The following is a 71,049-nucleotide window of genomic DNA, read 5'->3' on the forward strand; positions in this document are numbered from 1 at the left end:
AAGTGGACCCCAGGGGCGGGGCGCATGGGCGTTGGTTGAGGAGAGCTGGGTCCGGGGGTACATAGAGGCTCTAAGCCGGCCACACCTGGCTTGCAGCCCCAGCTCAGGTGTGGACGTGAGCAAGCCACTTGGTGACTCCGAGCCCCCCTGTCCTCATCTCCAAAGTAGGGGTCGGACCTGTCCTGCTGGCAGGACGGTAAGGATTCAAGGGAGGGTGCCCTGGGACAGTCACATCACTTACTGCGAGGGACAGCCACCGGCATCAGCGTCCCCTGGTGGGTGGCTTCTCTGATGAAACCTGACTTCACAAAAACCCTGAGTGAATCAGCCTCAAAACCCCCCACATTTGGGAGTCCCCTCCCTCCTGAGCGTGATCCACGGCTTGTTTTGGAATGGCCACGGGAGGGATGACTGAGCCTGTGGCTCCAGAGCCAGTGGCCTGCGTTTGCGTCCTGTCTCTGTACCCAGCCGCTTATGAAAAGCTTGGGCAAGTGGCAGAACATTTCCGTGCCTCAGTCTCCTCCCCTTTCAAACAAAGGCAAGGGTGGTACCTGCCTCATGGGGTCGTGAGGGCTCAGTGAGTTCCCTCAGCCAGTGGCTGCATTAATAAACATTGTCATCGCACGTGCCCAGTCCTGGGGAGACGGTGCGAGAGGGGCAGGCGCCTTGGAGACGACCAAGGTGGGATCCTGCCTCCGAGACACACTGGGTGAGAGTGGCTTGAGGAAAATGCGTCACCTGGTTGCCACCCCCTCAACTTCTTTCTAGGCCCTGGGCGGTGTCACCGTCCCCACTGCCTGAAGGCTGTGACAGCCAGCTACCCTTGAAATCGGGGACACTGGAGTCTACACCCCCGGGAAGTGTCAGTTTAAAAAGTTCATTGTGTCCTGGGGGCTCCCACGTAGTTTTCTTTAGTTATGTTTTTATGGTGGGAACATGTATTTGGTGCAGAAGTTCCCCTTTTAACCATTCTAAGCGCACAGTTCAATGGCATTAAGTACGTTCCCATTCTTGCATAACCGTCACCACCCTCCACCTCCAGAACTTCTTTATTTTGCAAAACTGAAACTTTGTCCCCACAAAACAACAAATTTCCCTGTCCTGCCAGTTCCTGGTCACCTGTCTTCCACTTTCTGTCTCTATAGATTTGATAAGTCACCGTGGCACAGCAAGCAGGAGACCTCCCCCTGCCTGTCCATCAGCCTCCCCAAGTCCATGGGTGAAGGACCATCTCAGGCAGTTGAAAGGGTCCCACAGGAGACCTCAGGCCTCCTGAAAACTCTTTGGCCTCTTCCTCTAGAGCAAGCTGTTCGCCTCTTACTAGTTCGCTGTTCACAGGGCATTGTCTCGGGCAGGGGAGACCATCCAACTGGCGTGGAGGTTCAGGGACATGGCAGTCCATGCAACTTCCTCCGCCAGCCTCACCCCCACGGCTCAGGGGCTGCTGACCTGCGAGATGGCTCTTCAGCGTGGCCTGGATTACAAAACCTCTGCTCATCTGCAGAGCTCAGAAAGTGAAGGGAGAGGACCAGCCCCTCTGGCCTCTCCCCCGTCCTGAACAAGGCCTCGGGACTCGGACAAAGAGATGGGCGAGCCTCCCCCATCTGTCCGATGGGCCAGGTTGCAGGTACTCTCCTCTCACTCGTCCCGTTGGGCTTCTAGCAGCCTTCGTGGGTCAATGCCGGCAGGATAGGGTGGAGCCCGAACTGCCTTTTCTCACCCTTCACGGGACACAAAGTGCTCTGCATTGGGTCGACCCTAGCTGTCACCTCTTCTTAGCCATGTGTCTTTCAGAAACTCCTCCCACTGCTATGCCTCAGTTTCCTCATTAATCACAAGGAGATAAGAACAGCACCTTAGGGTTTTTGAGACAATAAAATGAGCTAATACATGTAAAAGTATTTAACATAGTGCCAGGTATATCGGAAATACTTCATAAATATCAGCCGTTATCACTAAACCAAAGGTATCAATCACTCGGCACAATGCCTGACATGTGGGCAATAAACAAATGGTATAAATGGTTCCCACTATTTCTTCGGTTCTGGATACTGACATCCAATTAACTGTTTTTCCCTCTGCCAGGCCGGCAGTATCTTGTCTCCTTTGTCGCAGCTAATGGAGAAGGGGCGGTGGAAATCAATAAGCCAGAAATTACATATTGGCAGCGCTATTGGAAGCGACTTGGGGAGATTCCAATGGGGAGTCAGGCCTGGAGGCGGCTGCAAGCCGTAAGGATTCCACCTCTAGCTGTTACTGATGTGTGAAATCACAATTTGAGAAAGTGAGAACATGCCGCCAGAATCCCAGGGGCTGGACCAGCGCTGCAAACCCAGCTGGGCTAAGCCAGCATCGGCGATGCTTCCGGAAATGACAATCCTTCTCCTTCTGGGCTCGCCCAACAGGCTCCTGCCCAAAGCCGTTCCCTCTGTCCCTGCCGTCTCGGAGCTTGGACTCACCCCCTACCCCCTTTTAACATTTTGGCTCCCCCCATTACCATCATCTGCCACGTCTTATATTATCCGAAGAGCTCATGGAAGAGTGCATCAGAGTCTTGCCAGCCTGGCTGGCTTTCATCCGATATTATCAGTGCCTGGCATGCATAGTGGGGCCGCTTTGGTTTTGGTTTTTAATTCCCGCTGAGCAGCTGGCATGCAGGACACACATTGTTAAGAGGAGCTTGCAGGAGAAATGGATCTTTGGTGCCAGATTGCTTGTTGGTGGCAGCGACTGAGGACTTGGATCCAGGCTCTACCTAAGTGGATTGGCATTTACAAAGCACCCCTGCGGGCTGTGACTCAGCCCCCTTATCTGTTCTCATAGCCCCGCTGTGGGCCAGGTGTTCTGTTCTCAAGAAAACAGGCACTTGTTCTGTGGAATGGGGACAATGAGACCTTGGCTTCTCCCTTAGTGTGACTTTATGTGTTTTTGTAGAGGATTGGCTGTGAATAACAGAGACCTAAATAACAGTGACTTAAACAAGGTAAAGGCCTATATCTCTCTCATGTAACAGTCCAAGAGGAAGCCATTTAGGACTGGGAGAGCAGTTCTGCTTCAAAAAGTCCCCAGGGACCAGGGATCCTTCCAGCTTGTTGCTTCACTATGCACGCTGTCCATTCCCCAAGGTTACCTCATTGTCCAAAAAGGTTGTTAAAGCTCCTGCCATCATGACTGCATTCCAGCCAACAGGAGAGAGAAAGGGCAAAGACAGGTATGCCCATTCTCTTGAAGAGCTCTTCCTAGATGTTGCACACATCTCTTCCCTTCACGTCCAACTGGCCAGCACTCAGTCACATGGCCACTCCTAGCTGCAAGAGAAACTGGGAAATGCAGTGTTTATTCTTAGCAGCCATATGCTCGGCTACTAAATTTGTAAGCTCTATTACTAGGAGAGAAAGGAAAGTGGTCAGTGGGGTAGAACTAGCATGTTATCTGGGGAAAGGCAGCAATGAGAAGGGTTGGCGAATGCATCAGAGGGCCTCTCTTTGCATCTCAATCTGCCATGTCACTTCCGAGTCTCAGTTTCCTCACCTCTCAAGTGGGAATGCTGGTAACGTCCTCAGAGTGTGTGAAGATTAAATACTATACTGGATGATACTTTGGAGACTGTCAGAACATCTGTGGACACCTAGGACAGGCAGGGGAAATTCATTTTTGGTGCTGATGACGTGTATCAAATTTATGGAGGCCTTCATTTGAAAAAATACGTACCTGCCTGGAGGCCTGCCCTTGTCCAGGTCTGGCAGACAGGACTCTGTGGTTTCTCTGTGACTGGTGGGCAAAAAAAGAATTTGCCAGGTGTCCAGAATCGGGTAGTTATGGTGTGGGGACAGAGGGTCCAGATGGGGTAGAGCGAGAAGTTCTAAAGGATGGTGTGTGTACAACTCGTGCACGAGATGCTTTTAGACAAAACCTCTACAACTTTTTAAAAATAATGATGTTTATTCTAACATGTTTTTAGAGAAAAAGAAGAACGAGACCATCCAACCCAGAACTTTGACAGACATGATTATGTAGGACAGGACTGAGTTTTTCTCTCGTAAGTCTCGTAAGTCAGTAAATAATCATCAACGTGGTACCTGGTGGTGGCAGGAGCTCAGGTGGGAAACGCATCTCTGGCCAGCACCTACCTTGGTTCTAGCCTGGGGAACCCCTGAGCAGCGAGTCCAGGTGACCCTTTCCTGGACTTCTGACATGGGACGGAAACTGCGGGGTAACAAATCTGTGTTCTTTGAAGCCGCTAAGTTTGTGATAATGTGTTGTGCAGAAATAGAAAACCAATACCCACAGTTAGAAATCAAGGCCTGAGAAATGTTATCTACTTGGGCAAGTTTCAAAAGTCAGATCATTTCCTTAGTTTTTGCAGAGTGACAGGAATACAAACATGTAGAGCTTCTGGAGGAACAAGGGAGGAGATAAATGTAAGTTCTTAACTGATGTGAAGGAAGTGTCGAGCTTATGACTGTTGATGAGAACAAAGGACTATAGGATCGATCTGTCCCACAAGGACCATTTTGCCCTGTTCTGTCACTCCAGGCACAGGCCACCCCTTCCAGGTTCAGGTTCTGCAATTTGGCAGACCTTTCCTGATGACCTTTGGTCTCTTGACTCTTAATTCTCTCCAGTCATTTCCAAAGGGTCTGAACTTGGACCTGAGCCTGATGAGGCATTTGAGCACACACATTCTGGGCTGCCCACCATCTTTACCAGGGGGAAAAAATCAGGGGCTGATGTTTGTGGGTGTGGGGTCTGGAGTCAGAACACTGGGGACAGAGCTTCCACTGGGCTTCCCCGTCGGGGCCTGCGGAGGAGTGCCCTGCCCAGAATTTGGACAGGGCAGCAAATCACAGGATTCCAGGTCAAGCGTTTTCAGAATACATCAGGAATGATTTCTTCACAAGAAAAGGGTGGCAGTGAACACAGTGTCCTCATCCAGTTGGAGCTTTGCTAATTATGAAAATGTAATTGATACCCTGCAGTGACCCCATTGGACCTCTGAGGCCCACGCCCAGAGAGAGCGCTGGGTTCAGGGAATCGTGGGTAGTCGGTCTCCAGCTGCCTGCATTTCTATCAGGCCCCCGGGGGCCACGGTGCAGGCAGGTATTTGAGGACAGTGGGTGCCCTGGCAAATGTTTAACAACTGCTTTCCTGGGCTGACACCACTGAGAATGGGTAAGAAAGACATGATAATATGCTGTCATACAGTATTTCCCTCCGTACCGGTAAAATAGACATAAATAACCTCAAGAGAACAGAAGCAGTTCAAGCAGTAAGCTGATTAAGAAGCGATATATTCTGAGTACATGTCTTTGTTTTCTAATATAATGTATTTAATTGTAAATTCACATAATTAGATGGTCAGTGGGGGTTCTGTTTCACAACCGGCTGACAAAATTCCTAAAAAGTTAACAAGAGGCTTTTGCCAGCCAGCACAGGTCCACTCCAATAAACAACTGAGCTGAGGGACGTTGATTTCACTCTAAGCCAAGTGTTGATTTCTAGGGGTGTGGCTGCCGTGCTCCCACAGCTCCCCAGGTGATCCCCACGTTTATGCAGGGCTGCAGAGCACTGGTTTATTCGGGGTGAGAGCACCCTCGGTATAAGGTGTGGCCCCTGCACCTGCCGCGTCAGCATCACCTGGGAGCTCCTTAGAAACACAGATTCTTCCTTCAAGAAGATTCCAGGTAAACGCACAGTCAAGTTCAGGTAACACTAATAAAGGTGGGAGGAAAGATTTGGAAGTTCCCTAATGCATTGGTTAGGGCAGCGTTGAGGATGTGCTTTAAAACACAGACTCCTGTTCCCCAGGGACCCCCACTGAGTACGTCTGGTGCTCAGAGACCCCTTTTAGGGTGGGAGTCTCCCCCTGAGTGGTTGCCATGCACAGGGAAGGAGCTGCAGAAGATTCACTTCAAATAAACTTCTGTAGGATGGAAGGGGAAACCTAAGAAAGAGAGAAAGTCTGCAATCTGTGCCCAGTAAATGCCACTAGGCAAAGAATGGAACAAAAAGGACTGGTGGGGAACTCGTGACATTGAGGAGGCCAGAGGGAGGTGCTGCTAATGGGTCGTGAGCTTGGCACACGGAGGCTGTTCCATCAGTGATGTCCCTGTGTGCGGAACAGTGCCCCATGGGAAGAGGTTGGACTTTGGAGTTAGGGACTCATCCTTCAGGAGCAGTTTTCGACCTTCTCTGAGCTTCAGTCTTGTCTTGCGTGGAATGGGGTTGCTCATTCCTCCCCTCCTGGGGGACACTCTGAGAACCAAATGAAGTGACATGTGTACAGGGTCAGGCAGTCAAGAGCCTCAGCACACGCAGCGGCAACCAGTATGAAATCTCATGCATGAGCACGTGCATGTGCAGTCATCGCTATGGGTGGGCAAGAGGACCAGTAGGAAGGTAGCAAGGTACCCGTGCTGGCTAAAGGCAGAAGGACTTTATGATGAGTTCAAGGGCAAATGGGGTGCCAGGGTAAGTGGAAAGGAGCCTGGCTTAATCAAGCCAGGCAAGGGGCCTTTCTAATCGAAAGGCACATATCAAAGTCCACAGGTATCACTGAAGCCTCAACTCGCAAAGGGAGAAAGAATATAGAAGCCCCTTGTTGCACAATGCTGGTGGAAAGAATGGGGGGAAGTGGGAATTCCGCTGCTCTTCCAAATCTAGAAGAAAAAAAAATACTTGGACAGGCTGGCTCTGGACGATTTTCCTTCATCTAGGCAGCAAAGATAAGGCACAAATAGCAGGCTGGAGCCCTTCTGCATAAAGCCAGCTGATAACAGGCCTGGTCTTAACAGGGCAGAGGGCTGGAAGCACGAGCCTGGCAGATCCTCCCCGGGCTCCTCGGTGAACTTGGCAGCTATGGCACGCAGCTCTTAGCCAGTGCTTTTGGAAAACACACAGGAACAAGGTTCCCTGTGTCAGAGGAGCCGCTGTTGCAGAGGGGCGTGCCTGGGAATGGGAGGTACAAAGTGCCCCGTGGCACAGGGAGTTCCAAGGAGGGGGGCAGTCCCGTTGGTATACCACAGGAAAGTGACCTTCATCCCGGTCACTGTAAGTAGCCCCATTGTACTGCAGGGATTTGTCACTGGCTTAGAAATCTCCACAAAGAACAGGAGAGATGAAAATCTCTGCCCCCGAGGAGCTTGCATTCTAGTCGGAATGGGGCATGAAAACAAGTACAATAAATACTTTATTTCATAACCTCGAAAGACAGGCCGTTGCCGCATGCCCGTTTTAATGTCTTTGAAACTAGGATGCCTTTTGCACTTGATTCAAAGGCAGTATACCCTCTGATTGCTTGGGGAAGGCCGGGGTCATGATGTATTTGTTGCTGTAGAATCATGGACAAGCATCGGTCCGGCCATTCCCGAAGCTGTCGCTTCTGCTGTGCTGTGTGTACTCTTGGAACTGTGCGTGTTGAGTTTCACTTCCATTTCAGTGTCTGAACACTCCACTCCGAGGGATTCTTCCCAGCCACTGTGTGTGCAGACAGATGGGCGTGAGAATAGAGTGACGGGGCATTTGTCCTTGGAGTGGTCATCCTCTCTCCATTCTTTATGGTAAAGCAACACCCTGGTACTTAGTGTTGCAAGGAAGACACTGAAGGGCGGATGCACTTGTATTGCATCTGGTTGTTGAAATGATTCCAGGAGGATCTCCTACCATTAGCCCACTAGCAGTGATACAGGCAAAAGCAACGGCCACATTTCCCTGAAGATGAAAAAAAATTTTTAAACATTGACCAATTGGTATCACCGACTTTTCTAATGAATTCAGGACTTGTTAAGGCATCACATCATTTGATCGGCAGTTTTTAATTTTTTGTTTTTAGTGGTACCTACAAGGTGTCTCGAGGCAAACAGCATTTTCGACGAGATGAAAAACGGTGGTATGACAGGTGGCAGTGGTTCGGGGTCACCAAGTTGTTCGTCTGGAAGATGACACAGTCATTAGTAAGTCATAAGACAAGAATAAACTCTGTGTTTTGCATACTCACAACGATAAGCCTGCTTTTGCCCCACCCTGTATTACAGGGGAAACAGAACACACTCCCTTGGGTAGGGGGAAGGCGCTGGGGGTGTTGCAATTTGAAAAGCATGATCCAAAAAGACCTCATTATCATTATAATGGCCACGCTGTCATTATTATTCAGGCCCAAACTGTCTTACAGAGAGGTTACCGCTCCGAGTGTGGTCCGTGGACCAGCTGTGATAATTTTAGGGACAGGTGACCCTAACCTTGAATGTGATACATGAAAACGGAAGGTATCTGGAACACCAGAGAATGCTTCTGCCTACTCCAGGTACTTGGCCTTGGAGAGATTGTTTCCTTGAATGGGACAGAGGGACAGCCCCAGGGATCAGGCATTTTCTCTCCAGGATTGGAGGTCCCCCCACTCTGATCCACATGGTCACCTGCCTCTGCTACTGACTGTGGGCCTGTCCCTCTCTCTGGTTCAGTTCCTCAGACTGTGGGGAGCCCAAGGCCAAGTCTAGTCACACCAACCCACTGCCCACCTGGGAATGATCAAAACTTAAAAGCATCTCTTTCCTCCCTCTCAGATTTGAGCAATAGACCTGATCTGATTGGCTCCTGGCCAGCCAATGGCTTTTGGGGGGTTAAATCAGGTGCCCACCTTTAGTCCAATCAGAAAGAGCTGTGAGTAGTCACACTGCTTACTAGTCTGAAAGCCCCCAGTGGTGGGTTCATTATTGACTCTCGCTGCCTCTATCCACTGCAGGCACTGGAGTTTGCAACCCGGGCCTTCTGTGTCAGCACTTCCAAGTTGTCACAACTGTGTGAATCACCCAGGGCCATGTGAGTATGCTGCTGACAGCACCGATGACAGTGATGATGGTGACAGCTAACAGTTACTGCATGACTGTGAACCAGGTGTTACCAGTGTGTCAAGGCGTTGGACTTTCAATGGCCTTTGGAGAAGATTGGCCCTTTTCGAAATGTGCTCAGAGATCACCTGACCTGTTCACAGCTAGTGAAGTACTAGAGCCGGGTTCTGGCCAGGTCCACCTGACCCCAGAGCTTGTAGTATTCCCATCCTAAGGAGCTGGGGAAGCGAGACATAAGAATTCCAGGAGGGTGGGAGGCCTGGGTGGTAAAGGCTGTGGGAGGGGCAGGAAGGAGGTTCTGGGGTCTCAGGGCCCAGGAACAGGTGTCTGGGACCCTTCCGAGGGTGCCATGACATGATGGCTACCAGTGAAGAGCCACAGGAACCAGCTGACATTACGGAGGTTGGCTGCTGCAGCTGGGGGGTGTTTGCAGGAATTAATCTTTAAACTGGAGTCGGTGCATTTGCCACCAACAAACGCAGGCTTCGGAACGGCCTTATTTTCTGCTGTCAGGGACCCTGGAGGACAGAGAAACATTATTCCTGGCTAAGAGTTGACAAGGTAACTGAAGAGAGTGGAAATTTAATAATAAAAAATGTTAATAATGTGTTGAGCACATGTTACGACAATAGGAGAACATTTACTGAGCACTCACAGTGTACCAGGCAGTATTTTAAGTCCTTGACCTCCATTAGCCCACGGCTCCAGCAGTCCTCAGCGGTAGGTGCCATTGTCTGCATGTTCAGGCTGGGAACAGAGGGTCAGAGAAGACCAGAGACTTGCTTGAAGTCTCACAGGCAGGAGGAAGCCGAGCGAGTCTTTCTGGCTCTGCTGCTCACCTGCACGGCCTCTGTGAACTGGAGACGCCAGGACACAGTGTGGGGGGAGGGGCTGTTGTGGGGTGAGGGGCTGCGTCATCGTGCGGTGCCCCGTTCTCAGCCAGCGCCTCCCGCGGCAGAGATGTCTTGTTCATTGCTGTAGATGGAGTTTCTGGCACTGTAAGATGATTTAAAAAATTTTTCTTACTCTTGGGTAGATCAGTGCTTAGCTGTTCTGGGTGTTTAGGGAGTCCTCTGGGTCTCTTTTGACTCGCGCCTGAGACAGTGGGGCCAGACGCTTGTAGTCTCTGTAGTAACTGGTAGCGTCTCATTAAGCACCACTGAGTGCCGACCAGCTCGGTAGAGCCTCTCGAGCAAGCCAAGAGCTGGCTCCTGTTTGCATCCTTGACTATAGGTCCTTGACTATAGGTGAGAAAGCAAAGCTCAGGAGCTTAAGTAACTCATTCAAGGTCTTCCAGTGAAGAAGCAGCAGAGCCAGGACTTGAACCCATGCCTATTTGCCTCTGGAGCCCCTGCTCTTAACCACTGTGCTGGTTTGCCTTCCTGGTACATCTTACACTCAGCTGCTCTGATAAACTCCCCTATGATGATATGGTTGGACTAAGTGTCCCATTCTGGTCTCTGTGGGCAGATACTCTGGGGGTCCTCCGGGGTGCTAGCTGGAGAAAGAGCAAGTCAGGGTTCCCACCCAGCCTGTAGTGACTTGACGTGCCTGTCCCAGAGAGCACTTGAACTTGAAACTCCCTGACAGAGTGCTTGAAAGCAGCATGGCTTTGGGAAGCAAATGACCGGGGTGTAAGTCATGGTAACTGCATGGCCTTGGCCCATGTCCGTCTGCTCTTCTCCAAGCTCCAGTGTCCCCATATGGAAAAGGAGGGCGGTCATATCCCTACTGGAAAGGGAAACTGCCAAGGGCTAAAGAGGCCAATGCATGGTTAGCAGCTCGGTTCAAGGGCTGGCACGCAGCAGGGGGTTCATTTACTCTTCTGTTCATTGTCACGAGTGCCTAAGACCAGTGGTCTAGGGAGCAGTCTGCACACAAGGGGCAAATGGCCAGCTGGGGTGGGAAGGCTCAGCCTGTCCGTGGGGAACACCAGGGCACTTACTACACGTTGCCCTGGCTCTCGGGCATGAGCGGGGCCTTAGTGGGTGAGGGGAGGACTCGCAGCAGCAGCAGCAGCAGCAGCAGCAGCAGCAGCAGCACCGTTCACCGCACCTGCTGGCCGTCCACATCTGCCCCTGGTGCTAAGTCATGGTGAGCTGGCTGAGGAAATTTGAAATAGTCTGTGGACTCTCATTTCTGTCCTCTCCTCCTGTTTTGGCCTTTGTTAATTATCTCCCAAAAGACCTTGACAAAGGAAGAAATGGCAAATCGTCCAGCTTTTTCAAACCGCTGGTCATGTCTAGTGTGATCTGTTTGCAGCCTTCGGAAGATGGGATTCCATGGAGGTTTCGGGTGAGGTTGGGGTGGGGTCGGGGAGACTCTTGCAGAATTACCCAGAGACACCCAGGGCTGGGGGGATGGCCCGCATGCTGCCTCTTCTGTGTAGCACAGCGAGAAAGGCTCTGGGTGACCAGCTTCACGGAAACGTCCTGTCGTATATCTGTTATGCAGGCTCCAAGTGCAGCAGCAGACGGGGCCAGAATCAAAACAGTCATATTCTGCAGCTTGATAGTGCGCTAAGTGTCCATCATTTGCCCACCTCCCTGCAAGGTCATGGCCCCCTTGGTGAGAAGCATCTCATTTTATAGATCAGATCAGGACTGAGGCTCAGAGATGCCAGGTGTCTTGCTCAGAGTCACACAGCCAGGAAACAGTGAGTGGTCCTAGGATTTGACTCCACAGTCTTCTGACTCCTGCTTTTACTGCTCTAGCCTGGGTTGGGCCTGGGAGCATTGGGGACACCATACGGGCTTGTCATCTGCCTGTCCTGCAGGGACAGAGCCTGTGGTAACACACTGCCACTCCCTGTGCCTGTCTCCCAAGGTGCCTAGACCTCATTAGGTGTCTCATCTCAGGCAAATGGCTTCCTTTCTTCCTATCTCCTCAGTTTTCTCATCTGTAAAATGGGTGTAATTGCCACGGATGATAATAATACAGGGCATCCTGTGTTAATGAAAAGTCTACCTCCCCGTCACATCCCCATCAAAGACCTTTGACAGCAGGTCCCGCTGCCTTCAGGTTGTTGAAAGCATCGAAATTCTCCCTAGTCCGTGACCTCCTTGGATTCTAATAATCACTTACCTGTGATTCTTAGCCTCACGCTAACATCAGGAGCCTCTCTGACCAAGTATTCCAAGTCTGAGTCATGCTTTGCCCGCTCAGAGCCAAGTGGGTGCATGTGTCTGAGCTCAGGCCGATATGACACAACATCGTAGTGGCTAAAACAATGGACGTTTATTTATCTTCTCCAACTTCCAGAGGCTGGAAGTCCAAGGTCAGGCTGCTGGCACGGTTGGGTGGGTTTGGTGAGCGGTCCGGTGGCTTTACCTGCGTCCAGCCCCTACTTGCTCTGGTCTCACGTGGTAGAGATAAGACTCTGCTGTCTCTTTCTCTTCTTTTCCTTTTTTTTCAACAGACACATCATTAGAATTTATGAGCAATGTTGCCAGATACGAGAGTAACCCATAAATATCAATAATAGTTCTCTACACCAGCAATCAATCAATAGGAAAAAATAACCCTGAGATACACATCTTTTCACATTTCACTGCCTCTGAAACTGGGATGCGTCTCAGACTGATGACACGTCCGACTTGAGTGAAGACAGAATAGAAAGTAAGACACTGTTCCCAGCTGTCACCGATGTGATTGAGAGTCTGGGGAACAGGTTATGCGAGACCTCTACGGGGGAAACCTTGAACCCATCAAGAAGGACGCCAAAGGTGATCCAAATAAGTGCAATGACTTCCTCTGTCCTCAGTGGGGTGATTTAATGTTATAAAGTTGTCGATTCTCCCCAAATGCGCCTAAGAATTCAATGTGGTGCCAACAGAAACTCCGAGTGGGTTTTTCAGAGGAACACAGGAGAACTTTGACGAGGGTGCCCGCCCTTTTGGACCAGGCCACACCCTCCCAGCCTGTTCAGCCTTTATCACCCACTCACAGGCTCTGTCTCCAGATACAGCCACATTGGGGGTCAGGGATTCAACATGGAAATTTAGGGGGTGCAATTCAACCCACAGCAGCACCCTAGCTTTGTTGAAGCTTTATTGAAGTATAATTAATGAATGAAACTTACATACATGTCAGGTGCACAACTCGATGTTCTGATGTACACATACCCCATGAAATGATGACCACATCAAGCTACTTCATACATCCATCACCTTGCACAGTTACCATCATGTGTGTGAGAGATGAGATTACTTAAGATCTGCCCTCTTAGCAAACTCCAAGCGTACAGTCCGGTATTGCTAGCTGCAGTCATCATGCTTGCCATGCATTTGATCCCCGGGACCCAGTCCTCCTGCATAACTAAAGCGAGGTGCCCTTTGACCAGCGTCTCCCCACTCCCGCTACCTCCCCAGCCCAGCAACCACCGCTCTGCCCCGCACACCGGTGAGTTGGACTGTTTTAGAGTCTGCACGTAAGTGGACCAATCGGAGTGTTTCTCTGTGTCTGGCTACCTTCCTTAGGAACATGTCCTCCAGGTTCACCCATGTTGTTGTAAACAGCAGGGTTTCCCTACTTTTGAAGGCAGCATAATATTCCATTGGATGTGCACACCGCATTGTTTTTATTCGTTTATCTGTCGACAGAGACCGAAGTTGTCTCTGTACCTTGCCTACTGCAAATAACACTGCAACGGACGTGGGAGGCCAGCATCTTTGTTCTGAAACATGCCGTCTCGGTTTGGGGAAATCCCGGTAAATACATACAAGAAGAGTCGTCTCTGAGTTTACAGACATTCATCGAAAACATGAATCGCTTCCAGAGTTCTTCGACCTCCAGGTGTAGCCGTGACCGGCTCCGATCTCTGTCAGCAGGGTCTCTGTTGTGAGTCAGTTCGTAGGGGAGGCGAGTCGAGGTGATGCAATCAGATTGGAGATCTGGCTCCGACACTGACTGGCTGCGTGACCTTGGACTGGTCACTTCACCTCTCAGAGTTCCAAATGTTCATTTATAAGAAGAGGGCTGTCCGCATGTCATGGGGGTCCTGCGAGGAATAATGGGGATAATTATCTGGAAGTTAATAGGCCCCAGGCCTTCCCTATTCACTGCCTGTGTGACCCGTTAAACCCTGCGTCCTCGTCTGTCAAATGGACACAACTGCAGTGACCGCCCCATCGGTGAGGATCAGACAGGTACAGCCCATAGCGGGGTGTCCGGCAAAGCATAGTAAGAGTTCGATGAACAGTAGCTGTTATCATCGTGCACAGGAGCGTCGAGCCTGTGCAGTTCGTCCCTTGGAGATGAGAGTGGAGGATGCTCAGGTGTGTGTGCACGTGTGTGCACAGATTCCCTTGCACGCATTTGAACCTGCGGCGGGAAAGAGGCCTGGTTGGAGTGGGCCCAGGAGACAGTGGGGTGAGGGAATGGAATGCAGAGCCCACGTCATCGTAGACCATCGCAGAAGCCAGGAAGCAGGGCAGTGACTGGAGAAGGATGTGGGTTCGAACGGCAGCCAGGCCGTCAGCTGAGTGGGAGGACACGGTGTGACACAGCCACTAAGACACCCCTTGGTCATTGTGAGGATGAGAACGTTCAGCCCAGAGAAAGGTCCCAACATCGCTGTACTTTGTGCGACACTTTACTCGGAGAAGGGCATTGCCTGGGAGTTTTAATATGTTTCACAGCGTATTAGTAAGCTTTTCCATGTGGCCTTTCCTGTCACTGAAAGATGCTTTAAAATAATTGAGAGATTTTAAAAAATTTTATTTCATCCCAACATGTCACTACCTGGAGCTGCGAGTATGCGTTTTGTTAGCAAAAGGAGACCTGAGATTTCCTGTTTCCTGTTCCTCCCGATTCCTTAGTGCGCATCTGTCTCAATGCTCGGCTCCCTCGCTCACCCTCCATGCTGCCTGCCAGCCCCCCACCCAGGTCTCCAGCGATTCACCGCTGATTTAATGGAAGCCTCTCCCCAGCCGTCCTGACTCCTGTCTCTCGCTGGCCCTATTCATCCTGCCTCGGTAATTTTGAAACATTGCCCTCCCCGTGCTGCCAGAATACGGTGATGTCTCTGTCCTACAGTCATAAAATATGAATCGCCTGGCCTGAGTTCACCTCATTTCCATCTCATTGCCCCGAGATGTAGCCCGAGCTCACAGGAGGCAGATCTCCCTTTCCTTGGACACCCCGGCTTCTCTTCCCTTTTCCCTGCCTTTTCTGTCTTCCCAGGGCTCCTAGGAGACACCCAGACTCCTCACTGCACCCCTCAAGGCTGCACGCCACTTGTAACCCTGCTCACTTCTCCCTGCCAAGCAAGCCCAGCCCCCTTCAAATTGAGCAGTTTCCCATCTCGGGAACCTTTGCACTTGCTATTTCTTCTGCCTGGGAAGCTCTGTCCCCTCCCTTCACATGCCTGCATCTTATTTACTCTGCAGCTTACATGTCACTCCTTGGAAACACCTCTCCATCTTTCCTTCAAAAATATCCCACTCTCCAGTTTGTTTCCTTTTGCATCTACACTTTATTTGCTTCATAGAAACTGCTGCAGTTCCAGCTGACCTTGCTGGTTGGGTTATCACCTGACCACCTGCTGGGATGTCAGCTCTGCAGGGTGGGGGCGCTCCCCTTTCATGGTTATCTCTGGGTCCCTGTGCCTGGGGCAGGGCAGGAGCCGCGTGGGGCTTTGTCGATGCTGTTAATGGATGGCCTTGCCCCTTGCCTGTCACTGCGGTCCGTGCAGTTTGTCATTGTCCATGTTGTTTGCTGCTGGTACCCTGGTGTCTGGCACTTATGGGTTCTCAACAAAGAAATGTTAGAGGCTGGTTGAACTGAACCCACAGCAGGGCCCCTTCGCCCAGCAATTCAGCCCTGACCACGTCATGCAGTGCTATTTCCCTCTTGTGTGTGTTCAATGCAGAGTGTGGCTCCTTCCTACTGTCTGCTACCCTGAGATACTTTCAGGGAGCTCCACCCACCGCTGTGCCGCGTACTCCCCACTGCAGTGAGGGCGGCAGGATCTGCTCTGTGTTACAGATGCGGGGGAGGGAGAGTGGGGGAGTCTGAAACTTGCTCCCAGCCTCCTAACTGCTAAGTGAGGGAGCTGTTCTCTGAAAGAGCACAGTGGGGGCCCGGGGGACCTGGGGGGGCACCCGGGGTCATGACAGAACTGTCAATCACCTGAGCATCATTTGGGGCATGTTTTTAATGGTTCAATTCCATGTACTCTTTTAATGATAGCAACTATTTTGTAATATGCCCTTTGCCATCCTGAACAGATATTCATAAAGGATATAACTTACATATACACATATTTAAAAGCCTTAATCCCATTACATAAAGGAAATAAATAAAAGGCCAGTAATTCGTACAATGCGTTGTATTTAAGTGAATGTGCGAACACCAGGTGGTCTCATGCTTTCACACAGTCTGTGAAACCACATTCTTGGGCACTTTATGCTCTCAGAGACTCACTGTGCGACTGTGACAGTGGCAGATGCGGGCCAGGCCATGTGGGCCGTGCTGTGGCTGCCACCCCACGAGCAGTGCTTGCTGCACGTGGGACGTGGGGCCGGCACCCCGTCCCTCCCCCTCTGAGTTCCAGCTGTGCCCCCCAACGCCCCTGTGAATTTCCAAACTGCCCTCTTGGGGCCCTTCCACCTCTACTGAGACCCACGGGGGTGGTGAGGGGCTGCGCTTAGTGTGAACCCTGGCCTTGCTGAACTTTGTTTTTTTCTAAAATGGGGGATCATAAACCCTCTCTCAAAGATGCATTTGAGGGTGACATGATCTGAGAGGGGAGTGCTGTCCCCGATGCAGTAATCCAGCCCCCGGCAGACCCTTGACACCTGCCCATTTTTCACTCTGCACCTGGGCAGACTTGTTCTGCAAACGGCCAGACAAGAAAACGAGGTTGGCTTCATGGGCCACGTGGTTTCTGTTGCAGCGACTCACCTCCACGGCTGTAGCAGGAAAACAGCCGTCAATGGTCTAGAAACAAATGGGCGTGGCCATGTTCCAATAAAACTTTAAGTACAAAGTCTGGTGGTGGGCCGGATGGCGTGTGTGGGCTGCCTCGTTTGCTGATCCCTGCTGTGTGCCTATAAAAAATCCGTTCCCCACTTCATCTGTCCACTCAACTGGATTAAAATCTCCCTCGAGTCCCTGTTTCTAAGTTTTATCATAATAAGTCAGGCAGAAGAGAGTTATCAACCAGGGCTGGAGCAGGCAGGCCCGGAGGCGGTTGCCAGAGATAATGAAGAACCTACAAAGCAGAACAACCTCGCATCTGCAGCCAGCTGCCTTCAGCTTGCGGGGGGAGAGGCAGTGCTACTAATGACCAAGTTCGGGGGAGAGGACATCACAGGACGAGAGCGCGTGGGTGAGGCGGGGTGACGTCCCTGTGTGGGGGCCCAGGCTTGTATCTGTCAGGGAGCGTGTTTCTGAGGATCTTCAGCATTTCAGAGGGAAGTCCCAATTTGTCCCTTGCATTTCTTTTCTGAAAGTTTCTTGTCCATCCAATAAAAGAGAAAAAAAATAAGTTTAAAAAGGGCCAGACAGGAACTAGTATAAAGGACACATGGATAACAACTAAAGGGGGTGGAAATGGGAGGGAGGTGGGGAGCACGGGGGGGTGGGCTGGGATGGGAGGAAAAGACAGAATACTGTACTTGAAAAATAATTAAATAAAAAAATTAAAAAAATAAAAAAGCTAATAGAAATATGTATTTAAAAAAAAAAGGTCCAGAGATCATCCAGCAAGCCAATTAGAACCCTGCAGTGCTAATTGCAAAGCAGGTGTCATCTGCCTTGCCTTTAGCTCCCTGATTTCCATTGTAAATGTCGGTCATAGGTGTGGGGAGGAGAAAAAGGAGGGGGCTGTGGGGTAGTTCAGAGGCCACCAGTGGGCAGCCGGAGGACACATTTCTTTCAACAGTTGCAGAAAAGGTCTGCTTGCCTAAAATTAAAATTCATATAGTCCGCATAAAACCCACATAAAAATCCATCTTTTGAGCTTCTCCTGAAAAGTCAGAGGTCATGGGGACTCTGGAACTGTCTTCCGCCAGCACCAGGGGGTGGCTGCTGCCTGTGGGTCAGGGGGTGCACCCGCCCGAGCTGCCTGCTTCCTTGACTGCAGCCTCTGTAGGCATTTGTATTTGTGAGGTCTGCATCCCTAAGAAATGGGCCACGAGGTCTTTCATGAGTCACAACACTGCTCACAAGGTGAGGGCTGGCCTGGTGAGGGCCTCCTAGGTGGCCTCCTTGCTTCCGAGCATGGCTCCCTACAGGGGCTACTCCAGGGAGGAGAGGAGGAATCAGTAAAAATGCCCAGCTGGTCTGCCCCAGCTTCCCAGCTTAGCCCCCTCACTGGCTTCCCACTGCCAGTGGACGAAGACCCCAACCCTTCCCATGGCCTGCAGGGCCCAGGGTGGCCTTGTCTCTGTCCACCTCCCCAGCTGCCTGTCTCTGCCTGGTGCCCCTCTTGCCCACTCAAAGGCCATATTCCAGGCACACTGAGCTGCTTTCATTTCCCCAACCTGTTGAGATCTTTCATGCTTTTAAGAACCTCAATTTTAAATGTATAACTTTGTTGAGACAGACTCTCTTTGGCTAACGCTGCATTTGATTGAACTTGACAGAAATCCAAAAGAAGCAAAAGGGAAGCTTATGTTCCCCGTGTAATGATCTGCGTGTAGGGACCCAGGGCCTCGAGGCATGGCAGCTGCGTGGTGACTGGTGGTTTAGACGTCTCCTCTCTTGTCTCTGCTGCATGTGGCCTTGTGATCCAGTAGGGTGGCATCCCAATGCCAGGCCACAGGCTGGAGAGACAAAGGAAGAAGGGAGCCCACAGGGCATGCACACCTTCACTTAAGTGGAGTTCCTGGAAGAGGATTCGCTGATCTGTACCTCTCACTAAACCCTGGCCAATGGGATGATAGAAGGCCGCCTGAGCCGCAAGGAAGCTGGGAAATGTAGTCTTTATTCCAGGAAGTCACGTGTCCATGGAAGAAGGTGTGAGTACCACACACCTGCACGGGCTTCTGTTAGTCTCCAGTAGTCCCTGTCTCCTAGTTATGAGGATTTGGATTCAGAGTCATCAGCCCCCAACACTGTGCTCTTTACTGTTTCGCTACCCTGCTTCCTGACACACAGCACGTACAGTAGACATTTAATACCCACTCTTAGAGTAACGAAATGTGGAATGGCTGTGGGTGCTCTTGGGAAGTGTTGGTATGCAGGCTGCTTCATAATTTCTTTAGAGGAGAAGGCTTAGAGAGTCTTAGAATTTATAACATCTTAGATCTGCCAAGAATGACTCTCATTTTAAAAATTTAATTGACTTACGCACGTATCAGAAAAAGCACTCATTTTAATCGTACAGTTTGGTGAGTTTTGACAAACGTGAACATTCTTGTAACCATCACCTCAGTCGAGATGCTGAACATTCTCATCACTCTAGAAAGTTCCTCGTGTCCCTTTGCAGACAGCCCCTGACCCGCACACCTCGCCAGGAAGTCACCGATTGGTTTTCTATCATTGTATATCGGTCTTGCCTGTTCTCAAACTTCATGTGAACGGAATCACACCACTTGGACTATTCTATGTCCGGCTCCTTCAGCCCGGCATTTTGCCTTGCAGTGTGATCCCCGTCACCGCTTTTATCCATACGGTGGTTCTTTTTGTTGCGAGCAGAGTCCCATTGCACGGCGGTGCCTCAGATCACTCATCCACTCTCCTATTGATTGACAGCTGGGTTGTTTCAGTTGTCGGCCGTGATGAGTGAAGCTGCTGTGAACACTCGAGCTCACACACAAGTCTTTTCACTTTCATTCTCGTGCATAGATAAGATCGGAATTGCTTAGTCATCGGATGGGTAGAGGATGACCTTCGTAACAAGTCACTGCACTGATTTCCAGAGTGGGCTGACCATTTTACCTTTTCATCAGCCGTGGGTGTGAGGTCCAGTTGCTCCGCATCTTCACCGACACTTGGGGTTAGTTACCAGGTTTCATTTTTGTCACTTGCGCTATTCCAACAGGTGTGCGGGAGTGTCTCGTGGGGGTTTTAGTTTGCATTCCCCTGGTATCCGAAGGTGCTGAGCATCCTTTCGCCTGTTTACAGGCCACGTACATCTTCTTTTCTGAAGTGTCTGTTTGAATCTTTTGCTCATTGTATTCCTGGGTTTTTGTCTGATTATCGAGTGGCCAGGGCTCATCATAATTCTGGATACAAGTCCTCTCGCAGACATACAGGGTTGGGCGAACATAGGCTCACAGTTGTTCGAATGGAGAAAGACACGCAGGTTATAATGATCACAATATCTATATTAAGCCACAAGGATGTCACTCACAACTGAAAGCCTGCTTTTGCCCACCCCATATGTATTTTGAACATGCTCTCCCAGCTCATGGCTTGCCTTTTAATTTTCTTAATGGGGTCTTCTGATGAGTAGAAAGTCCTAATTTTGATGAACTTTTCCAGTCCATTCATTTTTTTCTTTTATGTTGCAATTTTAAAGCATGCCCCGCGTCTGCTGTGTGGGTAATCAGGGAGTGTTTGTTTGAATGGCCGGATGCCTTCCGAGCAGGAGTAACCTGCAAGTCTATGAAGACACGACCTCCCTGGGCTCTCTCTGGTCTGGGGGGGTTCACGTTGGCAGGCAGCTCCCCACTCCAGCCCTCTGGCCCCCCAGGAGTCAGGCTGATGAAGGATCCAAATCAGCATCAGCATATGCGTGTGCATACATGTGCCCAAAAAGCAAGCAAACCCTTCTGTCTTCACGGGTGAGGATTCTCCCGGCGCCTTCTCGGCCTGATATTCTCGGGAAATGTTGCTTCGTAAATATTGAATTGTGTTGTTACCCTCAGCACACGCCGCCAGAGACTGCTTCCTAGGAACGAATTCGGAGTCGTGTGTGCGGTAATTACCCCTGGAAGTGTTCATTCAAGTCGGAGAGCAGGTTAAATAATGAATAGGAATGGCATTTATGGTTCTAATTTAGAACCTTTGTCTCATTTTTTTCTGGATGAATTTGAATGTCAAGGGGGGGGCAGTGGGAGCTTGAGGTAGGCGGGTGGGTGGAGCAGGAGGGTGGACTGACTCATGATGCTGGAGAAGGGGCTCGGGGGGCACCCTCCAAGGTTTGAGCCGGGTGGCAGTGCCGTGGGAACCAGGAGGGTGGTGCGGGCAGGACCAGGGGCGTGCCCACTGGTGCTGTGGTCCTTGCTTCCTCCCCAGGGCCATTTCTCACCTTTTTGACATCATTCCCGTAGAGAGAACTATGAAGTGCAGAGCAGGCCTGAAGGGAAAACAATTCGATCCATTGTCCCGCCTCCCACAGGCAACCATTATTAGCACTGGGGAGCCTTCTTTTGCCAGCCTTCTTTCTCTGCTGAGGTGTTTTTTTTCCCTTTGAAACATACTTTGAGACCATACTATAAATACAGTTGTGTCTTTCGTGGTGTGTGGGTTCACCCTGGGGACGGAAGCATTGTGGAGTAGGATTGCACACACTTTATGAACAGCAAGCCCCGTGTCTCTGGGACCTTTCTCTTGTCCGCTGCTGTGTCCCCAGAGCCCAGCATGGTGCCTAGTATGTGGCAGGTGCTGGGTGAGTGTGTTGGAAGGAGGCGCCACTTTTAGTGCCTGTGTATCACCCCTTAGTGACAGTGGCCAGCAGTATAGGGTGTTGTGGTGTGCCGGACACATGCTACCAGCTTTACAGTGCCTCCCGCCCCGGTTGGCTCAGAGACCATTCTTTGTGTGGCCGAGAGCAGAGATCTTGGAGCAAGTGTTGGAGCAGAGAGCTTGTGAGCTAGACTGTCTCTCTGGGTTTTGTATCCCAGCTGCATTGCTTTTTAGCTGCGTGACCTAGGGCAAACCTCTCTGTGCCTCAGTTTCTTCAGTTGTAAAAATAATATCTACATTGGAGATATTATTTGCTAATTATCTGTTAATAATATCTACATTGGAGAACTGCCAAAAGGATTCAGTGAAATGGTTCTGATCAGAGCCTGGCAAAGAGAAAGTGGTTTGGATTGTTGGTTATAATTGGTATTATTCATGGTCTGGGTGACCTTAAGCAAGTCATTTTACCTCTGAGACTTAGTTCCCTTACATGGAAGACGCAGAGAGGTTGTGATCATTGGAATGAGATGTGGGAAGAGCTGAGTCCGGAGCCTGGTTCCTAGTAGGAGCGCAACAAGGAATAGTTATTAGCATGTGCTAAAAGTAGCGAGAGCTTTCAAGCTCCTACTCCACCTTCTAAACTCATCTCAAAGGTCACTTCCTCCAGATGTCTTCCTTGATTTCTCACCTCCCCCTGCCATGTCTCCTCCCATGTTCTTCTTCTGCTCTGTGAGATCCTTTGTCACAGTGCCTCCATGCTGACCTGTGATATTTTAGCTACCTGGGTCTCCACCAGACCCTAAAGTCCTTGCAGGCAGGGACCGCCACTGTCCCTCACTGTCCGGCACACAGGAGGGCTCTACCAGGCATGTGTGGGGTGCAGCTCTGACTGGAGCAGTCGGGAGGAGTGTGGGGGCTGCCAGACCGAGGGCGACAGCTTCTGTCGAGTCATCTCAGAGGGGAGACGTTAGTTAGCAGAGGCTTCTGGGAAAACTCGCTGCTCGTCATAAATTCTAACTCTCTTGGGTAACGTTTGGCCAATCTGTCTTTTCCCGACTTAATTCAGAATTGGATGGGAGGGAAGGAAATGTGTCTGAGCGACTCTACGCTAATGAGCTGTAACAATGCGCTGGGAACCGCGTTGCTCGGAGCCACTGACTTCCAGGCAGAGAAGGGCAGCGGCGGAGAAGCAACCCCTGGGTGTCCAGCGGGTGGTCCGAGGATTCTGCATTTTGTCAGAATTCCCAAGTTCTGAATCCCCTCGGTACTTGTCTTTGACATAACCTTCATTCAAGGGATAATTGATGTACAGTACAATGCACCTGTTTTACCAGTACAGTTTGGGTTTTAACAAATGCCCGTACATCTGTGTAACCACCACCATGACCAGCGTGTAGGAGTTTCCAGCACCCTAGGAAGTGTCCTCTCACCTTTTGTGGTCAATCCCCTCAGCTGCTGCCCTGGGTGACAACTGATCCTCTTTCTGTCACTGTAAGTGGGTTTTGTCTGCTGTAGAATTTCATATAAATGGAACCACATAGAATAGACTCTTTTGTACCTGGTTCCTTTTGGGAATCCTATTATGGTGTTATTTGAGGGCAAGGTTTAATCCTGCTTCACTGTTAAACCAATCCCTGCCCATTACCCAGCGCGGCTGCTGTGATAGCTGTGGGGCCCATTCTCACGCTGCCTCTAAGACGTCCAGCCGAAATGTCCCCTGTTCCTTCCCTGCGTCCCCCAGCAGTGCTGGCCGGGTCGATGCTGCTGCCGATCTTAACTGCCTGTTAACAAGTCCTTACCATGTTAATAAGTATTGGCTTTGTAAAGTCTATTCTATTATCACAACCCTCATCTGAATTAGTTATTAGTGTCCCCATTTGAAAGAAAAAAATGAAGGCTCAGAGACGCTGAGCAACTGAGCTGACACCACACAGCGACATAGTAGCCGAGCCAGCCTTTGATCCAGGACTGTGGTCCCAGGAACTTGCTCGGGGACTCTCGCTCTGCTACAGTGCCTTGCAGGTGAGCTGTTGTCTTCACCTGCGTCCTGGTAGCTCCTCCTCGTAGCACCCATTGCATTTTTATAGTTAGTTGTTTCACTGTCTGAATTCTTAGCTGTAAATGCCAGAATCTACTCCAGCCATTTAAATAAAAAGAAAATGTATTAAAGGAAATTTGGCAGTTCACAGAATTTCCAGCGGGGCCCAAGTCAGCTTGGAGGCTCTGCAGCCAGGAATAAAGCTAAAATCTGGCTGAATACCACGGTCCCAGCTGCCCCTGAACTTCAGACACGCTCTGCATAACTAGAGTCTTTGGGCACCTGTATCTTCAGTTGCTCCCTTCTTCTTCCTCCTCCTCCTCCTTCTCTTCTTCTTCTTCGAAGATTTTATTTATTTTTAGACAGAGGGGAAGGGAGGGAGAAAGGGAGAGAAAAACATCAGTGCGTGGTTGCCTCTCATATACCCCCTACTGGAGACCTGGCCTGCAACCCAGGCCTGTGCGCTGACTGGGAATTGAAATGGTGACCCTTCAGTTCTCAGGCTGGCATTCAATCCACTGAGCCACATCAACCAGGGCAGTTGCTCCCTTCTGATTGATGTATCACACGACAATCTGTGATTGGTGGAGCCTGTCACATGACTGTGCCCTGGGTACAAGGGATCCTGGGAGAGTGAGTCTCTAGCTTCTGTGTTGGAAAAGCAGAATATCCCCAAATGTGGGAATGGGTTCAAAAGGAACCCAGACAGCCAGAGACTATGGCCCGTGTTCCTTACAGGTCCTCCTGGACCGTGACTTCCTCCAGGGTAGGGAAGGTGTCTGATTTATCTCTGTCTCCCCGACACCGAGAACATGGCAGGTGTGGTGTCACTTCTGAAGAAGTATCTATGTAGCAAACGAATGAACACAGAGACAGGTGAACGAGTATGGATTTGACACAGGCAAGACCTGGAGACATCCTAGAGGAGGATGTGTTGAGTCATTTTGAGAAATTAGTTTCTTGGCTTTGTCCTCTAGTCTCGGCTCCAAGAGTTGAGGGTGACTCAAGCCTGGGAGCCTTTGGGGTCCTCAGACCGAGGACCTCGAGGCCCCTTCTCCAAGTGAGGCAGCTCTACGGACCAATCTGGGCACCAATGGGGGGTCAAGGCTCTCCGGAAGCAGCATGTCAGCCCCAGGCAGGGAGACCGACCACCTGCTGGGTGCCTGGCCCAGGGGCAGGCGTCGGGGATGGGGAGCGGGTGGGACTGATGTTTACTGAGCACCTACGATGCTCTAGGCGCACTGGGTTCTCTTGCGTCAACCCTTTGGGTAAGAACCGATCTTCCCATATTATACACAAGGAAACTGAGTCTCAGAAAGACTCAGCAACTGGCCTGAGACCATCTGGCTGCTCCGGGTTAGAACTCTTCCTCCATCTCTAGACTTTTGGATCAAAATCTGGCTCTAACTCATACTAACCATTGTGGCTTTGGGAAAGTTACTTGGCCTCGGTTCGCCTATCTGAGCTCTGGAGACAAGAATAATCCTGACTTCACAGTGTATTGCCCAGATAAAATATGGCAACACATGGGAGAAAATATGGTGCTGAACAGGGACAGATGTCTCATTGTTCCAGCATGATTTGTTGAAACAGTTATTGTTTCTCCGTTGAATCGCCTTTGCATCTTTGTCAGACACCAGTTGACTGCATTTCCCCGGGCCAATTTCTCACCTCTCTGTTCTGTTGATCTCTGAGTCTATTCTTCCACCAACACCATGGCATCGTCATCACTGTAGCTGTAAGTCAGTCTTGAAACCAAGCAGTGCGGTTCCTCCACCTTCATTCTCCTTTTCCCGGAATTGTTTGCCACAGGTATTTGGACACAATGTTGTTAGGCACATAGACATTTAGAATCATTGTGACTTCTTGGAGAACTGGCACCTTTCTCACGAGGTGGTAACCCCCCTGATCCCTAAAACAGCCTTTGTTCTAACATCAGCTTTTTCTGAAATTAGCATAGCTACTCCAGCTTCTCTTTGCTTGGTGTTTGAGTTACTGATACTCCTGCCACGCCCACTGCGCCCCCCCCCCCCACCGGGAGAAGCGGTGAGAAGAATCTCTGTTTTCTAAATATGCAGCAGTCCGTGTGCTTGCACAGAGCAAGATCAGAACGGGAGCCCCTGTGGTTCCCTGCGCTGTCGAGATCCACAGCCCCAGCAGCCTGCATCTGCGGCGAGACTTCTCAGGGAGACCTCCATGGCTTTGCAGCCTCCTCTGACTTGAAAGTGTCAGCATCTTGTATTTCCAACCTCTCTTCACCTTCCAGGTGGATGACTTGACACCCGAGGAATTCTCCTTTCATATGGGCACATGGTGTGTGCCCTGGAGGAAAGGCAGAGGGATTAGCTGTAGGTGTGATTTTTATTAAAAAGAAGCTCTTTCACCACCCCCGCTACTGGCTATGAAAGCAGGGGGAAGCGTCCCCAGGTTCCACAGGAAACACGCAAGGGACTAACTGGACGATAGGACCCAAGGGCACGGCTGGAAGAGTGAAGGTTAATTCAGCACCCTGCTCTCTGGAGTCCCTTGGAGTTTTAGCTTCAACAAGGGCGGAGAGGGTACAGGGAGGGGAGGGGATGTCACGACGGTCTTCATCTATATTCAGTCACCAGGAATAGCCTTCCGACTGTAATTGAATAGAACTGGAGACAGAATCAGGCTGGCTGGCTGGAAGCTGGCAGATTATCTACCTTCATAGCCGTGGGGTGGGGAGTGCGGCATAGGGGGGCAGCACCGTGGAAAAGAAAGGCCCAGTCTGCCCAGCTCTGCTCTGTTCCTGGCTGTACTGGCTGCAGAAACGGGGGTCAGGCAGCCTGAGCTCAAACCCCCCACTGCCTGCTGGGTGACTCAGCTGTTCTCTGCCTCCAGATCACTACCTGTAAAATGAGGATAATGTGTATTGAGGGCATGCTGGTGAGGGTGAAGTGAGATGACCCATGTAATCATTTCTCTGGTATTCTTGCTTCTCAAAGTGTGGCTCACAGGCCAGCTTTGAGCTTTGAGCTCCCTGGGAGCTTGTAGGAAACGCACACTCTCAGGCCCCTCCCAGCGTCTGCGCTGGAACCAGGTCGAGGTTGAGTCCAGTGCCGGGTGAGTCCATTACATGTCCGAGGGCACTGGGCTTTCTGGGGTCTCCGCCCTCTGTTCTGTAATAGTGTTCTTTCTACCCGCCTGAAACAGTCCTCAGAGCACAGAGCATTTGGGGGTGGCAGGTTCCTGTTGCTCTGGAGAGCCCTGACTCTGCCTGGAGCAGTGAGGCTGAATTCCTTCCTCACATCCCCCCACCCCTCCCCCTGCTCAAAGACCAGCAAGTCACCATCACTTCCACTTCCTACATCTCTTGACGGCTGCTGCAAATACAGAGCCTTCGGCAGCTTAGATCCTGTTTTTAAAATGTACCTAAGGGAGCCCGCCATTTAAGGAACCCCGTGGTGAACCCTTCTGCAAAGCAGATAATTGCCAACTAATTTATCCATTTTACAAAGCGCCCCTTTTGCATATTATGATTTCAGAACTAAGGAGGTGGAGCTGTTGGAAGCTTTAATTATCAGCGATCCTCAGGATAAGAAAATTTTGGAGGGGTGAAAATAGGCCCCTTTCCTAGTCTCAGGAGAGCATCGGAACCACTTGTGAGCTTTACTCTTTTTACATTGTTTGAGTACATAAATCGTGAGTGTCCGGCTTCCTGATATTTACCTCTGTCCACACCTGGGTAGTTAGGGTTTGGAAGGTTTTAGCAACCCTCAAAGCTCCGAGGTGCCCCTCCCGGCTCAACCGTACTTCCCCAGAGGTTAGCCTTCCTGTGATTTCTATTGCACAGGTTAATTTTCCCTGTTGCTGAGTTTCATATAATGGAATTATACAGTAAGTAATCTTTCATCTGTCGCCAGACTCTTGGCTTCTTCTATCAGGAGAAAAACAGAAAAGTCAAGCAAAGCTTCGTTTCCCTTCTACCCAGTAGCTCTCACGTTTTGGGCTTCATCACAGTACCCTGTTCCAGCAAAGGGGGCATTACAGCCCAGTGGACCGGGCCCTGCCCCAGGGTTTCGGGATGGGGCCTGAGAATTTGCATTCATAACCAGTTCCTGGGTGCCGCTGGAGCCGCTGGTCCAGGTGCCACACTTGGAAAACCGCTGCCCTGGCGTGGTAGCCGGTGCTGTGCAGACCCGTCCGGCTTTGCCGTGTTGAGGGGACATGGAGCTCCGATCGCCTTGGAGCTAAGTCATCAATGCGGTTTTTCTGTCAGCGTAAGAAACGTACAAACCTGCAGAGAACCTTTTTAAATGAGTTTATTTGAGCCAAGCTGACAACAATCATCTAGAAGCAAACTCTCAATGGATTGAGAAAATGCTCCAGAAAATGGCAGTTTTATCACTCATTTTATCCGTCAGAATCAAAGGAGGAGACATAAGGGGTTTACATGAAATCCGGTGGTGACGTATTAGGGAGGTGGGAGAAAGCAAAGCTGGGAGTTCTCTGAGACTGGATGAAAGTAAAATGGATATGTTATTGTAGATGCAATAGGCTCAGTTAAGGTAAAGACGGACCTTCGTCAAGGAAGCTGCAGGCCGAGGGCATGACTGCCTGCTGTGACTCACTGATAGTTAGGTTTTAATTTCAGACCGTCCTGTGAGGCCACTTTCGGTCTCTGGGTGTGTAAGGCCTGCCATGCGGTCTCCCCTGAGTCCGTCAGGTTTAGGATGTGGCCCTATTTCCTTCACATTTCTGTGTGCCTCCCCCCAAGCCGCAGTCACCCCCCATCGCTGCTTTGCCTTGTTTGGGGGAAGATGGGAGCCGTGGGTATCAGCATTTCTCAGCAGTCTCGTGTCCTGATCTCTTCTACAGTCTTGGATAAGGGAGTAATTAATGGAGATATACCTGTTGTCAGTGTATTTTTAATGAAACAAAACAGAATGTTTCTACAGATAGCCGTTCTGAGGCAAAAAGAACAGGGGGAAAAAAAAGGAACATTTTAAAGCCTCTAACTGGGATTCTAAATGGAAACCACCTCCCTAAACTGCAGGCTCTCGGCTCCCCCACACCCCCGGGACCACCTCCAGGCTTCTCCTGACTCGCTGATGGAATGTAGAGAAGTCGGTTTGCCCCACTGCGGCTGCCGCCCAGCCCTGAGAGAAGGGGGCAGGCTGGAACCCCAGTCCCCCTGGGAGCTGTGTCTTGGGGGCCCTGAAACCCGGAGGGACCACCTGGAGCTGTTCACTCTCCTTTGAAGATAAAGATAAAAAACCCAGCCAGCTGACTTTGAAGGATGGGTTTTTTTCCCCTAATTTTTTGAACAAAAGTCATTTCAACATCTAAAAGAATTTTTTTAAGCTTTCCCCATTTCCCTGTTCTTCAGTGCCTTCCGGCTGCAAGCTACCTGTTAATTTTCCACAGTGGGTAGTTCTCCTGTGATTCAGCAGCTCACTGTCCCCCAGAGATGCTTCTCTCTAAATGAATGTTTTCCTATCCTGGCAGACTTATTGCTTGCCTTTATAACGTGTTTGTAATGCCCCTTTTAGTCTCATGGATACAATTAGTAGACAGTACAACCTGTCTAGACAAACAATTTCAAATGTGTGTGCGTGTGTCTCACCATAAAGGTAATGTATAGGAGAAATAGAAGACTAATTTCCAGTAAACTATTATATATGCCGGTACACAAACGCTCCCGTGTCAGTGCTAGAAGACACGAAGGAGCACTCACGAGGTGACCCTGGAGAACAGGGCCCTGGAGAGCAGGAGAGGAGAGCTCCGGATGCGGGAGGCTCCAGATTCCAGATACGCTGCACCAGCCACTCAAATAACACATGGCACCTCTGTCGTCGGTGATGTGGTTTTCCAGAGTGGCGAGTAGCTCTTAAAGCATTAAAACAAAAATGTTCCAGCCTTCTCTCGATTTTTGTTCACAGGACAGTTACATTGCTGGAAACATCCAGGATTTGTTCAAGTCATGCCCAAATTCCTTTTTTATAGGTAAACAGGAATTAAGTTCTAGGAGTTAATTTTTTTTTTTAAGTTTTGCTCCTATGGTCGGGTGGGATTCTAAACTTCTGTGGGATTGGGGACAGTCCTTTTTGTGGGGACGTCCTGAATATTGCAGGTCATGTGGCATCCCTCCCTCCCCACCCCTTCCCAGTAGTGAGTTCCCCATCGCTGTGTCAACCAATGCTTTTCGAGTTTTCCAGAGCACTCGCTTGGGTGGTGGGTGGTGATAGAGCAGGAGTGCGAAGGCCTTTGTGGCTGTGGCGGTCAACATGGTGAGATGTCACGATGACCCGGTCTAGGACAGTGACTGTGGAGACCGAGAGAGGAGTGGGTGGATTCTGCAAGCAGCATCCCGAGGGCTTGGGGTGTGTAGGTGCAGGGAAGAGAGATGCCAAAGGGAACGTGCCAGGGTCTTGCCTGGAGTGCCTGGCTGGTCCGATTGGCAGCTGTGGAGAAGGCTGGAGGACATTGCGAATGGGCAGGAAGGCCAAGAAAGCCGCCATGGACACACTAAGTCTGAGGTGTCGGTGAGAGCAGAGTTTTGTACCTTCTGTTCTCCAAATGTAGATGACCAGGTTGGTGACAGCCAGGGCAGAACTTTGTTGTTTTCCTGCTCCCGAGTGCCCACTGAGGGGCGTGGTTTCTGGACACATCTTTGAGGTCCTAACAGCTGGTTTCCCATGAGGAGAGAGGTCAGTGAATTCAGAGACGTTCTTTCCTCCTAATTCCCCCATTCCTGTGAAATTTCAATTCCATTTAAACTGCAAGGCACAGCGAGTCTTAATTACTGTATTTCTAAAAATTATACACAATTAGAATGGGTTTTCAGGAACCGGGCCAGTTCTCCCCCAGCGCTGACACTGACAAGCACATTCTAAAGGACAAAAGAAGCTCTGGGGCAGTGCTGTCACGTGGCGTCTCCCTGGGTCATTTTGGTCACCGGTGTTTAGGAGCAGCGAGCAGGCTCTTCCTGGGCTCTCGGCTCTGGCTCGCACCCTGGTCAGTCGAAGAGCATCAGGATTTCTTCCCAGGGGTTATGGGTAGGGTGTCTGCACTGCCATCAGGGCACACGGTCTGCCAAGATTTTGTGCTCCTGCCGTGTCTGAAGGGGGGTGAGTGGGAGGCAGAAGTGCCTCTTGGTGGCCAGGAGCCCCCAGAGTCCCACAGCCTCTGCAGACACGCAACTTCCTGCGAGAGGCATGGGGCAAAGATGGGCTAGGAGAGCGGGCAGGCCCAGACGAGACCCGAGGGGCTGCGTTTTCCTCAGACCCAAACCCCAGGGCCCCCAGAGCTTTCACCCAGGTTCTAGGGATCAGGGCCAGAAAGAATGCCCCCCAAAACTGAGCTCCCAACATGCATCTCGCCTCTGTACCCCAGCACCAGCGATCCGGCAGGCCCACCGGTCCACCCGTGGTTCTCTGAACGCACTGCGGCCTCTCATCTTTCTCTCATCTTTCCTTGGGGTTAGTGTCATCTGCTGGGGATGACGTCACTTCCATGGCCCATTTGTCCCTACCCAGTCAGCGCAGTCTGATCAGAGGCTCTCACCCCAATGCCCACCCCATGTAGAATCCAGCATCCTCTCCTCTGAGCTGGCTTCTCACCAGCGGCTGCAATTGTTCGTCTGCCACATCAGAAGCCGCAGCGACCATGGCCTGAACCCGGTGTGTTCCTTCGCTTTTTGCTCTCTCAATATTGCAGGGGTCAGTCCTTCATGGTGGGCACCCGCTGCCTGGTGCAGGAGCCGGTCCTCTGCTTACCCTATTGCCCCACCGTTCTCAGGGGCATCTTCACCTGTGTGAACCCAGATGCTCACCGTTACCAGGTCAGATCTCCAGCCGGTGGGAAGGGAGAAGTGGGAAAAAGAGGATGTGATCTCTTTCTCTTAAGGAAGCTGCACCCATTTGTTAACTCATTTAACATGTATTTGTTGAGTATTTTTCAGAAGATTATATTTATTTTTAGAGAGGGGAAAGGAGGGAGAAAGAGAGGGAAAGAAACATTGATGTGAGAGAGGAACATTGACTGGCTGCCTCTTACACAGCTGGGGACCTGGCCTGTCACCCAGGCATGTGCCCTGACCAGGAGTCAAACCAGCGACCTTTTGGTCCACAGGCCGGCTCTTAGTCCACTGAGCCACACCAGCCAGGGCTACTGAGTATCTCTTCACAAGCTAAGCATTGTTTTAGATACTGGAGATTCAGCCATGAATAATACTAAAATAATAATAATAATAACCCTTGCCAGTATGGAATGTATATCCTATTGGGAAGAGAGAGAAATTAATACAATCTAGTATAATACATATGCTGGATAGCATGAAAACTACCAGAAAGGAGGAAATTTGCTTCTCAGGGAGCTTCCAGTGCCAGGGGCTTTCTAGGGCTGGAGAGGGGCGTGTCTGCATTTAGTAATAGGCAGGTGGGTGGTTCATTAGTAGTTTCCAGAGGGTAACTGATGACCCAGCAATGTGGCGCTCTATCCTGCAGGTGGCGCCCCTGAGTTTGTGCATCTGCCACCTGTGTCGGTGAAGGTGAAGGATGCTGCCTCAGGGAGGGGCCCCCTGCACTGGGCTCCCCTTGGAGTCCTTCTATTGGCCTGGACCGCCTCGTATCTTTTCATAGTCTGAATCATTCTGAGAGATGAATTTTTTTACTTTTCAACAATGGAAGATGTATTCCCCTAAAGTCTCATATCCATTTTTTCAGGAGCAGAAGCTCATTTCTCCTGGCTTGAATTCGAGCTACTCTTGTTACTTCTTTTTCCTTTCCTCCTTGGAGATGGCAGGTGGTCCCTTCTTCTTTTCCTCTTTGTTCCCAGGTTTGACAGAGAGCTATCTGGCTGCATGACAGAGTTCTGCTAGTTTCTCTTTCCTGCTCCTCCCCCCGCCCCCGCCAGCCCACTGTGCCACCTTCGAGGCTAAAACATGATGCTTCCCTCATGATGGCTAAATGACAGGAAGGATATTAGTAAGGCTGCCAGATTCAGCAAATAAAAAATGCAGGACGCCTGTGCTTAATGTGTTTGATAAATAATTTTTTTCAATTGTAAATATGTCCCAAATAGTACATGGTAAGTACTTAGACTAATAACATATATTCTGATTTTTTTTTTACACGAAACTCAAATTTGTCTGTATTCAATCTGGCAACTCGAACATAAGGAGTTAGCAGAGGGTTTGGCATGTCGTCAGGGTGAGCGGTGACGGCGCCAATGGTGACTTAAATGTGTTCTGACAGGTGCCTGCCAGGGCTGGGGGTGGAGGTGGGTGCTCGTAAGGAAAGTTTCCCAGCACCATCGAGGTTCAGACTGAGTGTTGAAGAATTTCACTCATTTATACATCAAACATTTATTGAGCCTCTATTATGTGCCAGGCTTTTTTTAGGTGCTAGGGAGATGGCAGTGAAAAAAAAAAGATTAAAATCACTGGCCCCATGCGCTTCACATATTATCAGGGGAGACAGTAAAGAAGATAAAATCTATAGCATGTTGAATCATAGCTAAGGAGAAAATACAAGGCAAAATGAGGGAATATGAAGTGTTCATGTCCGTCAAAGTTTTAGAATGGGTGGAAAGGAGGATCTTATTGAAAAGTCAAGTTAAGTAAAGATGTGAAGGGAGTGAGGGGATGAGCCATGCAGATATCTAGGGGAAGATCATTCCAGAAAAGGGAAACAGCAGATGCAAAGGCCCTGGGGTGGGAGAGTGCCTGGTATGCCCTGGAAACACTGAGGAGCTTAGGGTCCTCCCCACGTGGATCTCTCCATGGGGCCTGGGCTCCCTCACAGCAGGGTGGCTGGGATCCGAGACTGTGTCTTCAGAGGGTGACCCAGGCAGAGGCCCTGTTGCCTCTTGTGACCTTGCCTTGGATGTCACGTGGCGTCACCGTGGTAGTCGCAAAGCCTCATCCAGTCTCAGGGGAAAGGGTCGTAGACTCCACACCATTATGGGAGAGAACAGCATGTGGGCAGGAAATACCGTTTACGGAAAACATGATCCACCACTGCCACTGACTTGGCAGCTCCCTGGGAGCACAGACTTGGCCGGAGTCCCAGACGAAGGCCCTGGCTCAAAAGGGACAGCACAGGCCCCACCCCGAGGGAGTTCCCAGCCTCAGTGAGGGGCCCAATGCTACTCAGGATGCTGAGCGAAGGGCTCAGCAGATGGCATCGGAGCCACACAGAAGGGCTTCCAGAAGGAGCGCAGTTTGAGTGGGGATTTAAATTTAATACACCATCACATTCATCTATACAGCAACGCACCAGACTCTCTGGGAAGCACTTTACAAGAATTAAGCCATTTCATTCCTGCAACCTGCTTTTGCGGTAAGGACTATTGTCCTCTCCCCATTGCTGACATAAGGAAACTGAGGCACAGAGAGGTTCGGTCTCCTGCCCAGGGGTTACACAGCTGATAACAGTTTAACTGGGCTGTGAACCCTGCTCCGACAATTAACCACTGTGCTCTACATTCTGTGTGTGTGTGTGTGTGTGTGTGTGTGTGTGTGTGCAGAGAGAGGGAGAAATGTTAACAGCAGATAAGGACAGTCTCCTCTGACCCTCATCCCCAAACCTGGTCCTCTCCATAAAGGCCACCACTGTTACCAGTTCCAAGCGTATATATGGAGTTCTCACCTCACCTGACTTCCCATAACTGCTGCTCCCTGTTTGTCCCATGAGATGCACCCCAGTCCCATCGCATGCAGGGTGCTTGCAGCCTGGGGGCCACACTCGCCGGCTCCCCACCTCATCGTCCAGCAAGGTCATTTGCACAGCGCCGAGCAGCCAGGCTAGGCCCCTCCACCTGTTTCTGCCCGTGGTGCCATTGTTCCAGATACAAATGTCGGTCAGCCATTACGTAAACTGGCACGACGTGAGTGCGAAAAGTTTGTTTTCCTATGAATACCAAAGTGGAAATGCCCCGGAAAAGTCAATCGGGTTGAATTCTGTGAAGATGAAACAACTGCCAAAGGCTGCAGGGAAAATAATAAAACCCTGGAAGGGTTCTGCCCCCAGGTTTCTAAATTGCTGTATTTATGGTTTCATCCTTCCTGAGACTGTCACCAGAAATCATAGATCTTCCTTAATGAGTGAATCTCTGGGAGAAAGATGACATGGCCCGTGGCTGGACGTGCGGTCAGGAGAGGCCTCGGCCCTGCAGAGAGTAGCTGGTGAATAATGCAGAACTGATACATTGCAAATAAAACATTTAAAGTTGGGTTAGAGCGTAAAACAATCCCCCCACCCCCGCTTTAATCTCATTGGATAAGAAGACTTCTATCTGTATTCATAGAAAAGATATCATGTTTTTGTAGGGTTTCATTTAACATAAGTGTTATCATGTTCCATTATGACCTTGCCCCCATCGGGGGTGCTTCCAATGGCTTAATTTTTGCTTGCTTGTTAAATGAGCAATGCCCCAGAGGCCCCGGATGGCAAGGGACACCATAACGAAGCTATTAAAACGTTTTCACCTCTTTCTTCCACCCAAACCATTCAAAAATGACCCCCAAGGGCTCCAGCCCCTGCTGGTGAGGTTTCAGCTTTTTTCTCAATGTCTGAGGGTTCCTCAACATCCGCCCATCTCTGCTTCCCCACTCCGCCAGATGCCCGGGCCAGGCTTCCGGGAGGCGGGCAGTGGGGAGGCATTCTCTCCTTTGTATTAACTTCCCTGGGTGGGCGTGGTGACCACAGTAACAAGCTGTCACAGTGTCGGGAACCAAGCTGAGGCACATTCCATGGACAGCACATGCTCTGTTCCTTAATAGTGACAGTGAACAGCTGCCACAGCCTCTGGGGAAAGAGAGAGACTCCTCAAGGGAACTCGGCAAGCATTTCACACCCCACGTGTGGTAACGTGTGTCCATGCCGTTCAGAGAATATTAAGTGAAAATGTACTTAAGGGCAACCCTGAGTGCAGGCTAATCTCATTTGTTTCCCCTCTGATAAGAAAAACCATTCATTGCTCTATGCAGATCAGGAGACTTCAGCTGCAGTGGGGAAACTGCCTGCAGTGTCCCCAAGTCCTCCTGTGACGCTGTCTGCTGCAGAGCTTCCCGCATGAGCTGGCGAAGAGCCACCTCGTGTTTTTAACGGGCTGCGTCATATTCCAGAGCACGTAATCGTGGCCAGAGCACATTTCCGCCCATTGGTGCTGATGTGCAGAGTTAGCTTTCTAACAGAGAGACAGCACGGGGAGTCACCTGAGAGCCTTTGGTGTCGAGTCTAAGCCCTAGCACATACTCGCTGTGTGATGTTGGACTAGTGTCTCAGCCTCTCTGTGCCCCAGTTCCCTCATTTGTCAAGTGGGGACAGCCATCCCACCTGGCTCATCGGGGAGTGAATGAGGGAACACACGCAAGGGCTGCGGGATGGCATCTGGGATGTGGTTAGCGCCCAGTAAACATCAGCCGTGTTAGGACTGTGGTTTTTTTTACCGTAACTAGGGAAAATTCATAGTGCGGCGACGTCACAGTTTTTGTACACTTCCTCACCTTCATGTCTCCGGGAATAGGGTTGGAAACCAGCTGTAAGAAACGTGCTAACTAATAAAATGAATACCTGTTAAGAGTAGATATTTTAAGGGGAAAAACTGGGAGAACTGTAATAGCATAAACAATAAAGCATAAAAGGTGTAAAAAAAAAGAAAAGAACAGATAGCTTAGAAATAGAAAGAAGAAAATTACCCAAGTAATTACGCTCTCTGGACTGTTTCCAGTGTAGTTGTCTCTTTCTTGGAGAGCTTTGTCAGCTTGTATTTCTCTGCATTTCTAATGAGGATTGCACTGCACTGAGTCGGAGTCTGGAGTTTTTCTCCTGTAAGTTTTCTCAGCTTTGTTGAGGCACAACTGACAAGTAAAAGTTGTATATATTGAAGACGTACAATGTGATGTGTACACACACACAGGGAAACGGGGACCATAAGCTAATTAACGCACCAGTCACCTCGCATAGTTACCATTTGCGCAGCAGGTGGGGACAGAACACTTAAGGCCCCTGTTCACAAATTTCAAGTGTGGGCTACGCTGTTATTATTACCTAGAGTCACCATGCTGTACGTGAGGTCTCCAGAACTTACCCTAAAACTGAAGGTTTGTCCCCTTGGACCAGCCTCTCCTGTTGTTTTATTTTTCCCCTGTTTTTGAGCTCGGTTAGGAGAATAAAGGAGAAGGAGGTATCGCCTGTGGGAACCAGCCTGTCATCACAGTCAGAAACAGAAATTCCAGTACATCCAGTCTACCTGGGCGAGGGGACTCACTGGTCCTAAACTTGAAATCGCTCCGTTCTCGCTCAGGTTAGAATCACCGTATTGGCCTCTGCGGTGTGTGGGGCCACCCAACCCAGCGGCCCAGGGATGGTTGCCTGTGTGTGCTACATCCCAAACGCTGGCCATCCGGAGCTCTGCGCAGCGGGCGCCTTCAGAGAGCCAGGCCCGGAGACGTGGTGTGCAGGGGCCGGCTTTGATTTCTGAGAGCACATTAAAGAGCCATGTCTGATGGAAGAGCGATTCTCAGCTGCTGAATGAGAAAGAAATGGCCCTCATCCATAATGCATGGCCCCGGAGCAGCAGGAAGAGAGAGAGGAAAGTCTAAATGTAGCCGAGGCTTTAAAAAGATGACGAGGGATGGAGACTACCAGTCAGAACAGCTGGGCCCTTTTCTCGGCAGACTCAGCCTTCCTCTGGGGTGCAGGGGAAGGAGGGCCCCCAACAGGGCTTTGTGGGGTGGGGGCTGTTGGTATTGGAAACAGCTGCCAAAGACACTCTTAGGTGGTAGGGAAGAGGTAGCAGAAGAGAGAATGGGACCCCTCACTTACTGGGGATGCGTTCTAACTCAAAGATAGCTTGAGTCAAGTATTCTAGGTCCCGTGAAGTTTTATTCTGGGCTCCTCACTTTGGCTGTTGTGTTCACCAACGGGAACTCAGTTATGGAAACCGGGGGAGGGAAGCGGTGGGCGGAGGAGCCTGGACCGAATTACATTTCCACGGTAAACATGCCACCCAAACGCAGAAAGGGGCCTGCTTATCATGTTGAGGGACCAGAGCCCGAGCTGTCCGTTCACTGTCCCGTGTGTGTTTAATCTCCGGAGCCGTGGGCAGCGGGGCACCCCAGGGCCCCTTGCTGCTGGAACAGATGAGTTTTGGAAACACGGTGGGAAAATGTCTGTAGTGGGTATATGTGCAAGTCCTAACCCCCCAGAACCCTCAGATTATCGGACCTTAGTACAAATAGGCAGATATCTATCATTAAGTTCAGGCCTGGGGTGTCCTTCTGGATAATGCCTGTCTAGATTGGATTTTACATCCAGCGACTTGTGTCCTCACAAGAAGAGAAGAAGAACGAGGTGAAGAACGCTCGTGACAATGGGGGCAGAGATGGGGGGATGTAGCCACAAGCCAAGGAACCCTGGGAGCCCCCAGGAAGTGGAAGAGGTGAGGAGTGGAAGCTCTTCCAGACCCTCGGAGGGAGGCCAGCCCTGCCAGCTCCCTCACCCGGACTTCCGGCCTCCAGAACCGGGAGAGTAGCTTTCTGCAGTTTTAAGCCTCGGGGTTGTGGGGATTTGTTACAGCAGCCACGGGACATTCATACGGTTCTGCAGGCCTAACGCCCCAGGGCCCACCTTGTCCCACTTTTCCATCCGTCTATGCTCCAGCCACGCTGGCTTTCTCACACGTTCTGGTTCTTTCCCCTTTTCTTCCCGAGGGTGGCGTCCCTGTGCTGTTCCCCCCCCCGCCCCCCCCTCCCCGCTACTCACTTCTACCAGGGACACCCCCAGCCTCCCCTCGCCTTTCAGAATTACACTCTCCTCGCAGAAACCTGTCCCAACACCAGGCTCACCCCAGAGGGCACATCCGGTGTGTACTTAATAGCATGCAGTTTGACTGAGCCATCTCTTTTTGTTTTAATTATTTAAATTTAGAGGGGAAAGGGAGAGAAACATCGTGTGTCCCCTGCTGGGAACTGGCCTGCAACCCAGGCATGTACCCTGACTGGGAATCGAACCGCGATTCTCTGGTTCGCAGGCCTGTGCTCAATCCACTAAGCTACACCAGCCAGGGCCTTGGCTGAGCCGTGTCTTAAGTCCTCAAGGGCAGCATGTGGTTTGTGGCTCTGTGTGGGGCCACACGGCTTTGGAGTATATTGGGTCGGCCAAAAAGCCCGTTTAGTGTTTTCCGTAAAAGAAGGCACATTTTTCATTTCCACCAATAACTTGATTGATGTAGATATTTTGAGTGTGTTGACCATCTCCCTGTATCGGCTTCTGGTGGGTAGAGGCCAGGGGTGCTGCTGAACATCTTCCAGTGCATAGACAGCCCCACAGCAAATAATTATTTGGCCAAAATGTCAGTAGTACCAAGAAACTTCACAAACCACATTTGACACGTTTGGTCAGTCACAGCACCTTCTCCATACACTGCACGAATCTTTTTTTTTTGCATTTCAGTTGTGTTTTTACATTCCTTGAAATAATAAAGCATAATACACTGAAAGTGTTGCTTATTTTCTCCCATCTTCAATATTAAAATGGCTGCACAAAAATTCGCCATTTTTAATGTTTTTTTAAATGTACGCTGCTAGGACAGCTGTCACAATACAACCTAACAAAACTGTTCTGAATGAAATTCAAGACAACTACGCATGACAGGAGCCATCCTACGGAAGAAACGTACAGACTTTCTGGCCAACCCGATACGTTCCGGGAGAGCAGACCCTGTTCCTTATGTTTGGCACTGTCTCCATCCCCCTTGTCCACAGCAGGTATTCAATATTTGCAGAATGGCAGATAGAAAACGTGTTATACTTCACCCAACGCCAGCTTGGTTAGTCAGCCAGGGTGGTTTCTCCTAAGAGCTGGGGATCCCAAAGTTGTGTTACTCCTGCGAGACTGGAGCTGTTACACCAGCTGATCCTGCCGTCTCGGATCTAGTCCACACCCAGGCTGCATGCCCTTGTCTAAAGCCAATTTTTTAAGGCTGCTCAAGTTGCAGGTTGCTTGCTGGTTCAGGGTGCGTCCATCACAAGGGTGCAATTGAGACCCAGATCCTCATGTCTCAAGAAGACCCCTGGCCAGGAGGGGTGCTGAGGGCACCGTTTTTGTCATGCCAGTAGGAAGTTTGACTTTGGGTGACTTTCTTGTTTCCTAAACATCAATCCTGCTAGAGTAAGAAGCAATTGCAAATTTCTGTATTTCTTTACCCTGGAGAGCCCACCACGCTGCATTTTGCTGGATTTCTTACCCCTCCCTTGTAGTGTTACTGCAAGTTACGTTGTGCTTGAACCACGTTTCAGCTCCTTACCCTGCTTCTAAAATGCATTCCCAGCCCACTATGAACAGCCCAAACTGACACATTATTTAGAAGTCTAACAGTATGGAATTTTCTCAAAAAAATAAAAATCGACCTGCCTTTTGACCCAGCAATTCCACTGCTAGGATTATATCCTAAGAATCCTAAAACATCAATTTCAAAGAACCTATGCACCACAATGTTCATAGCAGCACAATTTACAATAGCCAAGAGTTGGAAGCAACCTAAGTGCCCGTCAGTAAATGAATGGATCAAAAAATTGTGGTACATATACACAATGGAATTCTATGCAGCAGAGAGAAAGAAGGAGCTACTACCCTTTGCAACAACATGGATGGAACTGGAAAGCATTATGCTGAGTGAAATAGGCCAGGGGTTGAAAGACAAATACCATACGATCTCACCTTTAACAGGAAGCTAAACAATAAAACGAACAAGGCAAGCAGAATAAAAACAAAGACACTGAAATAGAGAACAAGGGGACAGTGACCAGAGGGGAGAGGGAAGGGAATTTAAGGGGGAAAAGGGGAGGGATTTGGAGGAACAAATATGAAGGACACAGGGACGAGAACTAAGGGGGGGGGGAAAGGGGAGGGAGGGGGGGAGCACGGGGGGGGGGAGGCTGGGATGGGAGAAATAGACAAAAAACTGTACTTGAAAAATAACTAAATAAAAGTATTAAAAAATTAAATTACATTTTTATTTGAAAAAAAGAAGTCTAATTTAGCTCATCGGTTGTGCAGTGTGTCTGTCTGCTGGGGTCTGCAAGCCAGGGTGGCTTCGATCTCGTTGGAAGTTCTTTGCATACAGAATCATTTGTTTGTTTGAGAGCCCCAAGAATGCCCAGGGCGTTAGCTGTCCCAGCCGGTGCTGGTTGGCAGGACCCATCTCTCCTCCTGGGCCGCAGGGGCCTTGCAGGACCTGGCAAGGAGCTGGCTTGAATGCGTGCGTGCTGCGATGTCACTGGGGTGCTCTAAGCAGAGGTGGAGCATGGCCTGACTCAGGTCCTACCGGGTCCCTCTGGCTGTGAGGGGATGGGGAGCAGGGACCTGGGGGGAGGGAGGAGAAGTTGGGGGCCTGGCCAGGCTGCAAGGCTAGTGGCTTCTCTTTCTTCACATGTTCATGACCTTCCCCTGGGGGTAGGAGGAGGAATGGAGCCCCCACTGCAATGGTGGGACCTTCTTGAGGAGCGGTGGGGGGTGAGGTTTATCACAGAGATCCCAACGTGCGTAACAAGGATTTTGGTTTTTGGGAACACACATAGTGAGAATGAATGAGATGCCTCCTCAGAAGTTGGGAATGCCTTTTGGAACAGGGTTCTTTTCTACTGTTCGGTGACTTGTGGAGAGTTTTAAATGATCTGAATCTTCAAAAAAAAAAAAGTCTAAGGGTCATGCCAATCCTCCAAAGAAGGAGCGTGTGGTTTATTAGGCTGGAGGAGTAGAGGAATGTTCCAGAACCCTTTAAATTCCAAGTCGGTGCCTAGATGCTGTCTGAAATGTCACCATTAGACCCCGGGGGGCGGGGCACGCATCACCCTCATCCTGCTTCCTCTCCCCTCCCACCCTACTCGGGTTTTTCACTGCAGACACTCCCGGGCATCTGATTGCATTTTCTGCTTGCCTCCAGCCCCAGCGATGGGAAAGCAGGAGGAGAGCAGGGAGGGATCCCTGAGCGTAGAGGCCAGGGAAGAGGAGACGAGAGTTTGAGGAGTCTGTAAAATTGCCTCAAAGCTGCGTACTGGTCATGGCTCAGGGTGGGTGGTGGTAGGGAGGGGAGGGAGTGTTACAGGCAGCACTGATCTCAGCCACCTTCCTTTAAAACTCCTGGGCCTGGTGTCCTGTCCTCAGAACACTGGGGCAGGAAGCAGCAGCTGTTTCGGAGACTGGGGGGGATATGAGACAGAAACAGCACAGTGCAGTAGTTACAGATCTGCACTCTGAGCTCCTGCCTTGAAAGCCCAGCCCTGTGACTTATAAGACATGTAAGCTCGGGCAAGCTAGGAAACCTTGCTGAGAAGAGCAATTCTCCTCACCTCTGAGAGTTATGAGGGGTAAATAATCCAGGTAATGGATTTAGCATATAAGGAACAGAGAGGGCAAGACACTTTTGCAAGGTCACACAGCAGGTACAATCTGTAGCTAAGCAGTATGACTCTGGAACCCACAGGCTTAACCACCACCTCCGAAGAGGAGCTGAAAAATGCACGGCCACGTTTCATCAGCTTGTGTTAGCACGCCACTGAACCGGGAGTCAGTTCCTAGTTCTACCTTCACCATGCTTTGATTGCTAATCAAAGGGTCTGATGGGGCCCTGAAGTGCTGCGCCCCGGGGACAAGCCTCAGGGTGTTCCTCTGTAAACCCAGTAGGAGTCTGTGGGGTTCAGCCGTCACTGAGCGCCCAGCCAGAGCCCAGTTCTGACTCCTCTGCTCTGATGGGCCCCTGTCTCTGACTCGGTCCACCACTCTCCCCACCGGACACCTGTCCCCTCTCTAGCCTCATACAATAAGCTTGGGGCTCTTCTCTTGGTCTAATATCTTGAAAGAACTTGTGAAAGACAGGAATTAACTTTTTCTTATATGTCAGGTGCAACTCACCTGCAAAAGCACCTGGGTCTAGGGCTTTGGAGGAGGAGGGGAGAAGTCTTTAAACACCATTTGTTACTTTTCATGAACACCCTACTGTTAGTTTGGTATCTACCACTGTTCTTTTTAAACTCATATCTGCTACGTTTACTTTCTGGAACATTTGTGGGCTCTTCCCCTTGGTCTTGTTTCTTGGTGTGTTTTGTAACTTTTGAGTGAACATTGGACATTGTGCTGGAAAAATTACAGAGTCTTTGGATTGCGTTTTCCTCCAGAGGCGAGTCACCCCGTGCTCTGGTCGGCAGCTGGTGCAGGGGGGGGGGGATCACTGCGATCCAGTCAGACACCCAGGTCACTAGTTGTCTCCTGGGATGTCTAGAACCCGTTCTCCTTGGCAGGTCCTGAACACTGTGATTTGCCTCCTCGGTACTAGGAGACTGGCCAAAACTATGCTTTTTTTCCTGTTATTTTCTTATGACTCTTGCCTTGTACAGCTTAAGGACTCTGAAAAGGCCTTGAGGGGCAAACTTGGCAGCGATGGGCCTACCTCTTGGCAGTTTTCCTCTTCCCGAGACCTTGTTCCCTCAGGGGCTGGGTGCTGTATCAGCTCAGAACTCCAACTGTGAACTCTGTTCCGTGAGGTTGCTGAATGCAACCTCTGTCTCTCTCTAAGGAGAGGTCATGTGAGGACTGAGCTACAAGGTGGCCTGGGCCACCTATCGTATCTGCAAGGCAGGAAGAGAGCTGCCCCCACAAGCTAAATTGGCCAGAACCGTGACCTCAGACTTCCAAGCCTTCAGAGCCAAGGGAAATACATTTCTGTCCTTTAAGCCACCCAGTCTGTCGTATCTTGTTATAGCAGGCTAAGCACACTCAGCCACGTGCCTTCCTCTTTATCGAACACTTTACTGCTATTGTGTCTGATTTTCCCTGACCACGAGCTAGCCAGAGTATACCCATTTTACACAAGAGGCAAATGGAGGCTCGGTTAGAAATATCCCCCTTTCCTCACGTCAAAGAGGTTGTGGGCTCATTGGAGAAACCTGGTGGCCCATGGATTCTGTCACACTGGCTTTTTTCTTTTTCCTGATTAAACATTTGAAAAAAAAAATGACAACATTTACAAATTGAGAGATTTCACATGCAAATAGAAATTTGGGGCTGCTTGTGAGTTTACATTTCTCTGGACAAGAAACAGGAGCTGATGTTTCTGCTCTTAGTCTTGGGGGCCTTGCTGGGAATGGTGGGAAATGGGCCAGTCACTCCATCCTTGCCAAGGCCCCGTCCCTCCCACGGGGCGGGGGGGGGGAAGCTCCAGGTGTACATCCCCAGCTGGCCGCGGGCCTGTCCCTAGAGTGGAGCCGTCTGTCTAGGGAGGCTCCGCTTTGTCACAGAGACACCTAGAAGCCATGGTCAGGTGACTTCTGAAGACCAGGGATGCTGGATTTGAGGAGGGTTTGGGAAGTTGGAGGGCAGGCTCCCACCTCTACCCTGTACTGGGCTTCCTCGGGGCATGCCTTACCTGGCCACCTGGTATACCTCCTGCCAAGTCTGAGGGGCAGGAAGGCAGAGCGGCTAAGAGGGTGGGCCCTGGGGCCAGGGGGCCTGCAGGCGAGGCCGGCTCTGCCACTTCCTTAGCTGTCTGACTTTGGACAAGCTCTTAGACCTTGGAGCCTCCCTGCAGAGGGGCGATAAGAAGCTTGTTAAGAAGATTAAATGAATTAATCCAAGGGTCTGGGCCCTCAGAGGTCTGCTAAATGGACCGTGGGTGATTTGTCCAAGGACACTGGGCTGGGAGGAGGAGGCATGGGGGGACTAACCTGAGACTCCTGCCTGCGTGGGCTCCTGCTCTGGAAGGTGGCAGGGCCTGGGGTGGGAAAGGGGGAGCAGTCTCACCAGCTCTCAAAGGTTACTGGGGTTCTGTAAAAGGGCTCTGCCACCCAGAGTGACAGCTCTCAACCCCCACCCTTATGCCACTTTGAACAGCATCCTGGGAGAGCCAGTCAGTGACGGAAAGCTGCCTCCGTGCAGGACAGGAAGTGTGAGTGATTGCATCCCACTGGTCCAGGCACAGGGCAGAGCTGGCCACCACGCCGTGGACTTGCACTGCCACACCTGCGAGTCACCTCGTCGCCACTCCCCCGTCCTCCCCTGCTTCACCCCAACGGGAAACGTAGTGGGTCTTTTTCTTTTCAATTTTATGCCCTTTTGGAAGCTGCTTTTATCACTTTTTGGTCACTTTTCAGAGCCCCTAGCAACGCTTGCTTCTTTTTGAGACGGTGTCTTCTCCCGGAAAATTTGTTTTGCGGCATCTGTGCAGGGCAATGCTGGGAGAGTAAAAGCACGCGTGTCGGGAAGAGTCTGCCCACGGTTCCCAGGCCCCTTTCACCTGCATCAGCCTGAGGAGGAGGCAGGGTGGTGGGTTCAGCTCCCCCCTTTTACAGATGGTGAAGCTGAGGCTGGGAGAGGAGGTGTTTGCAGGCGAGGGCGGCCCGCTGAGTGGTCTGCATGGGGGTGGTGTTCAGTGTAGGCCAAGGCTGTGGAGGTGCAGCAGGGCCCGGGCCCCGGCTGTGGCAGACTCTGGCCATTTATAGCTGCAGGATCATGGAGAAAGGTCCAGGGGGTACCAGGGGCAGGTCCGGGGTGAGAAGGGCATTCGTGTCTCAGGGCGGGAGTTACCTGTCCCCTGGTGCAGGGTATTTACACCTGGTGCCAGGACAAAGCATTCGGGGTTCCTTGGCCTTGAGCAGTGGGAACTACCTCTGGCTACGTTCAGCACACAGGACCGTCTTCACCCGGCTGCTGTAACACATGACACCAGACAGTGGACAGCCAATGACGAGCATTTACTTCTCACCCTTCTGGAGGCTGGAAGTGTGAGACCCCAGGGCCAGCAGGGTCAGGCTCTGGGGAGGACTCTCTCCGGGGTGCAGATGGCTTCTCCTCACATCGTCACGTGGCAGGAAGAGAGAGAGCTCCGGGCCCCTTCTTTAAAAGGCGTGGGCCCCCCTCATGATCTAATTGCCACCCGAAGCCCCATTTCCTAACATCCTCACACTGGGGTCAGGGGTTCAGCATAAGAATTTCAGTCCACGGCAGGGACTTTGCTGAAGGACATGGAGGTGGCTCACAGGGCAGATGGGAAGGTGACCGGCCAGGCCCAGGAAAGGGGGGAGCAGAGCAACGGGACCCTCTGAGGCAGGAAGTTTCGTTCGAGCAATGGCTTCGGAGCCCTGCTCGAGGAATAGCCTAGACCTCCAGTGTTTTGGTCCTGGCACCCTCCCAGAGAAAGTCTGGTTGGTCCAGCTTGGGCCACATGTCCTCTTCTTGTAGGGAGGGCAGGGGGCCTTGACTGACAGGCCCCCCAGGACCAAGCATGGTGGGGGCGGAGGGGTGCTATTACCAGAAAAAGGGGCACTGGAAGCTGCATAGACGAAAGCAACTGATGTCTGTTGAAGTGGAGGGAGAGCAGATCAAAGAAGGTTCTCGCTAAGCAGGCCCAACACTGAGCAAGTAGAAATGCATGAGCCCAGAGAGGTTCAGAAACTTACCTGCGACCACACAGCAGAGGATGTATTATCACCAAAAATTATCTGGAGCCCATTGGTGGGCGATGTTTTCTTCCCCAAACATTGATTTTCTAAGAACATGTTGCTCCAACTAATAGCCCCGTAGGTGTTGGCTATGTCTTTGTTTTCACTGCACACGTGTTGCATGCCAGTCACTATACGGTGCTGGTGACAAGGTCTCCTTCCCTGCCTGCTGCGGCAGCTCATGAGCCCTGGGGACAAGGCCGAATTTCCCCTTTGTCGGCGAGCTTTACATCCTGACACCGCTGTCAAAGCCAAGTGTCAAAACTGGGTGATTTCCAGGGTTTCCTGACATCGCTTTCCAGCGCTGCCAGTCAGACAAGACTTCCCATCAAACCGGGGTCTGTGGTTCCTTCTGAGCTGCAGCCTCATCTTTGCAACAAGGTGGGGCTCCTCTTTCTTTTCCTGTGACTGCGTTGAACTCCTCCAGCTCATCTGCCTGTTCCCTAAATGTCGACTACAGACACTACATCCATTTTCAGCACACACCGCCACCACGGGTCGTCACCATGATCGTCACCACTGTCGTCACCATTGCCATCACCATGCTGCGTATCTACGAAGCTTTACAATTTTAGATGAAGTATACTTTCCACAGCTACTATCTCATTTGACTTCACAGTAAATCTTGAAACAGAAGCGGAGCAGGGAGGTCAGAGAGGAACTGGGGGTTTGTCAGCGGCCGTCCAGACACCGGCTACTGGCAGAAGAATCGAGTCTCATCTACCCCCATTGGCTTGGATGCTCATGCAGAGTCTAAATTTTTAAACAACAAATTCAGATGTGCAAAAAAAATAAAAGTACATTTTTTTTCTCTCATGGTTGAACTTGACCTCCCATTCTGCTCAATGATGGAAATTTTAATCAATTCAAAGGGGTCATTTTCAGGTTTTTTTTCTCAGTCATTTCAGGCTTAAGCTTGGCTGTTGCAAAGTGCCACCGCCACCTTGCACACCCCCTCCTCCCACATTCCCTCACTTTAGTTCATGTCCATGTGTCATAAATTCTTTAGCATCTACATTTCCCACACTACTCTTGCCCTCCCCCTGTCTATTTTCTCCCCACTGTCTATGCTACTTATTTTCTGTACCTTCTCCCCCCTTCTCCTCCTCCCACTCCCCTGTTGCTAACCCTCCATGTGATCTCCATTTCTGTGGTTCTGCTCCTGATCTAGCTGTCCTCTCAGTTTGCTTTTGTTTTAGGTGTGGTTGTTAATAACTGTGAATTTGCTGTCCTTTCACTGTTCATCTTTTTATCTTCTTTTTCTTAGATAAGTCCCTTTAACACTTCATATAATAAGGGGCTTGGTGAAGATGAACTCCTTCAATTTGATCTTATCTGAGAAGCACTTTATCTGCCCTTCCATTCTAAATGAAAGCTTTGCTGGATAGATCAATCTTGGTTGTAGGTCTTTGGATTTCATGACTTGGAATACCTCTGTCCAGCCCCTTCTTGCCTGTAAGGTCTCTTTTGAGCAATCAGCTGACAGTTTGATGGGAGCTCCTTTGTAGGTGACTGTCCCCTTATCTCTTGCTGCTTCTAGGATTCCCTCCTTCATTTTATTTATTATTATTTTTAATAGTTTATTTATCTTTAGAGAGGAGAGGAAGGAGAGAAATATCAATGTATGGTTGCCTCTTGTGAGTCCCCTGCTAGGAACTGGCCTGAAACCCAGGCATGTGCCCCAACTGGGAATCGAACCGCAATTGTGTGGTTCACAGGCCCACGCTCAATCCACTGAGCTACAACAGCCAGGGCTCCTTCCTTCATTTTAATCTTGGCTAATATAATAATGATGTGCCTTGGTGTGTTCCTTCTTGGGTCCACCTTCTTTGGGACTCCCTGAGCTTCCTGGATTTCCTGGAAGTCTATTTCCTTTGCCAGATTGGGGAAGTTCTCCTTTACTATTTGTTCAAATAACTTTTCCACTTGTTGTTCTTCCTCTTCCCCTTCTGGTACCCCTATAATTCAGATGTTGGAACATTTAAAGATGTCCTGGAGGTTCCTAAGCCTCTCCTCATTTTTTTGAATTCTTGTTTCTTCATTCTTTTCTGGTTGATTGTTTCTTTCTTCCTTCTGGTCCACTCCATTGATTTGAGTCCCAGTTTCCTTCCCATCACTATTGGTTCCCTGAGCATTTTCCTTCATTTCACTTAGTGTAGCCTTCATTTTTTCATCTAATTTGCAACCAAAATCAACCAGTTTTGTGAGCATCCTGATCATCAGAGTTTTGAACTGTGCATCCAATAGGTTGGCTATCTCTTGGTCACTTAGATGTATTGTCTCTGGGGCTTTGATCTGTTCTTCTGTTTGAGCCATAATGTTTTGGTCTGTTCGCACCTGTTATGTATGAGGGGTGGAGCCTTAGGTGTTCACCAGGGCAGGTCAACCCATGTCGCTGAGTTGTTACACTGTATGTGAGCGTGGGGTCAGAGAGGGAGCAATGGCGCTAGTTCCACTCTCTCTTGGATTTCGGTCCCCTCTGCTGCTTCCCACAAGCAAATTGGACCCTTCTGGTGCTGATTCCCGGGTGGGTGAGCTTGTGTACATTCTAGGACCCTGTGGGTCTCCCTAATGAACTCTCCTGTGAGGCTGGGAGCCTCTGCTGAGGCTCAACCCCTGAAAGTTTTTTCAACTGGTACTTTTAGGATTTATTTCCCATAGCTGGGCCCTGGCTTGCGCAGTCTGTCTCACTGCCCATTTTTTTGCCTGGTTTATCTGTGCGAGAATGTGTGTCTGAGGTCAGCCAACCGCCTTGCATGCCTGGTTTCCTCCCCACACCTGGTTCTGCCAACCACCGCCTTTTCCTGCCGGGACCCCTCTCTGCTGGCACTGACTCCATCCTTCTTACTGGTCTGGAGGAATGGTTCATTGTTGGACTTCGGTACAGTTCAATTTTCTGTCTGTTCTGGTTATGTTTTTGTTTCTAAATCTTCGTTGTCCTTAAACTTGGTTGTGTAAGGAGGCACAATGTTTCCACCTACGCCTCCATCTTGGCCGGAAGTCCAGAATCATGCCATTTTAATGCCCATTCTGCTTTATCACATGTACCTTAGAAGGGTTTTCCCCCCTCTACTGAAATGTACCACCTTTTAAATTATTGTTCTTCTAGAAGACTGCTATGGTTATAGGACGTTTATGTTTGTGACACTGTGTTTGGACGCAAACACTGGCATCTGCCCTTCTCTGGAACCTCTACCGGAGCTCTTAGACCTGCATTAGGAGACCTGCGGTCCGAGAGCCGGCCCTCTGCACTTCGTGGTTGTTGCCGTGGACCGACGGACCACCAGGGGCAGGAGGGTTGGTGCGTGCCCCAAACACAGAAGAAGGGTAATGGCCCCAGGCAAAAGGGACTTATTAGAAGTGATGAATCGCATTGACAACACTCCATCACTTGCTTACGGTAATAATAATGCTGACGGGAAGGGCCACGAGAAAAAGGTTCTTACTGTGAAATACAATAGGATTTCAGAGAAGGCTATTCCTTTAGGTTAATTGGGGGGTTGTGTGAGCTCTGAGAACTCCCAGTATTCTACTGCAGCTAATGATAGGAATAGCGAATGGAAGAATCGTCATATCACTATTCCCATGTCTGTGAAGTGGTTTCCATGGTCACTTGATCTTAAAAGCAGCGGGACTGCTGTTACTCCTCTGGTCCAGTGAGTTGAAGGGACCCAATCAAGGCCCCACCTAGGGACAGAGAAGCGGACTCCAGGTCCTACTCGCTCTGAGCGACCCACCCTGGTCCCTGCCTCAGATGGTCCTTGCTCTTGTACTCCCGTTCACAGTAACAGCTTGAAGTATCACATCTACAAGGTGAAAATGCCACCCATGGGCAGGGTGATTTTAGCACCACTTTTTTTTTAACTCATCTTCTCAAAAAAGTGAAGTGGAGACTCTGCAGGGGGCTGGGCTCCTCCCTCCAATCCCAGCCCACGCCACTTTACCCCAGGGGCTGGCTCTGGCGCCATGTCAGGAGAGGCTTGAGCAATGAGAAAGGAGGAAGTGGCCATGCAGCTTCCAGGTCATGTTTTCAGGACCCCGAGAGGTTCTTGATGTGAGTGAGCTTCCAACGTGGGAAGTTCATGGAGGCCCAATACTTGGGCCTCATGCCACAGCCTTTGGTTCCATAGCTCTGGGGCAGGTTTAGAAGCCAGGTATTTCCCCTGGCACGCAGAGCAGGGGGTCTGCAGACCCCTCTTTGTGAAATTCTGCATTAAACCTTCCACCCTGTCAGGAACAGCTTGGAGGCCCAGCTGAAGGCAGACTCTGGACTTTGAACTAACTTCAAAGCAGGTTGGAGTAGTGGGACTCGTGAGACCTGGGGCCAAGTTCAAGCCTCATCCTGAGCAAATCTGTGTAGTTTCTCTGACGCTCAGTTTTATCACTCTGGAAACAGACAGTAGCCAGTGAGAGGGCCTGAGCTAGGCAAAGTCACTGTAGTCACCAGTCCGTTGTGGCTGGAGCAGAGGGGTGGGGGTTGGGCTTCAGGGGTGGGCAGGGCCTCGTTTGCCTCTCGAGATTTGAACTTCTGATTTGGAGTAGGCACTGATGGGAGTGAAGGTAGGGAGGCAGGTCAACAAGAAAATGATGCGAGAGAGTAAGCAAGGATGGGTAGTTCCCTGACCTAAACAAGTGGCACCATAATTAGAAAGTAGTCTGAGGAGGTAAGGGGGAGAGGATGACGGGAACATCTTGGAGACAGACCCAGGTCAAAGGTATCTGCTCCCCCGCCCCACCCCCAACTCCATGATTAACATCCAGAGTAGTACCTGGCACATGAGAGGCACTCAGAAATAATTATCGGATGAATGAACAATTGAGTGAAATATCTTAGTTCTAGATCCTGTCTGGTTATGATGAACAGATGAGATCTTCATGTAAAAGTGCTGGAAACTTGTATAAATTTAGAACGTGTTTTGGCTACTGAAACAGAACCCCAAAATAGCAATGGCTGCAGGATAATAGAAGTTTATCTTTCTCTCTCATGCAACAGTCTGCATAAGCATATGGGGCTCGTGGGCCCGCTTCACAGTCATCTGACATGCAGGCTTATTTCTCTTTTGGTTCTTCCCTCTTCCACACAGGGTTTCTATGTCATGGCCCAATATAGCTGCTCTAGCTCCTGCCACCACATCTGCATTCCAACAATCTCCATTTTACCTGTGTGCCAGCCAGGGGCCAAGGAGAAAGAGCATGACCTTCCTACAAGGACATCAGCCAAAAGTTGCATACATCACTTCTAGCCATGTATCACTGGCCCCTCCTCAGCTGGATGACTACACTCAGCTATAAGAAAGGCTGGGATTTGCGTTCTTATTCCAGCTGTCATAGTCCCAGGTAAAACATGAGGGTTCTATCTAAACAGAGAGAAAAGAACAAATCAGAGGTGAATCTTAATGAAGTGAAAGTAGGGTGAGGAGGAAATCAAGGGTTCCAGGGGGCAAGACTAGTGAAGGGCTTCAGGAGTTCAGCGGAATGTGGGGCCAACTGCTTCCAGCAGGATCCACAGGCGACTCATCCACCCAGTCATGAAAACCAAGAGCAAGCAGAAACTTCCAGCCTCAGGGCTTCAATAGCTTCCTGTGCAAAGTGTCCTGTTCTGTTAGGTGCAGTCTCACCCCTTATAAGTTCTTCCTTATAAGGAAGCTCGGGCCCCTGTCTCTGACTCTGGCCATTTATAAGTTCTTTCTCATTCTCTACAAAACCTAGCATTGACCCACCCTGGCCCCCACCCATCAGAGGAAGTATTTGGCGCTGGAAAGCGTTTCCTAAGCATTAGGTGCTGCTTGTGCCGATAATGCTATTGCAGCCACGACGGAATGCTGGGCACACGTAGCCAGTGCAGGACAGTGATGGAGGCAGGAGGAAAGGCATTGGCAACAGCTCGGCAGAGTGTGGTCCAGTCACAGCTCAGAACACATACAAGTATTTGCCACCAACGACTCCTTCTTCTTCTCCCTTCCCCAGGCTTCCAGAATTTCCTACCGATATTGCTACGCTCCCCCCAGTGGGTGCTAAGGGGAAACCTGACTCCGCCCCTTTGTTTCTGTGGTGGTCCCTGATTCGCTCCCAGGAATCACGTGGTAGTTTCCTGCCCAGTCATTAGTTCACAGGCAAGCACGTGGCTCAGGGAGTCCAATCAGGGTGCATCTTGTTCAGACCCATGTCCACCAGTCCTGGGATGTGACTGTGGAGAGGTGTAGGTCTGTAGTGTGCAGTGGCCCTTGCTGGGGACGCCGCTCAGCTGGCCAAGCTGAGAAATCGGAAACCCCCGATCACAGACGACATTGGTGAGTCGCACCATCCAGCCGGGAAGCTTGATCATACCTGAGCATTCCCTTGGCGTGAACCAAGTCCCCTCCATTGCACCGGCCCCGTTCAAGTCGCCTTTCTCCGTTACTTGCAGCTAGGTAGTGCACTTCTACACAAGCAGTTGTCTCCTTTCCTGTCCGCCTTGGAGGGGACAGTGACCTCTTTTATTACGCTCTGCGTTCGCAGCTTCCCCGCAGTGTGCAGGGCAGCTCGGGCACTGCATCACCATTGAATTCTGAGGACACTTGCTGGTGGGACCTGCTTCCCTTGAAAAATGAGACACGTGGATGTAAATGAAAGTAAGTTGGGGACAAGCTGTGACAAGTCTCAGTGCTCGTTCTCCAGCTAATCCGTGTCGTACTTGGTCCCACCCCTTGGAGCAACCTCATGACCACTGTTTTGAAGGAACAGGGCAAACACCAGATGACAGACTTCACTCACATGGACCAACGGGGCCTGAGGTTCATGGAGAGGCATCCGGAGTTTGGATTTTATTCCCTCTCTTAAAAAGTCAGCTGGAATTGTATGGACAGTAGGAGACAGGGTGCCATTAGGACACTTGGTTCAAGGGGACAGATTTTGTGTGTCTGATGGCTTGAGTGAAGAGAGACAGGGGAGAGGAGAAAGAGAATGTGTAGCTTGGTGGGAAAGAAAAATCCAGGTATAGCTCTAACATCAGGCACCCAGACGTGGACAGAACCTCGGCTTCCGGCCGTCACTCAGGTCTGCCTTCCTCTGTGTTGGCTTCAGGCTGTCACTCTTCCTGGAACAAGAGGGTGACGGCTGCTGCCTCCTGGGCTCACAGTACTTGAGAAAGAGCCAGGGCTGCCTTCTCCTGCGTTGGCCTGAGTGCCCCTTCCAGAGCCGTCGCCGCCATGGCCGGGCGGGCGTGTGCTTTGATTAGCTGGGGCTTCAGTTTCAAGCTTCACGCTTCTGGCGGAGCCCCACTGTCAGTGCCTAAGGCACTGGGGTGCTGTTGCCAGAAGGAGGGTGAGGGGTGATGGGGACAAAATCAGGAGCTGTCCTCTGCCCACACCAGTGGCAGGGAAGGTGAAGATGAGCAGGTTCGCCATTCCCACAACACACTCTCTGGAAGGCCTGCCACCCACCGGCCTCTGTGCTGGGGGTATGGGGACAAACAAGAGGAGCTCGCGGCGCAGAGGACAGGTGCCAATTATTCCTGTCTGGCTTGGGATAAGGATGAGGCACAGCGCTGGACAGGACCTTTGAGGTCCCCCAGTCCCTTATCCCTTGTTTTCCCACTCAATGCCAGGTACCCAGGTCCCATCAAGGAGATGGAAGGGACACAGGCCTTGCTTGCTGAGCTCTGGAAGGACCTGGGGCAGATGGAGCACACAGTAGGTGCTCAGCTGTCGGGTTCCCCAGCATGTCTGTAAATGCATCGTGCATCACCATTTCTCCGAAGGGCGGGAAGGGGCTCTATCCTCATAACCCTCTTGCTGGAGTCAGGGCTGACTGACTCTTACAGGTGCTGGGAGGGAGAACAATGATAATAGGCTTAATAACAGTGATCCCCTGCTGAGCACCTACTATGTGTTAGACTCTATGCCAGGCACTTGAAGTTCTTTCAAATCCCCCCACCCTGCCAGCTCTTCAATGTGGGGATTATATCTTCATTTTTCTCAAGAGACAGCTGCGATGTAGAGATGGTGAGTAATTAGCTGATTCCTTTAGAGTGGGGATTGGCAAAGCACAGCCCATGGGTCAAATCTGGCCCACCACCTGCTCTGTAAATAAAGTTTTATTGGCACACAGCCACAGCCACTCATTTACATAATGTCTACATCTTCGCACTCCATAGTCATAGCTGAGTAGTTGCGACAGAGACCATATGGCCCGCAAAGCCTAAAATATTTACTATCTGGCCCTCTACTGAAAAAGTTTGTCTGATTTAGAGGAAACATATGAACACTTTCTTTCTGCCAGGCAGGAAGTCAGACCAGGAGCGGCTCGGTGAGCCCTGGAGAGATCCTGAGATTGGGCTGGCAAAGCATCGCCACCGCAGGGGTTAGAACAGGGGAGGGACAAAACTGGCTTTGTGTTTCGGGACAACCAGTCTGGCTGCCCTAGGGACGTTACTTCAGCTAGTGAGCCTGGAGGCAGGGAAACTTATTAGGAGTCTGTTGAACAAATTCAGGTTCGAGAAAAATCCAGCAGTTTAGTGGGGGAGTCAACAGGAGTCCACAACTGATTATCTGGGCCGAGGAGGGAGGGGGAGAGAGTGATCAGGGCAATACGTAAATGTGGGGGATCGGAGGTGTCACTCACTGAGCTGAGCCAGGAAACAGGTGGAGGGGAAGGGCGTTCCGTCGGGAGGGGTGGTCCTTGAGGGCCAGAGGTCACGGCTGTGGGCAGGCCCTTTGGGTCTGGAGCTCAAAAGGGTGGGACAGGTGCGTGCTGGAAGGTGGAGACGTAGAAGTTTCCAGCAGAGATGTCCTCAGCATGACGAGCTCTCCCCTTGTGCTCCCGACACCCTCTCCTATGCCCCAGGTGAAGCTGCAGCCAGAGAGGGGAGCCCAGGAGGACCCAGCCCCGCCCCAAGCAGCCAGGCCCCCTCCAGGCCTCAAGCAGGGAGACAGCTGCCTACGGAGAATCAGAGACCCCCCAGAGCTAGAGGCTGTTGCTGTTCTTGAGCAGTTGACACCCGTCAAGGGGATGAGGTCTCTCTGGTGCCTTGCACACCCAGCTGTGTCTTTGCTCTGACACACTGGCTCCGGGGAGCAGGGGTGCACCCCCACAGGGCTGTTTTGCTGAAGTGGTTTTCTCCTGGGAGCTCAGGTGAGCACCTGTCTGTGGGAGGGAGCTGGAGCAGGGCCCGGCTGGCCCCCCGGGCACCTTCCTGAGAGTGCACACGGCATCCAGAACGCGTGCCAGATGCGGGCCCAGAACAGAGGGCGAGTGAAAGACATCAGCATGCTGGGCCGGTGTTGTACCTTAAAGAAGGCGGAGGGAGTCTTCCTCTAAAGATTCAGCCAGTACCTCAGGTTGATTTTTTGCCTTGAAAGATTCAAGGCTGCGGGGAAGCCGGGCCCTGCAGAGCAGGCCGGGTAACTGAGCTGAGTGCAGCTCAGACGCCCTCCTCCCGGGAAGATGCGTGTTTCTTGGTCAAAGCTTTGGTTGACTTTGGTTTGACTTCTGGTTTGTGTCCCTCCAGCTCTGTCTGTCTCCTCCCCTTTCCACTGGGGAACATTGCCCACTCTCTGCCACGAGGCGGGGTGGGGAAGGCTGGCGGTGGGCAGGCACAGGCTCTGACCTCTGCAGGTCCAATAGTTGGAGAAAGGCTTGCCCTGCTCCGAGGCTGGTGCTCTCCATCCCTCTGTTCCCCTCGCGGCCCCTGCCACATCTCAGCGAGCCAGCTACTGCATGACGCTTGCTCCGCGAGTCAGGATGACTTTGGTGGCAAGTACCAAATTCAAGTCCAACGGACTTAAGCCAGAAAGGGAATTTATTGGCTTGGGTCACTGAAAACTTCGGGAGCCGAGTCTGTGTCAGGAAAAGTGAAAGCTATCCAGGGGCTCCAGTGATGCCCCCTGAACCCTGTCTGTCTGTCTCCAGGCCTTCCTGCCCTCTGTGCAGGTCGTCTTCTCAGACAGGCTGTCCCCAGGCAGTGGGAAGATGGCTGTCAGCCCCCACACTGGTTTTACATCTACCTGGCAGGACATTCCCAAGGGAGACAGTGCCCCTTTGCTAATTAACCTGTGGGCAGAAGACCTGGGATTCAATGTCATTGGCCCCAACTGCAGTCATATGGGCATTTCTAACCAATCACTGTGGCTAGGAAAATTCTGCATTCTTATTGGCCAGGCCTGGGTCACGTGTCCAGCCCTGGAGCTAAAGAGGCTGAGTGTGGGGGAAGGTTGGTTTTCTAGAGGCACCATAAGGGTTCTGTCCCCAGCAGGGGGCAGTGTGGGGGGAGCAGGAGGGCAGGCAGAAGTAACAGATGAATGTTATGCTCGATACTTCTGAGAACAGTGATGTGGAAATGTTATCTGTGAACTGGACTGGCCCTTGTGACATGAAGGAAGGAAGTACTGCTTCACTGGAGTCCAGTGGGGGTGTTGTGTGTGAGGAGGGCAGGCAGGGAAGGGAACCAAGAGCCGGGGGTGTGGGGAACAGGGGCTCCAGAATGGGGTTGGGGTGGCGGGTCTCCGGCACCCTCCCTCTCTTCCTCCCTCTTTATCTTCCTCCCTCCCAAATATTTAAGTGTCTGTCTGTGCCAGGCCATTTGGCACTAGCAACACAGAGATGAACGGAATGGAAATATTCCCTGCCCTTCAGTACTTATGTATATTTTCCTGGGGGAGAGAGATTAAACAGATCAACAGGGTAATTTTCAAGCAATGAGCTACAAAGCAACTGAAGTATGGGCAGCTGCTTTTGCCAGAGTGGTCAAGGAGGGCTTCTTGGAGGAGATGATATTTTGGCAGAAACCAAATGATAAGAAGGAGCCTGCCCTCGGAAGAGTAGGGGTGGGAGAGGGAGGGACGGTGAGCACAGGCGCCTCGAGGTAACAAAGAGCCCTGGGTACTAAGGAGGCAGGCTACAGCCACGTGGGTGGAGCCTGGCAATGGAGACAGTGCTAGAGACCAGTGCAGGGCTGGGCAGGAACGGAAGGGGCGGCCTGGAAGGCCAGGGGAGGAGTCTGTACTTTGGAGCCACTGGATGGGAATTGAGCGCGGCCGCCTCCCGGGCTCCATGGCGGTGCACCCACGCGTGGCCCAGCCTTTCAGGAGGAGAAAGAAAAGGAAGAGGGACCAACATCCTTCCATGCCAGCTCTATACCAGCTACCATGTGTTTACGTCCCTGAGCCTTCAGAGTGAGCCTGAGAAAGGTCTGGTCCCCATTGTACAGATGAAGAAACCGAGGCTCAGAGAGGTCAGTGGCTTAATGTCTCTGGCCAACCTGGAGTAAGGATACAATTTGAACTCAGGTCTCTTCAGCTCCCGAACCTTCCTCCTACACAGCGCCGCCTCTCCCCACGCAGCATTGGAGCGAGGCAGCGGTCCAAAAGTGATTCATCGCTTTTCTTCCCGCCGCCCCTCATTTCCTTTCTTAATTTCCACATTTCTGAGCTGAGGCAGGCTGGTATTTAAATTTGCCAGGAGCAGATGGGGGTGGGGGTGGAGGCAGCATTGGTCCTTCAGAGCATGAGGGATGGGAGGCTGAACCCCACCTGGCTGCTGAGGCTGGCAGGACCCCCCCTGGAGCAGATGCTCCCCACAGCCCAAAAGGTGGCGGGGTAGCACACGTCAGGGCTCCCCCTTCCCCAGCTCCTGAAACGGTTTTGGAGTAGCAAAGAAGAGGTGCTTCTTGCATGTAAATGTCACTTCACGCTTTTTCCTTTTTTATCAGTGCAATTGGAAAGTGGCTTGCTATCGCCAAAGGAGCGGTGTTGGCTGCATCTTCCAAATGCCACCCCAGTCCGTTCCGGCACAGGGATTAATAGCAGATGATCTTTACCGCTTGCACCCTCTGCGTCTTTGAATCCTGAAAGCATCTTAGCCAGACACGTGATGGAAGGAGTGGAAGATGGCTATCATAAGCGACCCGGGTGTCCTGTGTCATGGGGACTTTTGGGGCCCCCTCCTGAGCATTCCGAACTCTGGGATTGAACGTGAAATCCCTGACTCGGGCTGAGGCTAGAGAAATGTACTGTGGAAGAAAAAGGTCCTATTTCACATAGACATTTTATAGTAGGTGTCTATTGATTTTTCCTGCCTGGCCATTTCTGCCAATAGGATCTTAATTCCCCCTGGGACGCTGCTGCCCCCTCTGTCCTCATGCATTTTGGGTGAGGATGAAATCTACCCCAGCTGCCCACCCTCACATTTGCAGGAGTGGCCACATCACCCAGGCCTGGCCAGAGGACCTGCTCTCTCCCCGACCTACCTTAATGATTTGGACGTGAGCAGGAAACCCAAGCCAGGCCAGCAAATTGGGTTTGCAAACTTACATGGGAATCCCTAGGAAAGAGAAGTTGTCCTATTAGGAATGGCCAAATGGGAAGATAGAAGCCGGAGCTGTGGGTGGCCAGGGTTTGTGGGGAGAGTCTCCTTGATAATGAAGTCAACACAGAGGAAAAACAGTTAAAACCAGGGGGAGAGGAAAAGGTGGAGTCCCCATGACATCTCTTGAGCACCCCGATCCAGCCATTCCTGAAGCTAATTAACCTTGACCCTGATAGTTATCTGATTTCCTAAATTTAGTTGGATAGCAAGAGTGCTCACTAATTAATGCCCATGGGTATGATCCCAGCTGCATAAAGCAACCTTGTCTCTGAATTCCCTCAGCCCCATGTGTGGCTGCAGAATGTAGCTCATAGCAGGTAGGGTAGGAGCAAGGAGAGACACGGCTTCTTCCCACCCATGCTTACCCCGTGGGGCCATCTCCTGAAGGCTCAGCTCCTCTCTGGGGATCCCTGAGAAAAATATTCAAAGTAGAAGGCAGGGCTATGGGCTGGGACAAAGTTGGCGACTGAGGGGAAGGGAGAGGCAGGATTCTGGGGTCCACAGAGTGGAGCAGGGCCACCTCCCTTGCTCGAACACAGGGCCCCCCATCCAGCCAGGGCATTACAGGGTTTTTAAATGAAGAAGCAGAATGACCAGATCTGAGTTTGGGGAGGTCTATCCCACAGGCCAGGTGGTGGGAAGACTAGCAGGAGACATCCCCTCTGAGAGAGGAGGTTGCTGGTAGCATCTGGACAGAAGCCAATGAGGTCCAGGGCTTGGGTGGAGGCAACAGTCTGGAGGCGAGGGGCAGAGCCAGAGACGGATGAGGCGAGGGGTAGGGAGGGACTCTGCCAGACGAAACACCAAAACCCCAGGGTTCCCTCTGGTCTCTGCTTTCCCTTGACTGTGGTTTTAAAACACGTCGCACATGCCCGACAGAACAAAGGGCTGTTTACCAGGATCTCCGAATGCTGACATCATCCCTCCTCAAATTAGCCTCCTCTCTTGCAACCAGTCTGCCGTTTCTGGGCAGGTTCGCCTCGATCGACAGTTGTCTGATTTTTACATTTTATTTTTGCTTCCTCTCCTACCTACTGCAACCCTCAGCTATACACCTGCTTCTCTACTTTGGTGCCTTTGCCCAAATCTGCCCGGCGCTGCTGAGAGGCCTGTGTTAGTGCCTGTCTTCTCCCCGGAAGACTGGGGTCCCTATAATTACACTGTAGATGTCATTTCCTTCATTCCCAATCTTGGGAGCTGGCGTGAAGACTCGGTGAGAATACAGGTTCATCCCTTAGCCCAGTGCCCAGCCCTATGTGAGCTTTCCTACTTGCTGGTGGGAAGAGGGGGAGCTGCACAGTCAGCCAGCAGGCCGCTGTTTCCAAAACGCGTTTGCACACGTGGTCTCATACAACCCAGCCCGGTGGCTGCGGCCACCCCAGGGCTCAGAAGGACCGAGCAGTTTGCGCTGGTCACCCAGGTCTGGACGTCGCAGGGTCAGGTCTGGCAGCCAAGCCTCTACCTGCAAGCACCTGGGCCTGGGAGCCGGTGACACCCATGAGGTACTTGCCCGGGGCACCGTGGGGAAGGGGGAACCAAACTGCTCAGTGATCGAGATAAATTATATTTGAATATCAAAGTCAATTTAAAAAAATCCATGACAGATATTTGCAAGGCAAAATACCAAATTTTATTTGAAAAACAGGATCAGTCGGGCTGATTTTTTTTGTTTTCCTCAGACTCAGTATGGCTCAGTACGGGCTGTGGCCCTCAGTTGTGGGTGGCCCTGTGGTCCTCGGTGGCCCTATGGTCCCTGGGGCTGGTGGCTGCGGTGGCCCCAGCAGCCGAAGGCCTGTATCCTACCCCAGGACATGCAAACAGAAACAATGAACCAGGTTCCCACTGGCTTGGGTGAGCGGGTTTCCGTCCAGAACTGGGAGTCAGACCAGCCACACCTGATCACATACAGTGATAGCTGGGAAGGGACGGCCCCTAAAATGTTGGGGTGCTGTTTCAGTTCCAGAAAGAGGACTGGATGTCAAACATGCAAAAAGGACAGGGTCTACTGTCCACAATCTGAACATGAACTAGGAAAAGACAGTGACCCACTGAAGGGGTCAAAGGGGTCTCAAGAGAATACAGAGAGGGCAGATCCTGAAATCAGCAAGTAGGGCTGAGGAAGAGTGAGGAGGAAGGAAGGAGGAAGGCGGCAGAGGCGTGCGGGGCCAGGCTGGTGCGTGAGGGCTGCAGGTGAGCGCACCTGCACACCCATCTTGCACACCCATCTGCAGGCACCAACCCATCCCAGGGAACCCGGCCAAGTCCTTTCCTCCTGCCGACCACGGCGCCTCTCTTGCTCCCCCTACTGACGAGTCCTACCATCAGCCCGGCTGGCGAAGGGGAACTGTTTACAGGGCAAACAAGAGCAGATCTGGTGCTGGGAATCAGTCCATCCATACCCGGCCTGTAGCCCCACATCCTGTCAGTGGGTGACAGGACAGATCCACTGGGATGTGTCCACACAGCATGACTGATTTTGTGCCCCTCTGTGCCACTACTCTTGCCTAGTACCATCTCTGGGGACAGGAAGTGAGCAGCTCTACCAGGGGGACAGGGCTTAGATGGTGCCGGTGGGGCGGCCACTGGGTCTGTGACACAGGACGACAGGCATGGGGTTAATGAACCCCGGGGGCTCAGGAGTCAGCCTGCGTGGGGTTCCAACCTTGCCTCTCTGTCCGTCAGCAGTGCGGCTGTGGGAAAGTCACGCACACAACCCCTCGGAGATGGGGTTTCCACACCTTAAAACGTTGTGAGGATCGAGTGATGAAAAGCAGGGACCCACAAACCACAGCCCCTGCGGCCACCTCTGTCCGGCTGCCAGTCTATTGTTTCTAAGGTCTGTGAGCGAAGAATGCTTTGTCTTTATCATGTTCCTTTTTAAATGGTTACATTTTAAAGGACCATTTAAGTATCTTCACACTAGCCTCAAATTGGCCTCTGGCCTGCCGAGCCTAAAACTTATTTATTTACTAGCTGGCCCTTGACAAAAAAGTGCATGACCCCTTGATTAAAGCCCCTGGGCATAGAGAAAGTGCTCGGCAGGAACTAACTGGTGCCCCTTTCTTAGGGAGCGCAGGTGTCCTCAAGGCTGCCATCGTCCCTGGCCCTCGAGAAGATCAGGTGCACTTTAAAAATACTAAAACAGCAGTCACTATGTTCCAGACATTGACCTTGGTCCTGTGCATAAAGCAACTTGTTTAATTCCTAAAACCCCCCTGAGGTATGTACTGTTACGCCCATTTTGAATGTGAAGAACCGAGGCACAGAGAGGGTAGACACCTTCCTGAGGTCACACAGCTCGTGAGTAAATCCAGGCTGCATCGTTCCACCCCACTGCCCTTGACCACATCCTCTGGCCCTGCAGGTGCTCTGTAAATATTTGCAGACACTCACGGAGTTTGAGGGTCGTAGAGCAGCCCAGGGAACTGCTGAGTTTGTAAGAGAGGCACTCGGGCATCGTTGGCACCCAGGTCCCCTGCCTGTGACAGATGGGAGGGAGCACTTCCAGCCACACAGCCTCCTCCTCTTTCGCCCCCCCCCCCTTGTTAAGGAGAACATTATTGCATTCAAGATGCGCCCACGTCACGTAGGTATTCTAATCGTCTTCTCTGGGAGTCCATCCAGCAGTTCGGGTGTCCACTTGCAGATGTGGAAACTGAGGCACAGAGAAGTAAAGGGATTGGCCAGACAGCACACAACTAAAACGGTTGTACCTGTTCTCACGTCTAGGCCCTGCTGACCACAGGGTCAGACCCCTGTGCCATGGTGCAGGAAGGGACTCTGTAATTGGCCACCCATGCTATTTGCAATGGGAAGGTTAGCATGAGCTTTCATAGAGACCCCGACGAGCAAAACTCTGACTTCACAACAGGGTGTGATGGGGGGTGTGAACTCTGACTTCACAATTTCCGTTTCCTCCGCAGACCTTCCCTGTGTGCAGCGTGCCCTTTGATGCATCTCAGCACACAGCCCTGCAAAGTTCGCTGCTTCTACGCTCTTCCAGCGACCGTCTGCTGGGCAAGTCTCAGACTCTTCGCCTGAGAGGGAAGGGGTCGCCAGAGCAGCCATCGCCTTCCCCGTTTCGCTGATGAACGTCCGAGGGAGAGATGCTATGCCAACGGCCTGATTCTGTAGAAGGCTCTTTCCCGGGAGGTAAGAGTTCGTGCCCAGAATGAGAGCCAAGCATAAGGTGAGTGGACGATGTCTTGGGTGAGGCAGGGATGACATGTGTGTGGAGGGAGGGGCAGAGGTTGAGAAGGAGGCGAGGAGAGATACCTGCTTGCTTGCACGCTCGGAGCAGAATTTGTTGTGGTGGTTGGCTTGTGGTTTACTCTTTCTGCCCATCATATTGGTGCAGAATGTTTGTAATTGCAAAGAACAGACACCCACTCATAGGAGGCCCAGCAAAAAGGACAATGCATTTGTTCATTGCACAAGTATTACATGTGTATCTACTGTGTACCATGAACTGTGCCCTTGGAGGGAGGTCAGTAAGCCAGGCCCCAAATAAACGAGGCGACTGCAAATAGTGTTATGTGCTCTGAAGAGATGGGACAAGATACAGGAATGGTGAGAGCTGCTGGGAAATCTGGGGGAAGGCTTTCCACACAGAGAGGACGAATAGCAAGTGCAGATGTCCTGGGGCAGGAGAGGTGTTTGCCTGGCGGAGGAACAGAAAAGGAGGCTGGAGGAAAGGAAGGTTCTGACCAGGTTGCAGCAGGGCCTTTGAGGCCTCAGTTTGGGTTTTGTCCGAGCGATGGGTGGCCATGGGAGGCTCAGAGGGCCGGGGACTGTCAGACCATTCCCAGAAGGGACCGGAAATCTGCAGGCGGGTCCAGGTTGTCTCTCTGCTCTGCCGTCTTGTCTGTGGCTGGTCACCTCATAGTCTCAAGACAGGTACTGGAGCCACCAGTATCCAAAGCAGGAAGATAGGGTGGTGGCCTGCTGCGTCTGTAAAGCAAACAGAAAATAGAGTCTTTTCCAGAAGCTCCCACGTCCAGGCATTGGCCAGAGCCATAGTACAGGCATCCCAGCTGTGCGGGAGGCTGGGACACGAAGCATCAGCCAGAGAAATGGCCCTGGCTGGTCGTAATGGAGCACATGGTCTGGGCACGATGACCCACTGTGACAAACTGCGACCTGAAGGGCAAGAACAGAAAGGGGCAGTTGTCGGGGCAATGGAGAGGGGGAAATCTCAGGCCAGGGCACTCATTTGTGGATTAGAGGCCTGTGCAAAGTGCAGAGAATACAGCCAGGAGTGGGACCACCCACCCCCACCAACACCCCAGGCTGTTGTTGAGCAGGAAAGTCCCAGGCCAGGCTCCAATGTCAGGAGCATCTACCCAGGTCTTGCCTGTCCTGAGCAAAGGGCCCATTGGAGCCAGACCTCCGTGTTAGGAGAGACAAGTGCTCCCTCTAGTGGCCGCAGAGAGGCGAGCCCAGTGCCCTCCCAATGCCCTGGGAGCTCCAGGTCTTTGCAGGACATAGGGCTTGATCTCTCCCTCCGCAGCCTGTGACGGGAAGGGAACCAGTGATGCTGATTAAGAGCTGACACTGATTGGGTACTTAATGGTGCGCCAGGGACCCTTTTACGCACCTTTTAAACGTTAACCATCCTCTCGACCGTCTCTGAAGTTGGTCCCTTCACGGGTCCGCTTTAAAGAGGAAGTCATTTGCCCAATATCATGGGGACAGGATGCAAAGCTGCATCCATCTTACACAGAAGCTGGGCTTCCAGCTGGTGGGCTTGAGGACTATAGAAGACACCATGAAATATTACACTTACAGAGCAAACACATTGATTATGAATGCTTTTGGCTTTTACTGTGTTTAACTTGCTCATTAAAACACCTTGACCAAGACTCTTCAACCTGGAGACATAAGCGGTCTGCGGATGGCATCTGGGCACCCCAGGGATGGAGCGTGAGATGCGGGGCGTGTCTCCACATGTTTCCCTGAACAGAGCCCTCAGGAGGGCAGAGGGGTTGGGCCCCCGGAAGTGAAAGAGCCCCTGGGTCATGTGATTCTGCTGTTCCTTTATTTTTTCCACTTTGGAGGGAGGGAGGACTCGAACTGATTACAGAAGAACGTCTGCCACAGAAGCACATCTGAGCCCTAATGCACTTGCGATGATGATCTTAGATTTTTGCATCAATCAGCTTTTGTTTAGGTGTGGAAACATCTCATTTTTTTTATACCTAATCAGAGCCTCTTAGAGGTTGAGGAAGGCCAAAGCCACCTACTTAAAATTTAAAAGAACATTTAAGCCAAAAGAGATGTGAAGATGTAGTAGACATTAAGTGTTTGTGATTAAGTCGAGGAAGTGTCTTTTTCCTTCAAGGTCAATGATTACTCCTCGAAGTTCATTCTCAGATAATACCAGAAGTCCAAATTGGAAGACTTGATGAATAAATGGCCGAGGCCCAAGTGCCCTTGCGCCCTCCTCACTCCATGAAGGGCTGGATTGGAAGCCTCTGCCACCTCCAGTTCTTGCAGAAGCTGAGAGATGCAGAGCCACCTCCTCTCAGACAGGCAGGCTCCTCTGGGTGGGGGCAGCCTGCGGCCAGGGCCAAGTCGGTGGGGAAACCCCTCAGTGCCCCAAGGTGAATCCTCAACATTCTAGAGAAAAGAGCAGAGGGGAGGGAATAGAAACCACTTAGAAAAATCCCGCATAAGACATGCAAATGGGCTGTCAGGGCTTGTGACATCTCCCAAAAGATGGCTTCCCTGGAGCTCTGTCTGCAGAGAGACCCCTGCCCCCAAGGTTACTCCCAGGGCCCCACCTCCGAGGGAGGCTGCAGGAGAGGCTGGCCACGCGCTCAGCCCAGACTGGCTGGGTTTGGGTCAGAGCTGGTCTCAGGGGCTAATCTGGTGCCCTTACAGCAGCACCTTTGGACAGGTTCCAGCACTGGACTTCTCACCCACTCACACTTTAGTGAGAAATAGCAGATGAGAGAACACAGCCTAGGGGAGGAAGAGCGAGAGAAAAGACAGCATCGCCTCACTTTGGTCTGGCTCTTGGTAGTTTTTAGTTTTTAATATATTTTCTCAGCTGTAGTTGACATACAATATTATGTTCATTTCAGAGGTACCATGTCGTGATTAGAAATTTAAGTACCTTACGAAATGACGGGACTTTCTAGATACAAAAGAGTCTCACTCACAGCCACAGCCCCTGTCTGGGCTGACATGATCCGTGGCAGGTGAGGAAGCTGGGGTTCAGGGGGTGAGCTCATTGCAGCGGATCCAACGGCCAACCAGAAACTTGACCTGAGGCCTGGGACCGAAGCTCAGAGCCTCCCCCACCTCACCCAAAGTCTCCCACCCACCTGGATGCTGGGACAATGTGCTCTGAGCCCCTGGGGGTCCTCCCAGGAACACACGTGAAAGGCTAAAGGTTGTTACTTCCATTTTCTGGAAGGAAATGAAACCTGCCTGGCATTGCCCAGGGAGAAAGGGGCAGAGGCAGGATTCAAACTCAGGTCTCTAGTCTATAGCCGGGTGCTTACAGACTGCACTGTTACTGCCCTTGATTCTAAACTGCCTTTAGTCGCTGGCGTCACAGGTCTGGGCCAGTTAGGACGGGGACGTCCTTGCTAATTCATCATGTGTCAGGAAATGGATGTGCCCACGACTAGGCTTGAGGGTTTTTGCTTTGTGCCTTAGCTTTTGTGGTTAGGTTGAAAACTCTGTCATTTTATTAGAAAGGTTTCAGAGGGACTGGCCCTGTGTGTGTGCGTGAGTGTGCGCGAGTCTGTTTAACAAACACAGTTGAAATGCTGTTTGCTCCGAGGGGTGTGTAAATTTTCCCAGCGTTTCCTTGGTTACTCGTTTTTCTAGGGTGCTGGAGAAGAAGACTCCACCAAATCCTCTGAGCAGCAGTAGTTTACAAATTTATAAATCGTTAACCCTAAACCCCCTCCACTCCGAAATCCGTAGATGTAGAAATTAATCTTCGTTTACGGCATGTCTGTTCACAGCTAATTCATTTCCACAACTACCACGTCCATCTTGCCCGGTGCCAGGGACAGATGCGCCCAGGGTTTCGGTGGGCGGACGGAGGGGAACCTCCCACAGACGCCTGGGTCTGGCCTCTCGGGGTTGCCCTCACGTCCCGTCTGGGACGCCAGCCGTGGTGACGTCACCCCGTGCGGCCGTGTGGAGCTCCCCTCCGTGGTGTGTGTGGTCAGCCTGGGGCCCAGAAGTGTCTCCCTTCCTGGGCTTCAGTGTCCTGATGAAGTCAGATTTCCTGGGCTGTGGGTTCGGTTACCGATCATTGCCCAGCGAACTGGCAGAGGCAACGTAAACACTTCTGGAGCCCGAAGCCGCCGCGGAGCTGCCGTGGTGGCCCACCAGGAGCAGCGGGAGGGGAGAGGCCTGCTGGCAGCAGTCTGGGCGCTGGGCGGTGGAGGGAGTATTTACGAAGGCCTGGAGCTCTGCTGTTAGGAGACGCACAGCGAGGAAGGCCGGTGCGGGGTGGCTGGCGCTCCTGGCTCCACCTGATGTTTGGTTTGTGGGGAAGGGAGAGATGAGGCCAATGTGCCTGGGGACAGGCCCGGGTCCCCGGGGGAGTGTGGGTTTTCCACACTCGCGCAGAAAGCAGATATGGCAATGGGAGGGTCCCCTGCCAAGGCTAGCAGTGAGTCACTTTTTCCACCACCCCCGGTGCCCCCTCCAAGTCTGCCCTCGCACTGCGGTGGTTCTGCGGACTGATAGCAGGGCCTGCCCTCGGAGAAAAGGCAGGCCCTGAGCCCTGTCCGAGGGACCGACCCTGCCCTTCCCGCTGACCAGGTGTGAGCAGAGGAGTGGGACCCGCCCCCAGACAGAGCTTTCCTTGCACAGGAACTGACTTCCCTTCACAAAGGGAATAAAATCCAACTTTCCACGAGGCCCTACATAACATACTGGGCTACCAGGCCTTCTGGGAACTTTGGCCTCCAAATCCGCAGAGCCACATGCAGACACTGTTTCTCAGATACCCAAGGCTGCCCGCCAACGGTCTGACCTCAGGACATTTGCACTGGCCATGTCCTCTCCCTGAAATGTTGGTCTCAGGTTTCTACCCAGTTGTCACCTCCTCAAGGAAGCCCTCCATGATCATTCTATAAAATACTATCTCCATAACTTCATTCTATCTCTCTTACCCTGTTTTGCCCCACACACAGTCTTTGTGATTCCTTGGCGCAATGCCGTGCGTTTGCTTATTTACTGATTGTCTCCCCCAGTAACGTGTCTGCTCCTCGAAGCCTGCGATTCTTGCCCGTCTTGTTCACCGCCGTGTTGCTGTGCCTGGAGCAGGGCCCGGCAAAGTAGAAGATCCATAAAGAGAGGGCAGTGCATGGGTGAGAGCTGACCGTGCAGTACAAATAAATCACGGGCTGTGACCCGGCTATGGGATCCGGAGCGCAGAGAAAGCAAGGCTTGCTTCGGGTTGGGGAGATCAGACAGGACTTCCGGAAGGGCCTGGAATCCTGGTGTTGCCTCCCAGGGAGTCGAGTTTTATGAAATCTTTCTGTGGCAGGAGAGCAGTGTGGCGAGGGAGCACTCGGGCATCCACCTGCTCAGGCTTAAGTCCCAGCCTTACCCCTTCCCTGCTGTGTGAGCCTGAGAAAGCCAGACAGCCTCTCTGAGTCCGTCTCCGCATCTGAAAACCGGAGTGAACAGTAGTGCCCTCCTTGCAAGAGACCGGGGTGGATCTGATGAGGGAATACAGCTAACACAGCGAGCCTCGTGCCCGGCACACAGTGTGCCTGCAATACATGTTAGCTCTCGAAGCTGGTGCTGTAGGAGGGGCTGTCTTACCTGTGTGGGCTTCGCTAACAGACCGCCACGGACGCCGGGTGGCTTACCAACAACAGACACCGATCCCTCACAGTTCTGGGGGCTGGAAGTCCAAGATGAAGGTACCAGCAGATTTGGTGTCTAGTGAGGACCCACTTCCTGGTTCGTAGAAGGCTGTCTTCTTGCTGTGTCCTCACGTGGCAGAGGGTCAGGAGAGCTCTCTGGGTCTCTTTTAAGGGCACTAATCCTATTCACGGGGGCTCCACCCCCATGACCTAAGCACCTCCCCAAGGCCCACCTCCTAACACAGTCACAGTGGGGGTGGGATTCTAACAGGTGGGTTTGGGGGACACAGACGTTGAGTCTGAGACACCAACCAGCGCCTGGGCCAGGAGGAGGAGTGAGCCCCTGTTGTTCTCCTCGGCTTCTCCCAGGCAGTCCTAAATGTTCGGCGGTTCAGGTCACACCTGTTCTTTTTCTGAGATGTGTTCTTATTTGCACACTTCTCTCTCCTGAAAAGTGTAGAACTCTTAGCATGTAGAACAGTTAGGAAAGCTAACCGCTTCTCCTGTGTTTGGTGCCCGTGTGGTCCGGAAACCGAGGTACTAGTTGTTGCTCCATAACAAATGACTTCAAACCTAGCGGCTTAAAACGGCACATACTTGAAGCGGCCTCACAGTGTCTATGGCCTGGTTGGGTGCCCCGAGTCAGCTCCTCAGTGTCGGCCAGCAGGTGAGCGGAGCTGGTCACTTTGCATGGGGGGCCAGGATGTCACGGGAGGAAGGGGACTCAGACATCCAGCCTCGGCTTCTCAGGGCTTGGTGTCAGGAAAACCCATCAGAGTGGACCATGAAGCCCCCACCTCATCTCCACTGTCTGGGAAGGACAGGAGCCCCACATGGGAACTCATCAAGTTCAGGGGCACCTGGCCAAGTGAGCTTTGGGGACTGTTGCTTCTGACGGGACAGGTGGGTAAGCGGGGACCCCTTCAGACCCCAGCAATCCGGTTGTTCTGGGGTGGACGGCTGATCGCCGATGGGGAGAGCCAGGAGGAAGGTACACGGCCTGTGCTTGACAGTGACCCCTAGTGGCAGCAAGGACAGATAACTACACGTGGTTCAGACCCACCCTGTTCTGTTTGGAAGCAGGGCTGACCCCGTTGGACCAAGGAAATCCAGAGTCCTGGGACAGTGGGAGGGGGGGACGGAGTTTTGAGGCTTCCTAATGAGACCGTTTATTGAAAACACAAAAACAATAGTGAGGTAGTTGAATACCTCATAAGTCATAGCAATTCTGGAACAAACCAGAGTTCAAACTTTCATCGAAACACCATATAATAAATATTTTAGGCTTCCGGGCTTATGTCTCTGTTCCAACTAAGGAAGTCCATAGATGATAAGTAAAAGAATGAGCACAATTGTGTTTGAATAAAACTTTATTGACACAAACAGCCTGCCTGTAGCCATGGGCCATAGTTTGCTGACCCCTGAGGTGAATAGTTGAGGTCAGACTTTCCACCTTTATAAAATAGATCACTTACATTTTTGTAAAATGTTCTTTCCTCCTCGGGTGTATACAAGTCTCACTCGTGGACTGGCTAATTGTTCTTTTCTCCTTTAAATAAATAGAGGCTCATTGGGAGATTTTCGAATTGCCATTTCTTTCTTTGTATATAAATGGAGTTACTTATTAATTATTATTTTCTCCTGTTGGATAATGGAGACTCCATCATGGGTTTGCTTATTGTTCTTTCATCTTTTGCGAGTCGATTCAGTCATCTCAGCCCGGGGACACACACACGCAGCAGCTCAGGAATGTACTATTTGTGGTTGTAACAGTACAGTTGCTCTTCTGCCACTCGGAGTCTGGAAGATTTTATGAGGACCAGAGAGCATCCCTTGGCACCGTCCAACACGACACATCACTTCCGAGTGTGCGGGCACCTCCCCCGTCTGGCCGCACGCTCGCAAGACGGGCTCGAGCTGGCATCAGGGTTTTCCACTAGACGGTCGGCATTTGCCAGCCGCCGCCTCGGAGGTGTTCCTGCCCTCAAAGCCACAGCCAAGTCCAGGGCCGCGGGGGGCCAAGTCTGGGGGAAAACCACTGAATGATTCGGAAGCATGGAGGAGTCTGGGTCAAAGGCAAAGGGATTCCCAGCCCAGCCCAGCCCCTCTGCTCCTGAAACAGACCCGCCATTCATCTCGAGTGTATTTCTTAAAAACTTCAAGCAGAGCTTTTAACCATGATGTGTAGCTTGTGCAGGTATTTCTTTTAAAAAATATTTTATTTATGTTTAGAGAGAGGGGAAGGGAAGGAGAAAGGGAGAGAAACATCAATGGGTGGTTTCCCCCCATACACCCCCTACTGGGGACCTGGCCTGCAACCCAGGCATGTGCCCTGACTGGGAATCGAACTGGCGACCCTTTGGTTCACAGGCTGGCACTCAGTCCACTGAGCCACACCAACCAGGACTCATGCCGGTATTACTTATATAGTCACACATACTTGATATAGGTACTATATAAAAAACAGCGAAGCTGTGAAAAGAGTCTTGGGTTATTGTATTTTGAAGTATATCAAATGGGAATTAGCCTTTATTTAGTGTAGAAGGGCTTGATCTGAGAGAATCAACGGGAGGATTTATCTTAGGAGGTTGACTTTATGCAAATGTGGGAGCTGGTTCAGCAGCCTATCTGCCTATTTCTGGAATCTGATGCTGGAGCCTCAGGTCAGCAAGGCGGCTGCCATGAGGGAAGGGTGGCCAGGAGGTGGGAGAGGGCACCTGGAGCCACGTGGCAAAGCCCCACCCAAGTGATCTGCAGAAGGTGGGCCCTTCATCACAGAACTAAACAGGGACCTGCCCAGGATTTGGAGACGCTGGAGGCTGACCTCAATGGGTACTAGAAGCTGCAGGCTCACTGCTGCCCTCTCCAGGTGGGCCAGAAGAAGAGCAGGGGCAGTGTGGGTGAAGGCAGTGTAACTGCCTCTCCACTTCT

The 71,049-nt window shown here is 51.3% G+C and overlaps 1 long non-coding RNA gene across 1 annotated transcript; it reads right to left on the bottom strand.

Annotated features, from left to right (window-relative positions):
• Positions 1–16,478: 16,478 nt before the first annotated feature.
• Positions 16,479–23,801, bottom strand: LOC128628284 (uncharacterized). The gene is made up of 3 exons (XR_008392614.1): positions 23,746–23,801; positions 21,894–21,984; positions 16,479–17,305 (listed from the first exon to the last, which is right to left on the bottom strand). It is a non-coding gene; the product is annotated as an uncharacterized LOC128628284 (long non-coding RNA).
• Positions 23,802–71,049: the final 47,248 nt, after the last annotated feature.

This window comes from Artibeus jamaicensis, unplaced genomic scaffold, assembly GCF_021234435.1.
Source record: "Artibeus jamaicensis isolate MK-2021 breed Jamaican fruit bat unplaced genomic scaffold, CSHL_Jam_final contig_685, whole genome shotgun sequence".
Taxonomy (NCBI): Eukaryota; Metazoa; Chordata; class Mammalia; order Chiroptera; family Phyllostomidae; genus Artibeus; species Artibeus jamaicensis.